The sequence below is a fragment of the Dasypus novemcinctus genome, chromosome 13, assembly GCF_030445035.2.
Source record: "Dasypus novemcinctus isolate mDasNov1 chromosome 13, mDasNov1.1.hap2, whole genome shotgun sequence".
Lineage (NCBI taxonomy): Eukaryota > Metazoa > Chordata > Mammalia > Cingulata > Dasypodidae > Dasypus > Dasypus novemcinctus.
The window spans coordinates 92,921,873-92,993,961 of record NC_080685.1 but is presented as its reverse complement, the minus strand read 5'-3'; the positions used below and the strand labels follow the sequence as shown (position 1 = coordinate 92,993,961).

Below are 72,089 nucleotides of genomic sequence, written 5' to 3'. Positions count from 1 at the left end.
TATTTTTAATAGCAACCAGTCTAACATGTGTAAGATGATATTTCATTGTAGTTTTGATTTACATTTCCTGAATAGCTAGTGATGTTGAGCATCTTTTCATATGATTTTTTAATTTTAATTTAATTTTATTTTTAGGATTAGGAATACCTTTTTCTCCCCCCCCTCTTTATTTTTTTTAAATGTTACATTCAAAAAATATAAGAGGTCCCCATATATCCCCCACCCCCCTTCCCCCCACTCCTCCCACATCAACAACCTCTTTCATCATCATGGGACATTCGTTGCATTTGGTGAATACATTTTGGAGCACCGCTGCACCACATGGATAATGGTTTACATTGTAGTTTACACTCTCCCCCAGTCCACCCAGTGGGTCATGGCAGGACATACAATGTCCAGCATCTGTCCCTGCAGCACCACCCAGGACAACTCCAAGTCCTGAAAATGCCTCCCCCCATCATATCTTTTTAATGACAACAGATGGTAAATTTATACAAATTACAAGCCTGAGTATAATGAATACAAAATCCATTCAGATAACAGTTAGAAAGCATTGTTTCCAAAGCAAATCTGATTCAAGCGACTAAAGAACTCAAGCCCCCCATTTTGATAATTACACAGGGTTTTAAACATAGAGCATCTAAAACCTCGCCATAGTCAAGGCTCTTCTTAATACTACAGCATAATCAGTGACTCAAGTGATTTAAAGTTCCTAACACTTTTAGCACCGATGTCAAGAGATATCTTGTAACAGGTTCGCTATGCAAAACTCAAAGGAAAATGTGTGAACATTCTTTGTAAACCATAAGGTACTGTGAAGATGATGTTAGTTTTTGCTGTTATTACTGTCTAGTGAGACTTCTCTGAACTAACTTGAGAAAAAGGAAGACTAGTCCGTATAACTGACAAATATGATTTATAGAACATCTCAAAAGGAATGCAGATATTACTTTCAAGTACACACAGCATCAAAACAGCAACGAAATGTTGGCCCGAAGGGATGTTAAGGATTTTAAATGACTATATAAAGGATTAAGCTAGTCATAGATTACATGTAATATTTGTCATTAGATTCCCAAAGTGTCTGAAAATAAATTTATTGCTTAAGGTGATCCTTTGCTCCTGCGAAAAGGAAAAAGAAATCTTTTTTTTTTTAACATTTAAAAGCATTTATTTAAATAAATGTTCTAAAGTTTAAACATGCGGAAAATACATCTTTTCATCTATTTTATATATTGAACAACCATACTATACAAAATTTTATCTAAAAAGAAACAAAGAAAATTCTCCCAGTTTAAAAACAAAATTTCGACACCCACTGATAGAGTAATCATCTCCTCACTGTCACATGAACAAAGTACAAGAGAGGATGAGAGAAAATCGAAGGAACCTTTTAATAGGCACCAACATGCTTCACCAAGATTATTCCATGTAAGCCTGAGGGCATTAGAGCTACCTACATTTCAAAAGCGAAAAAACAGAGGCTGAAGGCTACACAGATAATAAAGGGCAGAATCAGAATTCAAATCTTGCTTCAAACCTCCCTACACCCTCCCCAAAGTCACAAAATGACTGGTCTGAGCCAGAATTGAAGCTTGATTTGAATGCTTTTTCCCTGTTCATGTGAAATAATGTTCATCTGTGGCTCACTCTTTCCTCTCTCTGAGAAGGTAGTGTTTATTGAGAACTCACCACAAGCCAGAACAGAGCCAAGCACTTTACAAATCTGGCCTCATTCTACACCTTGCCCCGTCTGTCACTCAGGCACTACTGTCCCACTTCACAGACAGGGAAAGGCACCAAGAGCCCGTCAGCACACGTGCAGGCAGTGACTCCTACAAGTCTCTCCTTCCACTGCCGACTCGATCACTGACACTCTGTCCCCACTTCATCACCAAGACTAACCATGTTTCCAAATGCCACGTTCTTGAAGGTGTCCCTTCCACTCCACTCACACAGCCACAGCCTGTGTACTAACAGGATCCAAGACCTTCCCTGCCGGCTCTCCAGCATCAATTCTTCATCTTCACCCCATCCCTCAAACTCATCCTACACTAAGCGACAAAAAGCACTCCCTTGCAAATGTCATTTTAATCTATTTGGATGTCACTCCCATGCAGTAACTTCCAATTGTCTCTCATCTGAGATTAAAAATGTCTAACCCGTGACTAATCTCTTCTATAAACTGCTCACATTGACTGTCCTCATGCTCACACCCCAATCCTTGCTCCACAAATCATGCAAAAAAGGTGATCAATACCCAATCAATTCTGCTCCCATTTGCAGCTTCACACGTGCCACCACTCCAGCCTACCGCACAGTCCCCTTTCCTTCTCACTTCCCAATGCTCATTTATTCCCTAAAGATCCTCATCAGTGTTATTCCAAATTCTACCACCTACCTTGTCCTGTTTCCCAAAGGTAGTTACTGTGCTAGTCATAATCAACCCCAGTTACTCCATATTTTTATTAACTGAAATCCTCTGGCTGGTTTACAAGTTACTTTATAGCCTGAGCCCACCCAAGCCAAACAGATCAAAAGCTACACTCTAAAATAAACTTCTCAAATCAGGCCTGGCGCTGGCACATACCAAACTCAAAAAGCAAGAGCAGCCTGACACTATAGTCAGACCCAAGCAGCACACTGGGCCCCGGGGTAGACCAACCATCATGCCAAACACCTCCTGCCACCACCTGTGAATTGTGGACTCCCTCTGTGGGGGGTCCATTCTCAAGTCCTGGCTCATGTGAGTAGTCTGGGAAGACAGGTTCTAGGAAGGCCAAGGGAGGGTGATCAGATCTCGGTCCTACAGAAAGAAAAAGGAGGAAATGTTTGTTTTCCTCGGGTTCCCCCTGCGTCATCAATGTAACAACCCTGTAAGAGCCAAAACTAGGGAAGAGGGGCCATAGGAGGCCTTCTTTAAGGGCAGAAAAGCAGAAGTCTTCAAGGGCCAGGTCAAGTTCAAAGTTCACAGAGAAGCCTCTTGAAACCACCCCCATCCAGTTTGATCCTTCCTTTCTCTTACCAAGGAGTCTCCTTTAGTGCCCACTGACTTGACGTGCTAACACTGCAATTAGGAGAGTGCAACGAGCAGGGCAGCCTTTCAAGACTCTGGGACCTGCCCTCCTCACAATTTACAGTGTGAAACGGCAACAAAACCATCTTGTCAAAGTCCAGGGGGCTATAACAGCATCTAACAGGAAGATGGACCTTGTCCAGGCCGCCATCCAGGCTCCACCAAGAAAGGGATACTTGGCCTGCAGCTGAGTCCAAAAACAATGCCTTTGGGCTGTGTTACACTTTCGTGTCTTGGGTGACAGTAGGTTTTGGTGTTTGTGCTGTCTTTTAGTCTTTATCCTAAAAGCTAGGAAACACTGTTGAAAATTTAAACAAGGGACTCACACTTAATTCAGATTACTCAGGCTATCGTGTAGAGAATGGGATGGAGAGCAGTCCCAAGTGGATGCTGTTGGGAAGCTACTGCAGGGATTCCAGCAAAATATGGTAGTGGTTTGGACTTGGATGGTGGCAGTGGAGACGGAAGCAGGCTGATGAATTCAAATGCAAATACCAGTGGACAGGTGTGGGGGCAGGTAATAAGGAGAAGAGATGGTAACCTAGGCGACTGTAGGTCTCTAATCTGGGGTGTACCGCTATTCAGGAGACTCTGAAGGCAAGATGGCTGGAGGGAGGGGGCAGGGATCAGAGTCAGGCCGGCGAAAGTAAACTGTAGTTAGTTCTGAGCAAGGGAAAAGCCCTTCTGCCATGTGTCAGGCTGGGTTAACAGACAAGACACAGCCAGCTGCACAGCCAACAGGAAACAGCATTTCTCCCAGGGACACACTATAGCTGTCAAGTGTCAGAACGGCCCTTCTTTGAGTGACTGCTGACTTCTTATTCACTAAGAAACCTTATTCTATAAAATCCCAGACTATCAGAAATTTTGCTGATACCATTTTTGAAATTGTAGCAGTAAGGATGAAATATCCCCTTTTTACCTGGAAGATCTAAGTCACTTTGACCCAGAGAAGCAGCATTCATTTCCAACAATGTGCAGAGCTTCAAATAAGACACAAAGTGCCCCATCCATCTTAACTTTGTCATTTCCGAAGAAACAGGACCCTGGGTTCACTTCCTGGTGATGTTGACAACTTTATACCCAGTAAAGACTCTGCTCTGAGCCCATCAAATACACCAGTTCATTAACAATTCACCTAAAGCCGTCCTTCCCCTCCCCCAGTAAGTCGAGCCTTTCCTGTTTGCTGAGCCTCCGCACGGTTCCTCCGCTTTGTGGTCCCCGTCACTGCAGCGAACCAACAAACCTGTCCTTGTTGGACTAGAGGTCTGTTCCTGACGGCCTCGGGCTGACTAGGCTAGCACAGACATTAGTGTGTGAAACGACTGTGAAACGAGCAAGGAGAAATGCCAAGGAGGAGTTACATACAAGGTCCTGCGCTTAGGGGAGAGGTCTGGGCTGGAGACACATGCAGGTGCCACGGGCATCAAGCCAGTACTTGAAGCTCCGTGTGCATGAGACATGCTCAGAGAAAAGGGGCCTGGCGTGATCCTCAGCGCCGCATCCCAAGGGTGCTGAGGAGTAAAGGGAAAACCAGCACAGAGACTGAGAAGGAGTGGCCAGGCACATCTGTGGGAGAAGAGGAAGCGGGGCAGCTGGGGAAGGTCTCCTAGACCAGCTGTGACCGGGTAACCAGCGCTCGGTCTGTGGTCCTCACTTTCCTAAGCGTCACCATTTTGATTTTGGCAGAAGGACCAATCTCCAAAAGACTGACTCATCCTAGCGCGCACGTGAGGCCCTAACACACTTTTCAGTATGCCAATTTACCGATTTACAGTGAAAAATATAGCCAACCAGCAGGCCGACATACTCTGCTCATTGGTCAGCACTTGCCCTCCCTGAAGAAATCACACTTAGAATGAAAAGTTACTTCTGGAGGGTTTCCAGCGAGCATGGGATGAGAACAAGGGGAGTTAAGCAGTCAGGGATTTAGAGCTGAGGCAACCAGTGAGAGGCCGCACCTCAGTCAGGGTCCCAGCAGGAAACAGAAACCCACCCAGGTGCCAAACGACCTTAATGAAAGGACCTCCTACAGCGGGAGAGCAGGGACAAGGGCCCAACAACAGACAGGGAGCAAGAGCCCCAGAGCTGAAGGAGCGCAGGGAGAAAGGCAGTCCTAGAACCCAGTGGAAGCTGGGAAGAGAGAGGCCACTAGGTGGGAGACACAGTGTGAAAGGGTGCAGCTAGGCAGGGAACGGCGGCAGGCAGGGAGGGTGTGCCTCTCTCCTCCCACTGCCGCAGGCCCTCCAGCGCCCCTCAGCAGGGGAGGAGAGCTGTCTCAAGGGGCCCCTCCTAGAGCTCACCTCAGGGCAGAGAAGGGGGGAGCGGCAAGTCGTGGTAATTTAGCTGAAATACCTTAATTCACCAAGGTACCCCCAAGCATTTGAATTGGCTCTTAGACTGATATTTGACATAAAATGGCTCAGCTCAAATCTCCAGAGTCTGAATGATCAAATCCTACCAAACCCAAACTTAAATCAGGTCTGGAAACAGACTCACCCATCAACCTAAAGATAAGTAAAAACATACTTAGTTGTCTCTACAGACACATGCAGTGCCCAGGAAGCTTCCCACCATGGCAAGAGCTACATTCCAGAAGCAGTGGTGGCTCAAGCGGTTGAGCACCTGCTTCCCACATGGGAGGTCCTAGGTTCAGTCCCCCGGGCCTCCTTAAAAACAAAAAAGAAACAACAATGAAAAAAATCAACTCAGGGGAGCCGATGTAACTCAGTGGCTGAGCACCAGCTTTCCACACAAGAGGTCCCAAGCCCCGGCCCCGGGAACCTCAAAAAAAGAAGTATATCCCACCAGGAAAGAGACGCTAGTAACAGACTCCAGAGAGATGGCAACTACAACACCAGCTCACCTGTGTCCAAGGTACTCACTGTGGGTACCTCCCTTTCTTCTGCCTCATCTGACTCCCAAAATAACTATATGACCCTTAACAGTACTTTAAAAATTATTTACCATGACTCTAAATGACTTATATAAGGTGATGCTATATTTGCTGGAGCAGATTGTTGGCATCGACAATGACTGCCAAAGATAGAATAAAACTCACTTTTTTCTACAGTCTTTAATTTCTGGAAGCTTCCCAGTACCTCCGCATTTAGTATTCTCGGTAAGAAGTCCCGTATTTGCATCACTTCAGTCGTCAGACGTTCCAGGTCCTTCTTTCTGACTTTAACGAATTCTTCTTTGGTTGCCACGTGCTGAAAGAACAAGCAGATCTTGAGATTATGAGATTTCTCTTCAGATGACTAAAACTAGCAGCTCCCTTCACCTTGTTTCCTTTTCTTTAAGGCGTCTTATGCTACTCTTTCAAAATCATGTCTTTACTAACAGGGCCTCTGCCGTATTACATGTTGGACAGCAGAACCCCTGTTCTTTAACATGAGAACCAAAAGCTACAAGAGGCCTATTCCTAAAAGCCAAAGAAAACGCCTGCAACTTTCTAGTAACACTTGGCACCAAGTCAACCAGTAGGAAAAGGAAATTATCCTTGCTGGATTCCTACAAGGTATGCAAGGCTCATTGCTGGTCAGGTCATCTTATTTAATATTCGCCAAAACGCTTCAAAACAGCCCAGTGCAGAAAACCAAGGCTCAGGGAGGCTAAGTGACTTCCCAAATGTGCCACCTTGTGGCCCCGAAGGGCCAGAGCCAGGATGTCAACTGAGATCTGACTCCACATTCCAAGCACTCCCTCCTCCAACGCGGGCGGTGGAAGTTTCTATAAGCCACCCCGGACCGGGCCTCTCTCTAGGGCCGACACTGAGTCCTGAAACAAGTGTCTTGGACCTGAGGGTGAGAACTGGGCCCCCGGGGGGCACAAGGGCCCTTCATTTCCCTCTCTCCTCCCCGTCGCTTCGCCGACCCCTCCCCCCGCGTGCGGCCTCCCGACGGCGCCCCACCCTGGGCAGGCCCCCCGGGTCCCGCGGTCCGAGGGGTGGCTTCCAGGCGCTCTGCGTGAGCCCGGGGATGCGTGGTGCGACGGCCGGGACGCGGGCAGCCCCGGCCTCGTCGCTGACCCGGCAGGCTTCCTCGACACCGCTCGCTTCGCCCACGGCCGCGCCGGCCTCCGGAAAAGGAAATCCTGGCAAGTTATTAATGTGCTTGCTTCAGCCCAGCTCTTGTAAATTTGCCTTAAACTTAAGAGTCAAATCTGAATAAAATTGTACTACTCTTGTGGAATACAGAGAGCAGCTGACGGCAGGGAAATCTGCTGCTGACCTAAGACCAGTGACTAATTCTGTGCTATAGTTAAAGCATTTACAAAGCAGACCTGGTGAGAGTCTACAACTTCACAAGATGGGCGTGAACTTGTTTGAAGACAAGATACGCGCAGCAGATAAATTTAAATCATGATTTAAATCCTTTGTTTCATGGACCTTCAGCTTTAATCTTTCTTTGGGTATGCCTTATTTGTTTAGCTGTTTTTACTGGTCTCCTTGGGTAATCTAGCTGTATACATAAAATTGGAAAATATATGCAAGACTGATGAGATTTTTATGATAAAAACATTCTATTTTAATTATATTATATATTTCCTTTAGAGTCCCGTGAGGCTTGACAAAAGGTGTTAATGGGAGGTTTAGATTTCGTCAGAAACAACTCAAAACCAGATTCTATTATTATATACAAAATGATATCCATTTGAAGACTTAATGACATAAGATGCATTCAACAGCAGACTTTTCATTTTTCAGCACAATGGGGAAAAAAAGGATTATACTTGGAGGGGAGGGTAAAATGGGAAGCGAGGGAAGTGGTGTGTTATAGCAAATGGTGTTAAATCAGTTGCTTGTACTGATACTTCAAGTTACATTCCTAATTAAGGTATCCCTCACAATCAGTTTGAAAATACTATTGAATGTATTCCTCATTAAAACACTTATAAGGGCTCAAATTATAGCTTTCCTTTCTATACATTATGAAATACATTCATTGTGCAAGAGGAAATCAGTGAAACATCTTGAAAAATAAGTCTGTCAAATACCATAACTTATTTAATATAGTTGAGAATAGCAGTAAACTGACCAGTTTGAAAACAAGCCTATTTTATAGTAATTCTAAATATCTATGCTAGTGTCCAATTCTAACTTTAAAACACTTGGTACTTTTTAATCAAGAGGAAATAACAACTGCTTTTTTTTGCCTGTCCCTGGTATAAATACTTGCAGAAAAATACCCATATCGTTATCTATGCAGCAAATGTCTGAAACCAAACAAAATAATCCAACACTGAAGATCGCAAATAACTGTCAGGTAATGGCAGAATTTGAACTTAAACCAAAGTGTTACTGTGTAATGAACTAGCATTAAGAAATGGCTTTCATACGCTGGTTTCTCTTCAGATCGAATAAATCTTTTGCCTTTTACTAAAGATTTCCGTGGAGAGAAACAATTCTGGACTGGGCGAGAGTGTAGACTGCAATGTGGACCTCTGTCCAGGTGGAGCGGCAGCGCTCCACGGTGTGTGCACCAGGTGCAGTGACTGTGCCACGATGATGGAGGGGGCTGTCGATGTGGGAGGAGCGGGGTGGGGGGTGTAATGGCGACCTCATATTTTTTTAATGTAACATTTAAAAGAAAATAAAGAAAAAAAGAAAGAATGTGGGAGGCGCCCATTTACCCTATTCCCGGCGCTCCACTCCTTCCGCGGGGGCAGCTTCTTTCCTTAGTGTGGTACGTTCATTGCATTTGATGGGTGCATTTTCGAGCACTGCTGCACAGCATGGATTGTGGTTTGCGTTGTAGTTTACACTCTCTCTCATTACATATATTCTTGATATGATGTGATGAGAAGGGCACCTTACCTCTATTGTCTTCCTCCCAAGGTCCCAAAACCTCAAGCTAACCATGAGAAAAACATAAGAAAAATTCAAATTGAGGCACATTCTACAAAATACAAAGCCAATATGCCTTACAACTGTTAAGGTCATGAAAAACAAGAAAAGACTGAGAATCTTCACAGCCCAGAGGAGAGTGAGAAGACATGGCAAATAAATGTATTATGATATATCCTGGAACAGAAAAAAGGGGAAATTAGGCAAAAGTTAGAGAAATTTGAGTAAATGGGAGATTAAGTGAACGTAATAATGTACTAATATGGTTTCCTTAGCTGTGACTAATGTAACAGAGTGATATAAAATATTAATCTACAACTATTTTAAAATAAAATTTGTTGAGAAAATAAAACCAACTAAATCTTAAAAAAATAAATATACCTTGAAAAAAAAAAAAAAGAAATGGCTTTCAAAACTGCACATGAGAGGTAAACCAAAATAGAGGTTATCTCTCTCCAGGTGGTAAAATTATAGGAAACTTTTAACTTTCCTATATTTTAATTTTAATTTAAAAATCTCCTTTAAAAAAATTTTTTTACAGTGAACATATATTATGGTTTTGTATAAGAAGGGGGTTGTTTTTAGATTGCAGGCAATGGCTAAGAAAAATACTAAGGATTCTAAAGGAAAATTACAGCTGTTTTTTTTTTTTTTTCCTCAACCTGGAAAGGACCTCAAGGATTATCTAACTATATATATCTGGGATAAAATTTACTTCTGATTAATAAGACTATGTAGCAGTTTGATATGGCTATGAATTTCAAAAGTAGTTATTGGATTATGTTTGTAATCTGATCTGTACGTGGGCATGACTGAGTTAAGATTAGGGCTTTGAGTCCCCACCCACCAGGGTGAAAAGCATGGTGAAGAACGGAGTTGATTGTTTCTGATGTTGGAGTTTTGATGCTAATGTCTTAAGCTGGAGCCCTGGGGAAAGAGACAGAGTCGTTCACCTGACAGTCTACAGCTGACCTTGTGGAGGAAACAGAGGAGCTGAGCCCAGAGGAACCCAGGAAGCCTGAACCCTCGCAGACATCAGCAGCCATCTTGCTCCAACACGTGAAAATAGACTTTAGTGAGGGAAGTAACTTATGCTTTATGGCCTGGTAACTGTAAGCTCCTACCCCAAATAAATACCCTTTATAACGCCCAGCAGATTTCTGGTATTTTGCATCAGCACCCCTTTGGCTAACTAATACAGACTGCTACACTAGAAATCCCAAGTGATGAAAATAATCAATTTAGGGGATTGTTTATACTCCTTAACTATATAAAAATGAATTGACATTTAAATGCAAATTCCTACCACATATGTTACAATAAAAATACAAGAAAAAATCAGATTTTTAAATGAGTTTATGCAGACCTTGTAATTAAAGTGCAACATCACAGAATGGTAGAGCAAAGAATGTTAACAAGTTGCTCTGAAAAGCACAAAGCTTGCCTGCATGGGGCCTTTGGGGTGCAAGCTCACTGCATGAGTGGTGTACATCTGGCTTTGCTCTCTATATCCTTCAGGAAACCAAAGTCTTGGAAAACGGACTTGGCCCAGTGGTTAGGGCGTCCTTCTACCACATGGGAGGTCCGCGGTTCAAACCCCGGGCCTCCTTGACCCGTGTGGAGCTGGCCCATGTGCAGTCCTGATGCGCGCAAGGAGTTCCGCGCCACGCAGGGGTGTCCCCCCGTAGGGGAGCCCCACGCGCAAGGAGTGCGCCCCGTAAGGAGAGCCGCCCAGCGCGAAAGAAAGTGCAGCCTGCCCAGGAATGGCGCCGCCCACACTTCCCGTGCCGCTGACGACAACAGAAGTGGACAAAAGAAACAAGATGCAGCAAATAGGCACAGAGAACAGACAACCGGGGTGGGGGGGGGAATTAAATAAAAATAAATAAATCTTAAAAAAATAAAATAAAATAAAACTTAAAAAAAAAAAAAGGAAACCAAAGTCTTTTTACATGGGCGAAGATGATTTAGCTTAGTTTTCCTATAAAATTACATAATGCAAGACTCCTATTGACTAGGGACTCATATAATGCGAAACTCTTCTGTGACATTCAGATTAATTCCAGCATCTACAACTTAAGCAGCTGTATATGGGAAATAAAATCCAAGCATCTGGTGATCTGGTGTTTTCATAACAGCTAGGGAAAGTGTTAATCTAGCACAAAATTCATATCTCTGGAGTATCATTCAAAATCAACGGTAAGACAAAATGCTAGAAAACATTTTTTGTTGTAAAATAATTTTGTTGTAAAATAATAATCTCAGAATTTTGTGCGACTAAGTTAATAGGCTTGGTGGTAACTAATTTAACTTTTTGATATTCTCTTTTGTAAATGAGACCCTTATAGTTAAGACTGATAGTTACAAACCATTGTATTAGAAGGATCCACATTTCCACTTGTCAAACATGATTCCTTTAGACTGATTTTAATATGTTCTTTCAGTTTTATTCACATCATCAATGTCCCCAGAAGCATTTACCATTTTAAAAACTAGTTTAATGTTAGGTGATAATCATGTTGCGAGCCTTCATTCCAGGCCAGGTACTCAAAGAGGGCCAGCACCACATGGACGGCAACCGCTGCAACAATAGCAGCATAAAACTAGCTGTCCCTATTGCACATCCCCAAGTCACCTTCAAATAGTTGTGAAGTTTAACCCAATTGGAACAGTAATCATTTAAAGCAGAAGAACAGGAGCATCTTCAGGGTAGATGCTAATGAACTTTCAGTTCTGAATTAGGGCCGCTGCACTGCATTCAACGCCCCCTTTTCAAAATGCTCTATGGCATCTTCTCACTGCAGCAGGAGCTTGGCAGTAACCTCATATGATTTTTTAAAAAAGATTATTTATTTATTTATTTATTTATTTATCTCCCCTTTCCCCACACCCCCCCTTCCGGTTGTCTGTTCTCTGTGTCTATTCGCGTGTTCTTCTTTGTCCACTTCTGTTGTTGTCAGTGGTACGGGAATCTGTGCTTCTTTTGGTTGCGTCATCTTGTTGCGTCAGCTCTCCATGTGTGCGGTGCCATTCCTGGGCAGGCTGCACTTTCTTTCATGCTGGGTGGCTCTCCTTACGGGGCGCACTCCTTGCGTGTGGGGCTCCTCTACGTGGGGGACACCCCTACGTGGGGAAACCCCTGCGTGGCAGGGCACTCCTTGAGCACATCAGCACTGCGCATGGGCCAGCTCCACACGGGTAAGAAGGCCCGGGGTTTGAACTGCGGACCTCCCATGTGGTAGACGGATGTTCTAACCACTGGGCCAAGTCCGCTTCCCCTCATATGATTTTAACCATTTGTTATTTCCTCTTTGGAAAACTGTTTATTGAAATCTCTTGCCCAGTTTTTAAATGAGTTGTCTCTATTTTCAAGATGAAAGATTTCTTTATACGTGCTGGACATTAGGCCCTTATCAGTTGAGTAGGCTGCCTTTTTACTTTCTTGACAAACTCCTCTGAAGCACAACATTTTTTACTTTAAAGAGGTCCCATTTGTCTATTTTTTCTTTCATTTTTCATACTTCAGGTATAAAGTTTATGAAACCATTTCTTCTACTAGATCTCATAGATGCTTCCCTATATTATCTTCCAGGAGTTTTATGGTCTTGAATCTTATGTATAAGTCTTTGACCCATTCTGAGTTAATTTTTGTATAGGGTGTGAGATCATGTTCCTCTTTCATTCCTTTGGATATGGATATCCAGTTCTCCAAGCACCATTTGTTGAAGAGACTATTCTGTCCCAGTTGAGTGGGCTTCATGGCCTTGTCAGATATCAGTTGGCTGAATATGCATGGATCTATATCTAATCTCTCAATTTGGTTCCATTGGTCAGTATGTCTATCCTTGTGCCAATATCATGCAATTTTGAACACTATAGCTGTGTAGTAAGTCAGGTAGCATGATTCCTCCAATTTCATTTTTCCTTTTCAAGATATTTTTGTTTATTTAGGGCCACTTACCTTCCAAATAAATTTGATATTTGGCTTTTCTTGTTCAGTAAAAAATGCTGTTGGTACTTTTATTGTGATTTGTTGAATCTATAAATCAATTTGGGTAGGACAGACTTTTTTTTTAAGGAGTTACCTGGGATTGAACCCAGGAACTTGTATGGGAAGCAGGCACTCAACCACTGAGCTATACCCACTCCCCAATGAGAGTTGGTTTCCTAATTTGTTTATTATGTTTTTAGGAAGTACTGGGTATCAAACCTGGAACCTTGTAGTTGGGAAGCAGGTGCTCAACAACTTGAGCTACACTTGCTCCCCAGGATAGACAGCTTAATTGAAGTCTTCCAATTCATGGACATGGGGTGGAATATTCTTCTACTTATTTAGGTCTTCTTTGATTTCCTCTAGCAGTGTTATATAAATTTCTATGTACAAGTCCTATACATCCTTAGCTAAGTTTATTCCTAAATATTTGATTCTTTTAGTTACTATTATAAATGGATTTTTTTCTTGATTTCTCCTCAGATTGCTCATTATTAGTGTACAGAAATGTTACTTATTTTTGCATGTTGATCTTCTATCCTCCCACTTTACTGAACTCATTTATCATTGCTAGAAGCTTTGTCGCAGTTTTTTCAGGACTTTCTATGTATAGGATCATATCATCTGCAAATAGTGTAAGTTTTACTTCTTCCTTCCCAGTTTGGATACCTTTTATTTCTTTTTCTTGCCTAAGTGCTCAAGCAAGTACTTTTTATACATTGTTAAATAAGAGTGATGACAGCAGGCATTCTTGTCTTGTTCCAGATCTTAGAGGGAAAGTCTTTTGCCTTTCACCATTGAGTATGATGTTAGCTCTGGGTTTTTCATATGTACCCTTTATCATGTTGAGGAAGTTTCCTTCTAATCCTATATTTTGAAGGATGCTGTATTTTATCGAATGCCTTTTCTGCATCAATAGAGATGATCATGTGACTTTTTTCCTTTGATCTATTAATGCGTAGTACATTAATTTTCTTGTTGAACCATCCTTGCCTACCTGGGATAAAACCCATTTGTTCATGGTATATAATTTGATTGATGTGTTGTTGGAAATGATTAGCAAGTGTTTTTGCATCTTAGTTCATTAGAGAGATTGGCCTGTAATTTTCTTTTTTTGTAGCATCTTTATGTGACTTTGGTATTACGGTGATAGTGGCATCATAGTATGAGTTAGATAATATTCCTTCCTCTTCAATTTTTTGGGAGAGATTCAGAAGGATTGATATTAATTCATTCCAGATGATTGGTAGACTACACCTGTGAAACCATCTGGTTCTGGGCTTTTCTTGGTTAAGAGGTTTATGATGACTAGTTCAATTTTACTACTTGTGATTGGTATGTTGCGTTCTTCTATTTCTACGTTCATCAATGTAGGTTGCTTGTGTGTTTCTAGAAATTAATCCACTCCCATCTAAATTGTCCATCTTGTTGGCAAACAAATTTTCAAAGAATTCTCTTATGATACTCTTTATTTCTGTGGGGTCAGTGGTGATATCCCCTCTTTCATTTCTTATTTTTATCTCTTTGAGTCTTCTCTCTTTTTTCTTTGTTAGTCGGCTAAGGTTTTGTCAATTTTTTTTTTTAAGATTTATTTATTTATTTCTCCCCTTCTCCCCTGTTGTCTGTTCTGTGTCTATTTTGCTGCGTCATGTTTCTTTGTCCGCTTCTGTGGTTGTCAGTGGGACAGAAATCTCTGTTTCTTTTTGTTGCGTCATCTTGCTGTGTCAGCTCTCCGTGTGGGCGGCGCCATTCCTGGGCAGGCTGAACTTTCTTTCACACTGGGCGGCTCTCCTTATGGGGTACACTCCTTGTGTGTGGGGCTCCCCTACGTAGGGGACACACCTGCGTGGCAGGGCACTCCTTGTGTGCATCAGCACTGCACATGGGCCAGCTGCACACAGGTCAAGGAGGCCCGGGGTTTGAACCGCGGACCTCCCATGTGGTAGGCAGATGCCCTAACCACTGGGCCAAGTCCGCTTCCCTGTCAATTTTATTAATCTTCTCAAAGAAACAGTTGATTTTGTTTATTCTTTCCAGAGTTTCTTTTTAATTCTCAATTTCATTTAATTCTGCTCTAATCTTTGTTATTTCCTTCCTTCTGCTTGTTTTGGGATTAGTTTGTTGTTCTTTTTCTAGTTCCTCCAAGTGTGGTTATGTCCTTGATTTTAGCTTTCTTCTTTTTTAATGTAGGCATTTAGATTTATAAATTTCTCTCTCATCACTGATTTAGCTGTATCCCATAAATTTTGCTATGCTATGTTCTCATTTTAATTCTCTTTGAGGTAGTTACTGATTTCTCTGGTAATTTTCTCCTTGACTCACTGATTCTTTAAGAGTGTGTTGTTTTACTTTCATGTATTTGTGCTTATTCCAGTTCCCCACCTTTAATTGATTTCTAGCTTCATCCCATTGTGATCAGAGAAAGTGCTTTGTATAATTTCAATTCTTCTAAATTTGTTGCGACTTGTTCTATGACATAAAATGTGGTTAATCCTGGAGAATGATTCTTGAGCACTTAAGAAGAATATATATCCTGCTTCTTTAAGGTGTAGTACTCTGTATAAGTCCATTAGGTCTTATTCTTCTAATGTGTTATTCAAGCTCTCTGTTTCTTTATTGAACTTCTGTTGAGGTGTTCTGTGTAATGGTGATAATGGTGTATTGAAGTTACCCACTATAATTGTAGAGGCATCTAATTCTCCCCTTAGTTTTGCCAGTATTTGCCTCAAGTATTTTGGGGTTCCCTGGTTAGGTGCACATAAATATTTATGATTATTCTTTTTCCTTGGTTGAGCACCTCCTTTATTAATATATAGTATGTGTCTTTGTCTCTTCCAAAAGTTTTGCATTTAAAGTCTATTTTGTTCAATATTAATATAGCTACTCCTGCCCTTTTTTGGCTACTGTTTGCATGTAAAATCATTTTCCAACCTTTCATTTGCAACGTAGTTGTATCCCTGAGTCTAAGGTGAGTTTCTTGTAGACAGAACATAGATGGGTCATATTTCCTTATCCATTCCACCACTTTGTTTTTTGATTGGTGAGTTTAATCTATTAACATTCAATGCTATTACTGTAAAGGCAGTGTTTACTTCAGCCATTTTTTTCCTTTGGCTTATAAATGTCACATTTTGTTTTTATTTCTTTTTTATTCTTTTAGTTACTTTCATCAATAATCTTTTTTTATACATTGTCCTCCAACCCTCTCTCTCCTGTTTTTTTCCTTTCAACCTGCAGAACTGTCTTTTTTATTTCTTGAAGGGCAGGAATCTTGCTAACTAATTCTCCAATTTATGTTTATCTGTGAATATTTTAAACCTTTTCTCATTTTTGAATGACAATTTTGCTGGATACAGAATTCTTGGCTTGCATTTTTTTAAATTTTAGCACCTAAACTATGTCATACCACTGCCTTCTTGCCTCAATGGCTTCAGATGAGAAATCAGCACATAATTTTATTGAGCTTTCTTTATATCTGATGGATCTTTTTCTCATGCTGCTTTCAGTATTCTGTCTTTCTCTTGAGCTTTTGACAATCTGATAAGTATGTGTCTTGGGGTAGGTCTGCTAGGAATTATTATCCTTGGCATGTGCTGTGCTTCCTGGATATGTATATCCATGTCCCTCCTTAGAGTTGGGAAATTTTTGGCCATTATTTCCTCAAACACTCCTACTGCCCTGTTCCCTTCTCTTCTCCCTCTGGGATGCCCATTATGTGTATGTTTGTGTATTTTGTGTTGTCATTAAATTCCCTGAGTCCCTGCTGAATTCTCTCCATTTTTTTTTACCATCTGTTCTACTATCTGTGTGATTTCAGATGTCCTATCTTGTACATTGCTAATTCTTTCCTCTGCCTGTTCAATTCCGCTTTTATGTGCTTCTAGTTTATTTTTAATTTCTTGCATTATGCCTTTCATCAGCGTAAAATCTATTATTCTTATGTATATTTACAATCCTTTTTTATGTCCCCCAGTGTCTTCTTGATATCCTTTATCTCTTCCTTCACATCATTGAGTTGATTAAGGTTATTTGTTTGGACATCATTCATTAGTTGTTCCATGTTGTGCGTCTCCTCCTATTTTTTAGTTTTTCATTAGACTGGGCAGTGACTTCCTGTTTCTTAGTATGCATTGTAATTTTTTGCTGATATCTAGGTACCTGTTTATCTTGATAGGCTTATTCAGTTGGCTAGTTTCTCTTTCTAGTCTAGCGTTTTATTTATTTTTTGGTGTTGTGCTAGGTTTCTTCTTTATCATTTGGTTCCACTTATTCTATATCCTTGCCACAGTTTCTAGAGGAAGAGTGCAGTCTGCTGTCCCCGACTCTGCTGCCTTGGATTCAGTTTAGTTTAAAAAATGTTTATATGCATGAAAGGGTTCATGAACTACGTGTATGTTTTTGGCTTCATATTTTAAATCTACATAAATTGTATCACTCTGCCATGCATTTTTTTCCTTTTAACATTTCATTTTTCATAGGTTAATATGATGAAAGGACACATTGTGACTAGGAATTCCATTCTTCAATAATGGTGGCCTAAGTCATTTGGACTAATCATGCATTGAAAAGTAACTAAAACAGCTGGATTAAGAAAATTATCTTAAAACCATTGATAAGCTGATGAAACAGAGTGGGAATTCCCAAGAAAAATTCCTGGAGAAAGAATGAATCCAGAAAACAAAAGGGGTAAACAGAACAACAAAGTTAAATTTTCCCAGACCAAAAGGACAGATATTGTGTGGTCTCACTAATATGAACTAAATATGATACGTAAACATATGGAATTAAAATCTTGAATATACATTACTAGGAGATAAGATGAAGGCTTAGAAAGAGTACTGATGCTTAATGTATGTAAAATTTTAATTAGGTTATTGTAAATGTAATGGATAGAGTTGATGGTAACATAAGATAGTGAGTTTAACTAACACTGCTGATTTATAAATGTGATTGTGGCTGAAAGGGGAAGTCTAGGGACATAAATCTCAAATGAAAGAAAGCTAAAGAATAGTCTAGGGACTGTATAACCCAGTGCACTCAGTGGTGGACGAGGATTGTTGTTAATACTATAACGACAAGAATGTTCTTCTATGAAGTAGAATGGATGTATACCACATTACAAGGTGGTAAGAATATGGTGGTGTACATTTAATGTACCCTTAATGTATCTTATGGACTATAGTTAACAGCAATATTGTAATTCTTGCAGCAGTGGCAAAGAAGGTACTCTACTGGAGTAAGGAAAATATTCTAACATTGACTAAAGTAATGACAGCACAACTTTTTGATGAAACTGAGAGCTACTGAATATATACTTTGGATGGAGTGGACAGGGAATGGGACTGTATAACACAGTAAACCATGTGGTAGATGATGGACTATGGTTAGCAGTAAAAATATGGGAGTGTTCTCTTATGAAATATAATAAATATGTAAAAATAAAACATGGTGTTAATAATGGGGTGGTTTATGGAAAAATATGCCAACTGTAAGCTATAGATTATAGTTAATAGTAATATTTTGATGATGTTCTTTCACAATTTATAGCAAATGTTCTACAGCAATGCAAGGTGGTGGTGGTGGGGTAATTTATGGGAATGCTGCATGTTATGCATGGTTGTTATGTAGGTTTACAACTTCTTTAATAAAAAAAAAAACAACAACTAAATTTTCCCTAGGGTTATTTACTGGTACCAGGAAACTTGTATTTACCTTCAGAACTTCATGGAGCAAGAGAGACAGAAGTCAATGCCCAGGGCTCATCCAAGGCGGAAACTTTGATCAGAAATGGTCCCAGCATTGTGCTGGGAATGCAGAAGGCTCCAATGCATGATTAGAGTGAACCATAAATAAATCTCCCTTTTCTGAACCAACCCCAGGGGACGGCAGGGAAGGTTACTGTCTCATTGATTAGAGTAGGAAAAATAAATATAAAAAGGAACAGAGATATAAAAATTTAGCCCTGAGAATTTGTGGCCACTGTCCAGCCATTGTGAGGATTCACAGTCCAAGGTCAGATAACCTGGGTGGATCAGGAAACTTCATTTTCTAAATTTGGTTAAAAGTGGTGTCTAAATGATACTGCCAAATTAGCCTGGTCGATGGAAAACTAAATACTCCCCAGATTAAAGTTCTTTCACGTTATGCCTTGGGGAATCCCAACAAGTAATTTAACAAAGTGCAATGAGCAACGCAGTCAAAAGCAGCCAAGGAAATAAGCCTCCATGAATGAGAACCTACAAACAACAGGTAAAAAGATGGCAGAAACTGACCCTTACAGACTTCGGATATTGGAATCTTCATATAGTTTATTAAAAATATACTTAATGGTTAAAAAAAAATGATGTTAAAAAATATCTTTAGGTAACAAGAAAATATTAGCTCTCATTTTCAAATGTGAAAATAAACCGATTAGATATTTTGGAAAAGGCAAATAAAATAACCAAAATGAAAAATTCAGTTGTTTTAGATTGTTAAAAGTTTCTGGGATCAATAATAAGTTTCAAATGGTCACATCAGTCAATGGATGTGATTGGAGAAGATTGGACAAAGCAGAAGAGGGAATTAGTGAGTGAAATATTAGGGTGGGACATACCTCCGGACCTGGATGGCTACAGGCCTTCTAATTTTTCACCTTGTCCAGATGGCTTGGCACTGGAAGAATAGCAAGACTGCTTTCTGAAGGATATCTCTAACTGATATCCGTAGCCTGATCCTGGACTAGAAAGCCTTTGTCACACCATGGTGTTCCTTGCTGTGCCTTAGACTAGGCTATAGATATGTAAAGTTGGGCAGGAGTGAGATTCATTGCATTAAAATGTCCTTCACAGCACTTCCAGCTCTGCTGGTCTAAGCCTGTCTATAGACTATCCATAAGGGCCTAAAAACCCTGTACACTCTGCTTTCTGTCTGATTTCTACATTGTTTTCAAAATGTATCATTTTTTGCTCACATTATATACCACTAGTGCCCTGGATCTGTCCCAGGGAGTTTCTTCCTTGTTCATTTTCTTCCTTTGGCCCTTCAGAAGTAGATGTCAGGAGTTGTGTTCTCCTTGGGACATTCAGCTTTTGCAGCACACTTGCTGTCTATGAAATTTGGAGCACTGTTTTAGTTTCTCAGCCACTAAACAAATACCATACAATGGACTGGTTTAACTACAGTAAATTTATTGGTTTATGGTTTCAGAGGCTAAAAGGCTTGCTTCTTCCCAGGATGGGTAATTTCTTTCTGGGAGCAATCTTTGGCACATTTTGGCTTGTCTGTCGCATGGCAGATGGAGGTGTTTTTTCCTTTTTCTTCCAGGTTCTGTTGACTCCCAGCCTCTGGATGGTCCCTGTGGCTTCTTCCTTCCACGTCCAATGTCCTTTGTGTATAAGGACTTCAGCCATATTGCACTAAGCCTCCTCTCATTCAGTGTGGGCACACCCTTAACTCGTAACACCTTCCAAGGTCTTATTTACAAATGGGCTCAAAGCCACAGGAACAGGGGTTGGAACCTGAACTGCCTTTTGTGGGGGACACGAATCAATCCACAACAGGCACCCAAAGGCTCTGATAGTCAAAGGCTTTTTAAGCCCAGGATCTTAGTTTCTTTGACTACACAATTCCCTCAAAAACTAAGTAGACTTCTGATCTATTTTCATCCAGTGAATAAGTCACAAAATGGAAACTCAAGCCTTAGTTATTTCTTTGCTTTCCAGTCTCTATGTCATTCTTTCAACTCAATGGTATTATCATGAGTTCATCAGAAATAATGAAAGAGAAAGCCACACCATTAATCTTATTTTTGCTCCCCTGCTATTTCTATTTCTCACAATCTTTCTCAGTTTTAAACTTTCTCTTTAGAATCTAGTAGAATCTAGAAACAATCAACTTTTCCAAACCCAGCGTCCCACATTTCTCTCTCTCTTTTTCTCATTTCTGCTTACAAAGAAATAATTTCTTAACTTTATTCATTCTTTTCTTTACATCTAGATCTTTAATTCATCCTTATTTAATTTTTATGAATAGTAAGAAGAATTGAAACTAATTTTCTTTTCTTTTTTTCATTTTCAAAATATTACTGGGTCAACCTATCAAGATGATTGTGCAAATACATACCTCAACATACCCTCTTTAATCCACAGATATGTAAATTAAAAATCAAATATAACCAGTGAGATTCAAAAAGACAAAATCAGGAACCTGTAAATGTGTCTTTATTTGGCAAAGGGTATTTGCAGATTTAATTAAGTTAAGATCCTCAAGATGACAGCACCCTGGATTATCCAGGAGGGCCCTAAATCCAATGACGAGTGTCTTTATAATAGACACATAAAGAGAGGAGGACAAGGCCATGTAAAGACAGAGGTAGAAATTGGAGTTATACAGCAACTAGTCAAGAAACGCAGGTGGTCTCTAGAAGCTGGAGAGGCAAGGATGAGTTATTACCTAGAGCTTTCAGGGGCAGGATGGCCCTGCCAAAACTTTGATTTCAGAACTGTAAGAGAATAAATTTCTGTTGTTTTAAGCCACCAAGTTTGTGGCAATTTGTTATGACAGCCCTGACAGCAACCACAAATCCCATCCAAACACAGTATTAGGCTCAAAATCTAGAGTCTTCTTGATCCAGAGATTGATGACCGCAAAGGACAAATCATATGCCTCCTGCACACTGACACAGTAACCACGTCCATCTCCATTTACGAAGGAAAAGAACGAAAGACATTCTTCCATTACTGGTGTAGAACCATTTCCTTAGCCAGCTAGGAAACTTTGCTAAGTTCCTTGTTCTTTGATGAGGCTTGACTTTTGGTCCTCAGAAAGTTCCCACTTCATTATTCCTCTTGGTTCAAAGCTCTTCCTGCTAGAAATGCTGTCTTTTCCATTATCTTTTTTGGGTTCATCTGAAGAAGGCACTGGAGAATATAATTTTATTCCCAACCAAGTAGCTCTTATAGCCTGCTTCCTCTTTATAATTAGTCGGGGGCCCAGAGGTCTTTGCTCATTTTTAAGAGTCATTCTATTTTTTTTTTTTTTAAATCCAAGCAGGAGGCACTTTACCAATGAAGTTCTCTAAACTATTATCTATGTATTTGATTTTTGTCAGATCCATATACCAAAAGTCACTTCCACATGTTGTGACATCTATCTCTTCATCTATTCTTTTTTTTTTTTAAGATTTATTTATTTATTTAATTCCCCCCCACCCCCCATTCCCTGTTCTCTGTGTCTATTTTGCTGCGTCTTATTTCTTTGTCCACTTCTGTTGTCATCACGGCACTGCTTGCGGGCATCAGCACTGCACATGGGCCAGCTCCACATGGGTCAAGGAGGCCCGGGGTTTGAACCGCGGACCTCCCATGTGGTAGACGGACGCCCTAACCACTGGGCCAAGTCCGTTTCCCTCTTCCTCTAGTCTTAATTCTGCTACTTTGGGTGAACCCGGCTTCTGTGGGCCCATGCCATTAGACTGCTTTCAAAGAGGGGAAAGAATCTACTAAGCACCATTTTAATCCTTTCAGACGCCCAGATGTGATGATGACACCCTTGAGTTACAACTTTGCTTTAAGGCTTTTCAGAAGGCTTTTCTAATGCCAAACATTTCTCAATTTTATCTTCTGCCTGCCAAAGAGAAAGAGTTTCATTTTACAACCCTGAGAGTTTCGGACATTCTGGGCTCTGTATTCTTTTTCAATTCTGTGTGTAACCTGGCTAGCTATATTCCAAGTTTATCTCTTGTAGTCTTTTATCAGCAGCCATTCACACTAGCATTCTGCCAGGAAACCTCCTTGCTCAGTGCCTTAATTTCAGTGGGTACATTTTCTGCCTTCCAAGTTATTTCAGGTGAGAGTTGCACCTTATGTTTCACCACTACACAATCTGGGTTGCAATTTTTCCAACCTCCTATAACAGACACATATTTTAGGATTCTTCACAGCCGAAATTTACTTCTAAGTATAAATTTGTGTCTTAGAGTCAACATTTGCTGCAATAATGCCAACAACATTAAAATCTTAGTGGCTTACAAAAACAAATCTTTTCCTCTCTTTTAGGTTGCAAGACCAGCAACCTAAATTTGGTTTGTCTGGGATTGGCTCCAGGCTTCAGGTCTGGTTCATGTTTTTTCCTCATCTTTATTCTTGGTCTGGCCAGTTCCCCTCATGATATTTAACAGGATCAGAAGAGACCAAGCATAACTGAGTAAAGCATCTAAAGCTTCTGCTCGCATTACGTGTGCTAACATTCCCTTGGCCTAAGCAAGTCACACAGCCTAGCTCAACATCAGTGGGTAGGGGATACATATCCTGCCTACTGCAGTGGGAGTTACTGAAAAGTCACTTGACAAAGGGTATCTATGTATAATTCTATGAAGTGAGAAGGAAGAATTAGGGACATTAATAAAATCTACAAAAGCGCCAAACAAAAATTCACTTTAAAAACCTTGCAAACTACCACTTCAAAACATGTGAAGAAATGTAAAATTATGAGAGATAGCCAAAAAAAATCTACAGGCAGAAATTCTGAAAAAGTATAAAAATTACTTTTTATAGAAAAGTATGATAAAGACATCAAAATAAGTATATTTAGGAAATAAATGATTAACATTCAATAATAACTAAATAAAGAACTAGAAATCAAAAATAAGCATATACAAAGTACAAACTGTTAGATAAAAAATTCTAAATCTTGGAAATAAACAATATAGTCATTTCAAATTATAATCTCAATTAATAGTATTACCTCTATAGAGTCCACAGTTTACAAGATAATCAGTGGATTGGAAAAGGGTGAGTTACGGCATGGGGAAGAAATTATTAAAATAAAAGAGTTAAGACTTGTGGAACACTGGATTAATCACAAGTTATTGCAGGACACAGAAATCTCTGAAGGCTTTTTTAAAAGAAAAGCTGGGGAGCCTATTAAGTCAGATTACCTTTGGACTACTGACTTCAAGAGTACACTCTTGAATTCATCACCTGGAGGTCAGGAGCTGCTGCTGCTGCTTCCACCATTATCGTCACAACAAATTTTTATTTCCAGGAAGTTAACACTAGACAAAGTGAAATAGAAAAAGGCCACCATAAACTTTTACCTAGGAAAATGGCCTGCCCCTTAATTCTGACCTCCAAATACTATACGACTGCTTTTACTTGGTCAATCAAAAATTTTTTCCTAGATTCTTAGCATCAATGAGACTGAGGAGTATAGTTTTTAGTTTTCTGGCCCCCTTTTTAAAAAGCTATTGTGGTGGCCTGGAGCTATGTACCCCAGAAAAACATGTCCTTAATCTTACTCCATTCCCTTTTTAAGGAGGACCTTTTGATGAGGTTTCTTCCATTCAGGTATGTCCCACCTCAGTAAGGATGGGTCTTAATCATATTCCTGGAGTCTTTTAAACAGAAAAAAAATTAGACACACAGAGAGAAAGCCACAGGAAGAACCTGGAAGTCAACGGAACCCAGAGAAGCCAAGAGAGGCTAACACATGTGTTGTCACGTACGTTTCCATGTGACAGAAAAACTGAGGACCAAGGATTACTGGCAGCCATCCCCAGAACACCAGTCTTCTGGGAGAAAGCATCACCTTGGTGACTTCTGGCCTCAAAACTATGAGTCAATAAATTCACATTGTTTAAGCCAATCCATTGCGCGGTACTTGTTTTAGCAGCCAGGAAACGAAAACAGCTATGAAAAAGAAGTTAAGAGATGCATGTATAGGGTTCCTATATAGTGTGTGTGTGTGTGTGTGTGTGTGTGTGTGTGAGAGAGAGAGAGAAAGAGAGAGAGAGAGAAGCATTTTCAATTTCCATATAAATTTTAGGATCATTTTATTGTAACTCCCCCTCCCCCCCCACCTGGGATTATAGATTGATTTGTGGAGAACTGATATTCTAACAAATTGCATCTTCCAGTACATGAACATGATATAGCACATCATTTATTTAGCTACTTAATTTCTCTTAGAAAAGTCATATATTTTACTTCAGAGTTCTTCCATATTTTGTAAAACTTACCTCTAAATATTCAATGTTTTTAGATGTTTATAAAAATGGAATTGTTTTTTAAGTTGTATTTTTAAAAATTCATTGCTAATATATAAAATTATAAGTACCACTTGTATGTTACCGTTTGTACTGGGTTAAATAGTGTCCTCTCCAAAAAATTCATGTCTACCTGGAACCTCAGAATGGGTCCTTATTTGGAAGTAGGGTTTTTGCGATGTAATCAAGTTAAGATGAAGTCCTCCTGGATGAAGGTGTGCTCTAAAGCCAGTGACTGGTGTTCTTTTAAGAAGTCCATGTGAATACACAGAGTTAGAGACACCACAGAGGAAATGGCCATGTGAAGATGGTGGCAGAAATTGGTGGCAGAAATTGGAGGGATGTAGCTACAAGCCAAGGAATGCTAAGGATTTCCAGCAACAACTATAAAGTTAGGAAGAAGCAAGGAAGGGTTCTTTTCAAGATCTATCAGAGGGAGCATGGCCCTGCTGACCACTTGATTTTGGACTTTTGGCTTCTAGAACTGGAGAGAATACATTTCTGTTATATTAAGCCACCAGGTTTGTGGTAGTTTTGTTACAGTAGCCCTAAGATTCTAATATTATATTAAACATTGTGTTCTGTGACCTTGTAAAACTCACTTGTTAGTTCTAGTAGATTTCTTAAGGTTTTCAATATACATGATCATGTCATCTGCAAATAGGGCAATTTTGCTTCTACCTTTCAAATTAATTTACTTTCATTTCTTTTCCTTGCCTTATTGCACTGGCTGAAATCTCCAAGTTGAATAGAAGTGGTAGAGTAGGTATCTATGCCTTGTTCCTTACCTTAGGTAGTCAGTACTGAGCCTTTCACTGTTGAATATGATGAAAGATATGAGTTTGTTTAAGATGTCCTTAGTCAGATAAGAAATTTCCCTTCTCTTCTTAATCATTGAGAGCTTTTATCATGAATTCATGTTGAACATTATCAAATGTTTTTTTCTGCATCTATTAGAATGAGTGTATCTATTTATTCTATCAACATGGCAAAAGATACTTAATTTTGGATATTTAATCAACCTTTCATTACTGGAATAAACAACATTTGATCACACTGTGTCATTCTCTTATTTTTATATTGCTGGGTTTCCATTGCTAAAATTTTAAGAATATTTCTGTCTATGTTCATGAGAGAGATTGGTCTGCAGTTCTCTTTTCTTGTGAGGTCTTTGTCTTATTTTGATAGCTGGGTAATACTGACATCCTAAAATGGGTTTAGAAGTATTCCCTCCTTCTCTATTTCCTGAGGGAATTTATGTAGTATCAAGATTATTATTTCCTTAATGTTAGAAGTTACCAAATATTTGATATTCAATATTTAATTAATATTAATGAATTCCTTGAATTAATATAGGACTATCCAAGTTTCTAAAAAAGATTTCTTTCTTTCTCCCCCCTCCATTGTCTGTTTTTTGTGTCCATTCTCTGTGTGTTCTTCTGTGTTCACTTGCATTCTTGTCAGCACACCAGGAATCTGTCTCTTTTTGTTGCGTCATATTGCTGTGCCAGCTCTCTATATGTGCGGTGCCCCTCCTGGGCAGGCTGCACCTTTTTCATATGGGGCAGCTCTCCTTGCAGGGCACACTCCTTGTGTGTGGGGCTCCCCTGTGCAGGGAACACCCCTGTGTGGCACAGTACTCCTTGAGTGCATCAGCACTGTGCATGGGCCAGCTCCACATGGGTAGGAGGCCCTGGGTTTGAACCCTGAACCTCCCATATGGTAAGGCGGATGCTCTATCAGTTGAGTCAAATCCGCTTCCTGCTATCCAAGTTTTATATTTCTTATTGGATCAGGCTTGGTAGTTTGTGTCTTTCAAAGAATTTATTCATTTTATCCAATTTGTCAAATTTATTGGCGTATAGTTGCTTATTATATTCTCCTATTCTTCTCTTGGTTCAAGACTCTGTAGTGAATGATATCTTCTATTTCATTACTGATGCTGGCAATTTTTTTCTCTTCTTTTTCTTTATGATTCTAAAGGGAGATTTATCAGTTTTGATTTTTCTTAAATCCCAGCTTTTGGTTTTATTGATTTTATCTGCTGTTTTTCTGTTTTCTATTTCAATGATTTTTGCACTTATCTTTGTTTTCCATTCTAATACTTGATTTTCATGATTTTACCACTTTGGGAGAGTACAGGTCAGTTATTTTACAGACTGTCTCTCAAATTGAGTTTTTATGATACTTCCTTATAATTTGGTTCAGGTTATAGGTTTTTGGCAAGGATAATATCTCGATGTATCATATCAAGAGGAACTTGTTATTTTTCCCATTGTTGACATTAAGTTTGACCACTTGGTTAAAGTAGTGTCTTCCAGGTTTCCCTACTACGAAGTTATTATTTGTAATTAATAAGTATCTTGGGGAGTGAAAATTGGAACACATAAAATTATCTTATTTCTTATCATGCTACAGGCTCATCTTGAACTTTCTCTTTCCTAGCACTATAATCAACCATTTTATCCAAGGGAGCCTGTGCTCTTTTACTGGAGAAAGTTATGTAGATATCTTGTTCTGGGGTCTCATTGCTTTTAGGCTTTCCCAGAAGAACTCATACCACATACAAACCAGCACACACCTAACTGTATCTTTTTTATACCTATTATCTATACATGTATCTGTATTTATGTTAAAAATCAAGAATGAGTTCATCCTGTTACTCAAATTATAATTCAGCACCACAGAGTTTACAATTGTGTTCCCATTTTTTTTTTTTACTTTTTAAAAGATTTATTATTTTTATTTATTTCTCTCCCCTTCCCCACGCCCTCCCCCGCAGTTGTCTGCTCTCTGTGTCCATTTGCTGTGTGTTCTTCTGTGTCTGCTTGTACTCATGTCAGTGGCACTGGGAATCTGTTGTCTCTTTTTATTGTGTCGTCTTGCTGTGTCAGCTCTCCGTGTGTGTGGTGCCACCCTGGGCAGGCTGCACTTTTTCGTGATGGGTGGCTTTCCTTATGGGGCATACTCCCTGCAGATTTGGCTCAACAGATAGAGGATCCACCTACCAAATGGGAGGGCCAGGGTTCAAACCCAGGGCCTCCTGGCCCTTGTGATGAGCTGGCCCATGCATAGTGCTAATGCATGCAATGAGTGCCAAGCCACACAGAGGTATCCCCATTTTCTTTATTTTAACTCCCTTCTACGATAGTGAGAAACCTGGCTCTCATTGTTCACAATGTATTTACTTTTCTGCTCCATCCTAGAATACACATAAAATAGTATTGGAATTGCTAACCTATACTACAATGAAAACAAAATGAATTCTACTAAACTGAATGCAATATTTGTTTTTATTCTTTTTGTTTTTAGCCTTTAGGTTATAAAATCAAAATACTGTATTCCACTGTTACTTAAATTAGTTCTAATTCACTGCTTCTCCATAATATGTTATGTTACTCATTTGAAATATAGTTCAACCCATTCATTGTGTTTGTAGTCCATTACTGTTTTTTAGTACCCATCCCCAGTTTTTGTTGATTATGTTTACTTGGTTTTTAATATGTGAACATATTATTTCTAGAATAATTTTTAATACTCAGAACCATACAACATACCCCATTCCCATTGTTCCCATCATTTCCATCCTATTCTCAACCACTGCTTATATGTAATCTCTTTGCTTCTAGTTTCCTTTTGCACATCCTTCCTGTGTTTCTTTTCGCACAAATGAGAAGATATGTGTATTCTAAAATTTCCTCTTCTCTCTTATTTGGAAGGTAGTATACTGTAGTCTTTCACACTTTGCTTTGTCCACTTAACAATATATTCTGGAAATAACTCCATAATAGTTGTAGAGTATTCCATTCCTCATTCTTTTCTATAGCTTCATAGTACTCCATTGTTTGGATGTAACAAAATTTTCTCAACCAACCTCCTAGGTATGGGCCTTTAGATCATTTCCAGTCTTTTGCAATTATAAACAATTCTCTAAATCTAATGAATAATCTTGTGCATGTATATTTTCATATTGTTGGAGATATATCCTCAAAAAGGTTCATTTCTAGGAGTAAGATTGGTTGGTCAAAGGGTATATGCATATGTAGCTTTATTAGATATTAGAAAATCTCCCTCCAAAAGGGTGTGCTTGTTTGTATTCCTTCTAAAAATATATGAGAACATCTGTTTCCCCACTGTCATATCAACTGGTGATGTTGTCCTACAAATACACAGAAACCATACTGTCAGCATACCCAGAAGACTGAGAAAGTGCAGCGTTCAAATTGTTTGTAAGAAAAAAAAACAACAAGAAAACCCACAAAAGCAATCCAGCAGTCTCTCACACTCCTGCATGGGCCTTTGTGGTGGGCAAGGGCACTCGAAGGAAACACTGTATGGAAAAGAGAGGGAACAACCTTCACAATTGCTCTAAAACCATTCTCAGAAAATAAAAGTCTACTCTAAATAAGAAAATACTGAAAAAGTGTCTGGGTATATCAGAACACTGGCAACAAGCACTGACTGTAGAGAAAGGAATTAAACATATATGTGATCTGAGTTGAAAGTCTTTGAAAGGTATGGTTTCTGGGAGAGGAAAAAATGCAAAAAGAAAGAGAGCAGCACCTTTAATGATTAAGTGGAAAAAAGGAAAATAAACAGAGCAGAAATTTTGGGGTCTTATAAGGCAAAACAAACATCAGAGGACATACAACTCCTCACCCACAATTACCATCACCCATTACAGGGCAGCTTCCTGAGGTCAGAGCAGCTGGAGGAGGGGAGAGAGTGGTTCTGGGTGAACAAACAGAAAATACCAGCACAGGAGGAGACTGATGAATAAGGAGAAAGTAGAGACTCTGTGGACACAGTGTAGTAACTGAGCTGGAAAGCTGAGAAGACAGAAGCTTACATCCAGCAGAAAGGTGCCTGAATTAGTGATTTAGGAAGGGAGGCACTTTGAGGTAATAACAAGTTCCATGGAAATGAATGGCTTAGGTAGAGTGAGGGAGGTTATTGGAGATGAAAAGTTCAAGAAAAGGAGAGGCACTGGTGCTAGAAGGAGGCATCCATGTCCATAGTGAAATCACCAGGGATGGTACCAAGTTGTAAGATGGTTGGGAAGACTGTGATCCTGGTTCCAAAGTCTGGAAAACATGGGTGGAAGAGGATGCTAAAGTGGATTCAAATTTCCAAACAAATCTCCACAGTACCAAACGTTTCTCACTGATCCCCTTGATCCTGCATCTTACTAGACCAGGAGGTGAAGTTGTCCTATTTTTTCCAACCAATTTCCCTCTTTCCTCTCCACAAAACCCAGTACCTTGAAACTCGTGCCATCAGAATATCTACCCACTCTTCTCTATTTTGCCTTTGTCTTTAGACTTCCAGGACAGTCCTCATTCCTCGAAGACCTTAGCTCTCATGCATCCTCTCTTGAACGCTAGTCCCGACATGCTTCTGGGACTTTTCAATATTGATGTAGATGGTCCTTGGCCTTCTCTCCCCCAACACTTTGTTTTTCTTCTTTAAAGATTTTATTTTTATTTATCCCCTCCCCCCTGCCTTGAGGCTTGCTTGCTGTCTGTTCTCTGTGTCCATTTGCTGCACGTTCTTCTGCTTGTCTGCTTGTCTCTCTTTGTTGCATCATCTTGCTGAGCCAGCTCTCTGCAGGCGCAGGCTATCAGCTCTCTGCGTGTGCGGGCCAGCTTTGCCTTCACAAGGAGGCCCTGGGATGCAAACCCAGGGCCTCCCATATGGGAGACGGGAGCCCACCTAATTGAGCCACAGCCGCTTCCCTCCCCAACACTTTTGCCCACCACTCTACTTCAACCTCTCAGAATCATGGCTCTGTCGAAAACCTTTCTTCACCAATAACTAGAAGCCTTCTATATCATTTAAGGCAATGCTGGATATAATAGCAAAGCAAGCAAATCTCCAAAATATAAGGATGCAAACATGTCAGAGGTTTATTTCTTCCTCACATACCTTCTAAAGTGGGGGTTCCTCTCCTTCCAGTTTGTGGCTCTGTTCTCTTCTACGTGTGACTTGCGCATTCCCTGTGCCCACCTTCATCTAGTTAGTGGGAGGGAAAATGGCAAGGAGGATCACGTCTAGGAGTGTTTTAGGGCCAGGCCTAGAATCACCATGCAAATTTTCTGCTCATGTTCCATGGGTTAGAACTTAGTCAGATGTGCATACTAACTCCAAGCATAGCTGGGAAACACATCTAGCTGTATGCCCAGAAAAAAGAGGAAAATTCTGTGCACAGCCCTGTCTTCTAGTCTCCAATTCTGTTTTACTCTCACTTTAAGCATTCCCATTTCTTTCTACCATGTATTACCATTCAAGGTCACTTTCGCTACCACTTCAAGTCTAACAACTTTGTGACCCCGTCAGGACATAAAAAAATTGTTCCGATTACTTTTGACTATTTCTCACCACTCACATGTCCTCATTTCCTTCCTTCACAGCTTATAATCTATGGTCCATCATTCTAGTCAGTCCTGTCTAGACATGTTCAACTCACTCCATCATATTCAGCTGGGGACATCTCAATCCCAGTTAAATCCAAAGCTCTGCTTTTTTCTGAGATTGCAAGTAGGTAGTTAAATATGACTGGAGAAAATCTCATAGCCAAGATTAAGGATTACAGCCAAAATGCACCCATCTCAACTGGACCCAGATCACTGCCCACTAATTCTACTAAATTTCTCTAGCCCATTCTTTCTTTTCCTCTCTCTACAAATAAATAACACCTCCTCACTTATTCTCTTTCTCAGAAAGACCTTGCTTTCTATTTCACTGAGAAAATAGAAGCAATATGAAGAAAACTACCCCTCCCCAAATTCCCATGGCATTACCACTTTCCCGCAACAGTGCCCTATCTCCCTTATCTGCTCCCATCTAAGGCCAACCCCTCCCACTTGTGTACTAATAATAGCGAAAAAAACTTACTGGGCGCTCTGTGACTGGCACTATTCTAAGAGTTTTGTGTACATTAACTCGCTTAATGCTTCTAGCAGTCCTATGAGGTAGGTACTACAATTACCCCCACATTGCAGATGGAAAACCCAATCACATGGATAACTAAGGCGCACAGACAGGGAGCTTTCCTAGGGTCACTCAGCTGATAAGCGGCAGGACTGTAGGTTGAGCCCAGGCAGTCTGTCTCCAGAATCCATACCCTCGTCCACCAGCCACACTGCTTCTCAGGGATGGAGTCATTACCTCTCACTTCTTCAAGAGTTTTAGTACGTCTCCCCTCTCTCCTGCATCATATATACTAGCACATGATGTCATATAATTTTCTGCATATTTTAAAATAAATCCTCTCTTGATCCCACACTGCCCACCAGCTAACATCCTATTTCTCTGCCCCACTTTTTCTGCAAAACTTCTCAAAAAATGTTTCTGGAGTCTCATGTGCCACACTTCTCCAGTTACTCTCCTCCCAGTCTCTGCTGAAGCTGCTCCATTTAGGTTTACCCACAACCATTCAACTGAAACACCTTTGTTCAAGGTCACCTCTGACTTCCTTATTGTAAACCCTCATGTCAAATCTTAGTCTTCATCTTACTTTCTTCCCTTGGGCTCCATGACACCTGTTCTCCTATTGACGACTCCCAAATATATATCTTAAGCCTAAACATCTTCCCTGAACCACAGGCATGTATTTATGACTACCTATACAACATCTCCATCTTAACGTCTGAAAAGCATCTCAGTCGTGGCTTTCTGCAACCTCACCTTTCTATTGCTCAGGCCAAAAACCTCGGTGTCATCCATAACTCCTTTCTTTCTTTTTAACTCCACACCTAATCCTTTACCAAGTCTTGCTAGCTGTAGGACAAGCACTTCCCACCACTCACCTCTGAGCCCTTACCACTCCACTTAAACATTGCCAGGACACTGGACTTAGAAACTTTGGCGCTATTACCAGCATCTTTCTTCATTGTCCTTCCCGGGAATATTCTTTCCTGGTTCTGTTTCTAGTCCCCTCCCCACAGCATAGTCCTTTCAAAGAAAAGCAAGGAAGAGAGTTGTCTTTATGCAATTCTGCTTCCATTTTGTCACGACGTCCCCCTTGGTAAGGAAGATCAATTCTGGCTACCCTCTTGGAATTGAAAGAGCGAAAACTAGGTGGGGGTAGGGGGGAAAGGTAATATTTCAGTAAATTATCCTACCAGAGTGAAAGAAGTTACTTTTTTTGAGGTGTGGGAGAAATGATACGGAATCAGTAGCAATGGGAACAAGGAAAACACCATCATCCCCCAACACTGAGGTATACAGAGTATGAAAATAAAAAACAGCTGCCACTGAGGCATGCTGCGAGGGAAGCAGTGACTTCAGGAGAGCAGCGGCTTCTACTGTAGGCAGAGGTGGAGGAACACCCAAAGCAGGGGGCGGAGAAGGAGGCGTTTGTACCTTGGGCATTAACCAAAGAAAACAGGGCGGGTGGTGTGGTAAGACAAAGACTAGTAATGTTCAAGTGTTTCCAGAAATTTGATAGGGATAGTTAGTGGGTTAAATACTGTAAAACTCAGTTTCAGTGGTGAGCAAGTATAATTTCCTACAACAAACAAGCATCGGTCTCAAGAGTAAAGGCCATATAACTTTTGCAAGCAAAGTAAAATCTCCAAGGAGAGCTTACCTGAATAAAAACAAAAACAAAAACAACGCAACCTCCTGACAGCAGGCTACAAAGTAAATATAAATCCTACACGGTCCGGTTACACCCAACATATTTACTGTTTATAATATTTTTTTCAAGATAACTGTTATACTTTTTTCAGCTTTTACCCTTATTAACTTTACCTTAAAAAAAAAAGGCTATCTCAATGTACTGTATTGTCAAAATTCAGTATTTTCCAATATCTAAAATTTTTGCTATTTTAAATCTACATGCCTTTTTTCCTTTTTTCTTTTTAGGCGGTATCAGGGGATGGGCCCAGGATCTTGGACATGGTATTACTGGATTCCTCTAGTTTCTTGGCTGTTACATATAAGAATTTAAGAACATGACATTTAGTTAAGTCAGTAGTTTATTAAGGAAACGAGAGAAGAGAAGAGAAACGGGAGAATATAATAGAGTGTGGGTCCCAGGGGTACTTGTGGGCTGATCCAGGCACAAAGAGAGATTCAGCTTATGTGGTTGATTTTTAAACCATTAATTATTCTTCCCCTTGCTAATGTTCGCAGGAGGGGTCCCAGATATTTGCTGTTTTGATTGGTTACTCCACCTGTCAGTTTTTCTGGGGGGCCCAATTAGAAGGCTTCATGAGAATATCTGGGGCTTTCCTTAATCCTGGATGAAATCTCTTTCCAAATGGGGGATTTTCCTGGGGTTCTTCCAGTAGCCTTCTGGTGGGGTTCTTTCTCGATGGGTTTACATGGCCATGTTTTTCTGCCAGGTTTTAGATTTGTCTTCCTATTTCCTAAACTAGCCTGCCTCCATGGGACATGGGAAGCAGGCTCTCAACCACTGAGCTATATCCACCCCCCCAACGAGAGTTTGTTTGTTTTTAGGAGGTACTGGGGATTGAACCTGGGACCTCATACATGGGAACTAGTTGCTTAACCATTGAGGTCCATGGACTCAACAATTGAGCTATATCTGCTCCCCAATAAAAGTTAGTTTTTTCTTTTTTCTTTTTTTTAGGTGATGAGGATCGAACCTGGGACCTCACACATGTGAAGCAGGCACTCAATCACTTGAGCTACATCTGCTTCCCTGCGTGCATTGATTTTTACCTTTTAATTTAATCAAGATAGAATTTAAAAATTGGGGTTTTATATTTTTTACCTCTACACTGAGTATATGACCTTCTGGCCCCCTCCCCAAGCCTTCACTACTTCTAGCATGCTGCACTATTTGCAACCCCAAGTAGTGCCATGACAATCTCATTTATTTGTCCTTTCTCAATTGGCATCCAGTCTTGAATGCCTCCCTTCCCACCATTCACCTACTTAGCAAACACAACTTAAGTGCCTACTGTATTCTGTACAGGTGTTTGCAATAGCACTTACAGGTCAACATTCTTTTACTAGGCAAGTGTGTAGCTTTGGCCTTGCCATGGTAGATGATAAGCAACTTGAGGGCAAGTACTATTAATTAATTAATCATCTGGGTAAGTGTGCCACCTACCATATTCTAACTTTCCCTTAGTTGGCTCTCAGGTATTTTTCTGAGTAACTGAATCAGTGTTATCTTTGCTACAGATTGTCACAGAGTAATCAGAGCAGGCCCTCATATTTAAAAAGTGAATGAATTGATGGGTGGATATGTGTCTCTTCCCAGAACCTTTAGATGATTAAAAGAATTTTCTAATATTAAAAAATTTGGGGAAATTATTGTTAGTCTTGTTACTTGTGAGAATATTTATTGTTAGTTCTTATTTTTAGAAATGCAAATTGAAGTATTCACAGTGAAATCCCATGATGCATACGGAATTTACTTTAAAATACTTCAACAATAAAAAACAGATGAAGCAATACAGCAAAATAATTATTGCTAAATCTAGTTTTATGTATATTCTAGTCTAGCCTAATACTTAATATGACAAGAATATATTAGGAACCTAGAAATTAATGTGATTGTCTTTAGGTAATTCAACAATGAATAAACAATATCAACAGTCATTAATATGAGGGGATATGACATACTTAAGAAAGTATAATGTAGTATAATTTAAAAGTAACTGAGGGAAGCAGACTTGGCCCAGTGGATTAGGCGTCTGCTACCACATGGAAGGTCCACGGTTCAAACCCTGGGCCTTCTTGACCCATGTGCACCTGGCCTATGCGCAGTGCTGACGTGCTCATGGAGTGCCGTGCCATGCAGGGGTGCCCCCCGCGTAGGGGAGCCCCACGCGCAAGGAGCATGCCCTGTAAGGAGAGCCGCCCAGCGTGAAAGAAAGTGCAGCCTGCCCAGGAATGGCGCCGCCCACACGGAGAGCTGATGCAGCAAGATGACGCAACAAAAAGAAGCACAGATCCCCATGCCACTGACAACAACAGAAGTGGACAAAGAAGAACACGCAGCAAATGGACACAGAGAACAGACAACTGGGGGGGGGGGGGAGGGGGAAGGGGAGAGAAATAAATAAAAAATAAATCTTTAAAAAAAATAAATGAAAGTAACTGAAAATGTTTCACAATAAATTAGCCAACGGGCAGCATTCTAAACTACTGACAGGGAACAGGGAGTGAGTCTCTTATTTAATAATAAATTATTCACATTTAAGAAGGTAAATTTCAAATACTACATGAGACAAAAAATATGATCAGTTATTTATTTCTATTTAAGGAAAATAAAATTTTCTTTATATGTATTCTTGAATATGTAAACTTTTCTTGTTATACATGTAAACCCAATGTGTTCACTGACATATATAAATATAAATAAATAAATTTTAATATTTCAAAATAACAAGTTTTACAATTTGGTTATGAACATCTCACTTCCGAAATATAGAATGTTTTCTTATGTTAATATTATAGTATCTCTGAATATTTTAAAAGACATTAAGTCAAAGAAGACCCTTTTCAGTCTCTTTCACACACACACACAAATTGTCCTAAGGATAAAATTGCTGCTGAACCATCTTAGAACTAATGGGCTCCGTTATCTGTATTTGTGAAACAAAGGAAGAATTATTTTTTCATTCTACACTCTTCCCTTGCCACCTACTAACCCAAGAAACTCAACTCTCCTGGGTCATTAGCATGTTTTCTCTTTAAAATATTTTGCCAGACCATCGGACCCATTTTAACAGGACAAGTAAAGATTTTGAAATGGTGTTACAGTCAAGGATTATTTTACAATGCAGTTTAGCTCTCTGTGACAATTTTGCTTAGAAGAGACTGGTTTCTATTTTTCATTTGCTTTCAATGTCTAATTAATATTTTTTGTTTGCTTTCAATATCTGTTTAATGTTTTAAATTTTTATTACCTGTATAAGTAAAAATAACATTACATTGAGTGAAAAAAATCACATTTTTTTCATGCTGACAGTCTAAGCATGAACGAATGAAAAGATCTACACTTCCCTACACATTAAAGAAAGTAATTGCTCTCAGTCCTGCAAATTGTCTTATTTTCAAGAGGCTTAGGTGTGTTGAGATTGTGATTCCAGGACAGCCTCTCTCCTCGTAGCTTCGTTGACATTGCTATGCATATTGAAGACACCGGTTACAAGCAAAACGAAGAGCACTACTGGAAATAATATGTCCATTCCTCCGAAAAGTTCTAAGAAACTAGAAAGATTCTCTGTACTCGTTTATGTCTTCTTAACTCTTCTTTGCCTAGACAGCTAGGCAATGGTTACTAGCATCATAAGCAAAACAGTCAGTGTTTTACATGTGTGTCCTGAAAGTTAAAAAAAAAAATCAAAGTCAAAATGATTTTATTTACTATGATAAGCATTAGTTTTTTGAGTTACGATGTGATAAGCCATCAGAAAGAATTAACAAGTTAGTACGGGGTACAACACAAATGCAAAATTAGTAAATTATAGAGTATGGACAACTTTGGCAGACAGAGCGTTTAGTAATTAATAGCAACACCAGTTAAAACATGAGTTAGTTTTTAGTTTCTTGAGGTTAAGCTGGACTCGGTTAAGATATTTGCAGATTAAAAGTCAATGAGGTAGTGATGGCACTCAGTGGTTGAGCACCTGCCTCCCACATGAGGTCCTGGGTTCATTCCCCAGTACCTCCTTAAAAAAAAAAAAAGTTAATGAAAACCTCCTGAATACGTCTGGAATAGAGTGACGTTTCATCAAGAGAAGACATGGAAAGTTTCACAGATATATTTACATTGTTATATTTTTGTGTAATAACTTCGTATAACATAAAATAGGCATCTGACGATGCCCTACAGCAAATGTTAATATTGCCTAAACACCAAAGCATCTAAACTCCACCAAGCAACAGAAGAAACAAATAACAATGCAGGCCCATCATCATCTTATGAGGCAAACTGTCATATTGAAGGCATTCCTGGGGTTCAATCCTAGTGTATCACCCTTTCTTTCCCCCAAAGATGTGTGGCGTTATTAGCATCTAATTGTTACAATTAACTGAGTGCAGAAAAGGATGAGATGAAGACTCTGTCTTGGAAGAGTCAATGCTAACAAAAGATTCGATGTGTTAGAAACAAAGAAAGAAAAACAATAATCATGGAAAAAACCCTAACTCATTCTGCAAGTTACAGAAAGGTAATTTTATGAAACCGTATACCTTTTACAATTTATCAGAAAGTCTTAATTCTGAGTCATCACCAGTCACAGTTGATGTAACATCATTGTTGTTCTCATGTGTATTATAAAAACTGAATAGTAGAAAAGGGAAAAGAACTAATTGTTTTATATCATTTTAATCAATTCAAAAGTGAATTCAATCATTTGATTAAAATGCCTATCCCTTTCACAAACTAAAATTATACAAATCCAGCACTTCTAAAAGAAGCAAATAAAATTGACAGAGAAACACAAAAGCATACCAGGTAAAGCAACATTATCACCTTCCCACTCAGTAACTATTTCCCCCTGACCTGATAAAGATCAAATGTAAAAAGTAAACCATTATGAAATTAGGAGAATTCCCAGGCATATATCAGAGTTAGCTCTCACCCTCTACAGCTTATACTTTCAAAATAAGGCAAGTGCAGTGTGTTTTATGTGCACATGAAAAGGACAAATTCCTTCTCATGGGTTTTCATTTTTCCTCTGATTCCCAGTTTGGGAATTAGGTTTACTGCAAAATCCCAATGTAATTGAAAACAAATGTTCCTTCCTTCTGTTTCCCAGTGTTTCTTATTCTATTACAAATCATGGTCAATTTTTTGCCTGAAGTATTTAAAGGATCTGATCAAAGCCACAGTTGGAAAAGTCCTGACATGCTGATGCCTCCTTCTTACCCACCAAGCCCCAAAACACTTTAGAAGATAAATGATAACACTATTTCAAAGGGAGAGAGAGTGTGAAGGAATCCAAGGACATAACATCAGTGGATTATTTTTTCAGAGTAATTTTTAGTGGTATCTGTCCTAATTTACTTTATATCACTTAGAACTCAGGTTTTGCTGAGTTCCAAACCACATTCTTAGACAGTTTCTGAAAAATCCAAGGATAATGTTATGTCTTAAAACATTTCTTTTCATAACATCCTGCGTATTTTGTTACCATTAAACAAACAGGTGTAAAAACTAAATTTTAAAAACCAGGATCTAATGGTAAAATATTTTTACTAAAACACTTGAACCATATAGTGATTTAAAGAACATTCACATACTTCAGCTTATAATAGGTTTAAATAATAATGTTAGTTTAAGGAGAAAGAAAAGAATCATAGAAGATGAAAAGCAGAGAGGTAGCATCATCCAAAGAATTAAAACAGGCAATTGAGTAACAGCATTACAATATAGTTGTTTTTTTAATTAACTAGTAAAAAGAAAATGGATAGGCATTAGGGCAGTTTAGAAACAACTTAAGTCTATATGTACTCCTCAGATTATTTCCAGAACAGTGAAATCTACAAAACAGAAATTTCAATTTAAATAATGCACTGTTTGTCTACAGAATGCCTCAAAGTTGAACATGGTATTTGTACTTAACATATATGAATTCAAGGCAATTTAGATATCTCCAATAACATTGAAAATTTTCTGTGTGTTGTTGCTTGAACCGCTGAGTATTTACTTTGTGCCAAGCAATGTTCTAACCTCTTGTAAAGACAACTCATTCGATCCCCACCACAATCTCATGAGGCAGGTACTACTGTTCCCGCATTTTACAAACGTGAAAACTGAGGCGTGGAAGGGTTAGGCTGATAATCACAACCACAAAGCCAGTAAATGGAGGACCCAGGATTTAAATCTGAGAAATGTCAAGCTCCAGAGCCTGCCCTCCCAACCAGTGGGTTGCTTTTGGCTGGATGTAGCATCTATTAATAAATAACACTCAGAAAAAGACCTAATCACAGGCAACTTATCACTATCTTAGAGGTTGACTTTTCCTAGATTTCTTTACAATATACAATATTTCTGTAAAATACAGGCATTAATATAAATTGTACTGAATAGAACAAAAGGCGAGTTGATTATTTGGTTGCAGAAAGTGAGATTTTGGCTTTCAAAGCATGCTCTTTTGTAATGTGGTTAGTGACTTAGAATAAAATGAGAAATCAAAAATAAATAAATAAATAAGAGCATGCTTGCTTATCCAGGGTTATAATTAGAGACAAAACGAACGAAGAGATAGTATGTCAAAAAATGCAATAGAGAGCAGAGAGTTATCTGCCAACATTATCATGTTTTACTGGAAACAAATTAAGAATATTTTTAAAAACATCGATTTCTGCTCACCCTGATTTTCCATAGTCACAGAAAATTTTGACTAGAATTAGGCAACCAATTGTTAAAGTACCAGCAACAAATCCTTGAGAGGGAAAAATTTGGTAACATGGTTAATAAAAACACAAGCAATTACATATACAGTGAAGTTTCAAAATGGCAAACATAACTGGTTTGAAGGAAGTTAAAAAACAGGAGACCTGATTGACATTTTGTATATGTCTTGCTCGTGCCATGTCTTAAGTTTGACAATAAACACTAGGTGTTATTTGTCCTTATACTTTCAAAGAAAAGTGATATAAAATATTTAAAGTATCACAATGCTCAAAGAAAATGTTTGGCAGGTTTGAGATAATACTCAAGGGTTCTCACCATGTCCATTTAAATGTTTTTGAACACTGATCATTTAAATATGATGACTGAATTACATAATTTTAAAGTTCATCTAGTCCAACACTCTAACTTTATAAATGAGAAAATTGGGTCTCAGAAAGTAAAGGTTACTTATGTGGTCAATGGAAAAGCTGTTACTTACTGCACAGTAAGGAGAGCAGACATGCAGGCATTTCTCCATCACAGGAAAGCTACGGATGCTACAGTCATCATCTGAACACGCGGGTAAAGCATACTTACTTTGCCTATAGACTATGCTTTTCTGTGTTCAGTCTACTGTGGCTGAAATTTCGCTTAAAAACTAATATTTACTTTTTAAAATAAAGGCACTATTTTGAGTCAAACAACAGTAAGTGATCTCTCAAATAAGTCTGTCAATAGCAAAAAATTTGTATAGCTGCTTTTTACACACAATCTTTCTTTTCAAAACCACCCATTTGTCCTTTTCCGTCACCACCATCAGCCTTCTTCTTCCTCCCCACAGGGCCTCCATCTTCCTGGACTCTACACCTTTAATCTGTACTACAAAATAAATTATAGCTACACGAGGAAAGCAACCAAAGCTAATGTGAGCAATCAGTGTATTTGGTCCCAAATCAGCAAAATATAGATGTCACACAATTGCATTGCCATAGATGGATTAAAAAAAAAAAACTCTGGGTCTGGTTAGGGTTCCAGAATGAGTTTTTTTAAAATGAGATGAAAAGGATACTCGGCTTCAGGAATGTCTGCAGATCCAGGTCCCTGGGCAAGCCTCTTACAACGCCTGTTCTGTTCTGTTTCATTCCAGATGTGTTGATAAACTCAGTCTTATCACCCAGAGCAGAGTCCTAGAAATGTCTCTTTGTAACCTAACAGCAGCTATTTCCATTGCAGGTACATTTTTACATTATGTTCTCCATCCAATTTATTTAAAGGATCCCCCAGCACTGGATCATTATCTTAGAAAAACTTTGGATCCATAAAATAAATCACAGCTCCTCATAAATTTGGGGCTTTTATTTCCTTCACGATTTTGGTTAATTCCACCATTTTCAACCATTTCAAAAATATCTCATTTTAAATGATAAATGAAGATAGAAAATTCAAGAGGGATCTAGACTCTCTGGATCACAGAAGCAAAACACTCTTCCTAGAACAATGATCAGCACATACATGTGATTCTAGAAAAAAAATTGTGGTGGCTGATGGATTAACAAGAAACTGGAGCAAAACACAGAAATATGAGAAAAAGGCTTCTACTTAAATGTTTCCTCAGTAAATAAATAAGAAATTATTATTTCTCAAATTAGAAAAGAAACTTTCAGGTATAAAGGCAATTACTTATGATCTAAAAAATCTACAGAAAACCAACCAAGGGTGAATTACTGTCATTTTAAGATTTATGTAACTTGGGATCAAAGAAATTATGAAATATGAAAGAAATCGTGGATATCATTCCAGTGTGTTGTTCCTAATCATTAATTGACTAGTTCTTGTGTAGGAAAAGCACATGATTTGAAAAAATGGTTTTCTGGAAGAAAAGGTAATTTTTAGTAATGTTCCCCATTGTGATGAACTACATTCATACAGTGTTTAAAACATTGCAAAGCATTTTGCCACCTATTGTCTCATTTGATCATCTCCAACAACTAATACAGTGTTTGGCAAATAGTAAGGAATGTTCAGTTAATATTTGTTCAATTGCATTCAATGGTATCCTTTTTGCAGATGAGAAAACCAACACTGAAAAAGATAAGTCAGTTTATCACCAGAAAAAAAAACTTATCTCTAACCCCAGATTCATGCCATGATTTTAATTCTCCATAGTAGTCCCAATAAAAATACCTGAAGTTATTCAAACAAAATTTATATTAGATAGGTACTATATTCATATAAAACATAGCATCTCAATACCCAGAAGAATCCAAGCCAGAATTCTACCTACAAGAGCTGGTGCTAATTAAATGACACTTGTCTCCTTTTCTGAAGAAATGTGACTTTACTCAGTCATTTCAAAGGCTTCCCTGGATGGATAATAATTTGAAATGCAGTCCATATGCTACGAAACACTCAGAAAGTTGTGCATAGGTTCTGTGTTTGCTTATAATTATATTTAATACAAAAGCAAAGGGCGGAGGAGGGCCTGTAAACAAGTGAGGCCACATTGGAAAGAATGTGCTTGAGTAAACTTTACTCAAGCAACAACTACAGGGCTGTTTAAATATTTTGCCATTATCACTGGATTTTCTGTGCCTCTGTGTGTCTTTAAGTTTTTCAAATAGGGGGAATCTGCATGCTTCTCTTTCCAAACTAAACAGATCACTGAAAAATTACATGATTATATTATTTGACCTCTTAAACCTGAATAACGTACAGATAATTGGAGTCATGTTAAAATGGCATTTAAGTTTGTAAGGTGTAGCAGCATGTAACAAGACATACTGAAGAATCCTCTAGCAACATCTTATGTATTTCAAAGAGTCCCATAAAACTTAAGACTCTTGAAAATATACTTAGATTTGGGCTTGTTTGTAAAATACATGACATTCAAGTAGAGGTATAAAAAATAAATAGGCACACAATAGTTAAAGAATGCAGAAAAACCATTTTAGCTTTTCACTGAATATTCTCTGACATTTTCTTTAATATTCTTTCAGTTGATCTATTTATACTCTTCAAGGATTTATAAAAGCCAGAATATAGGATTTCAGCAATGGAGGGGGAAAAAAAAGCAATGTCAGTGGAGAGTCAGGGCTATTATAACTGCCTATTTTGAGTTGTGTAATGTTTTGTTCTGCTATTAGGACAAGAGTCTTTCTTTTTCAGGAACTACCACTGGAGAAAGTAGTCATCTGACTTAATAGCTGTGTGAGCCACTATCTGTGTGCTCTGGGGCAAGTCACAAATCTTGCAAATCCACAATTTTCTGAGCTGAAAATGGGATTTCAAGAACTACTTCAAAGAATTTTTCTAAGAACTAAATGCATTAATACATAAAAAAAGCTCAGTACAGAACTTGCTCCATAGCAAGCACTCAAATATTACCTTAATAAAAGACTATTCTTTGTGTGGTTAAACTAGGGAATGAAAAAATTGTCAGAAATCCACCTTGGGAAAATAATGGTGGCTGCAATGCTGTGGATTCTTTAAGCTAATATTTATTTGATTCTTGACATTGTGCTGGGTGTTTTCATATCTATTATGCTATTAAGCTTCGAAGACTTGAAAAATGCATTATGATCACCATCTCACCAATGAGGAAACTGGAAAGTAGAGAGATTAAGTTAATCGTTTGTGTTGAGGAATTACTAAATGAAAAAGATAGGCCGCTGGCTGACTCCAAAGCACAAGATCTACTTCCTATACCATATTGTGTAAAAAAAAGAAACCATGGAGAGCATATATTCTTAAAGGGGGTGATGTCACCCACAAAGAGGTAAAGAAAATCTTACTCTTCTTAGTATATTGTACAGGTAAACATATACTACCATAAATAGACTTACAGTATATCTGTATTAAAATGTCATGAAAGTATGAATAGGGAAAAAAATGTCCAAGAAGGCTCCTTATGGGGAGAGCGCAATAATGAAAAAAAAAATTGAGAAAAACTGATACTGAGCCAGTGAAGAATATCTTTAAAATTCACATAAAAGTTTCATTTATAAGGCAAATAAGGAAGTTCTGTGAAGATTACTCAATTACTTACTTAGCAGATTTAAATAGTAAAAAATCCAAATACTTCCAAAATAACTTTTTGGAGCACTTAATATTTTCTCTGCAATATTAAGTGCTCCAAAAAATCACTGAATGCTCCTGAGCAGGTGAGAAAAAATGCATCTGTTCAACATCACTTTTATGACCATTAAATCATGAAATCATGAGGTTTTTGTTTAGAATGCATTTATTTCTGTTTAAAATACAGAATGAACAGAGGGAATTCCAATGTTGGAATTGTTCAAGATAAATATTTTAGTTTAGAAGGGGTTCATTCAAAATATTTAAAAACATAAATAATAATAATAACAACAAAACTGGCTTTCAGTTTTATTGTCCCTTGGCTAATTCATGCATGCATAGGATAGGTAACAAGTTTTAAGTACATAATTTAAAAATATACACTTCCTATTTTTAAAAAAAATGTATTCATTTTCCATGGAACTGTGCATTTAATAGATAAATTGCTTGCCAGTATACCAATTTATCTATAAATGCTCCTTAACAAACATTTTTCTTACCATCCTCATTAGAAGTTTATGTTAATGACTAATCATCAGGTATTATATTTAGGGGTAAAAAAAGAACTCATAAAAGAGACTGGCCCAAGTGTTAGAAGAAATTGCAACACATATATTTGTTTTGGGCCTCATGTCTCCAGCAACACTATTTCTTTATAAAGATAACTTTGCTTCAGAGCACTGAAAGGAAAGAAAAATAAGAAGGATGTAATTGAAAGTAGCTCTCTGTCTTATCTGGGATAGGACAGAAGTCTAGAAAGAGTCAAGGAGTAATTTATGATTAATTATAACATACTTGAGGATAGAAATTGTATTAACTCTCCTTTGTGTAGTTGTCCAGTACTTAGATTGATGCCTTGAGACAAAAAGCATGCAATAATATTTGTTCAATTGGCCAAATGATTTGAAGTCGTCCTAAAACTACCTTGGAACAAGAACAGGGTTGGGAGTTTTTAGGAACATACCGGATACCTAATGGTTTCCATAAAACATGTTGATGAAATGTCTTTACCCGGTTTTTCTTTGTTACCCATAAACATTGCCTTTTAATAGTACTCCTAAGACAGTTAAAAGACAGTATTCGCATCCAGGAATATGGATTATACATCCCACAACGATGGCAATTTCTTTCAAATGCCTGAAAGCTAGACTTACCAGATGAAAGGATGACAGCATCTAAAGAAGAAGAAAAAAAAAAAATTACAAAAACAAAAAAACTTACAGGACATTGATTTGCTAGCAATTTAATAAAGATATCAACAAACTATATTGCAAGTTCAAAAGCAGCTCACATTTTCACAATTAAAATAAATAATTATATGTCAATTTATGAAAACAATAATACTTTATTAATTTAATCAAGTAACATATTAATATATACTAATGCATATATCTGTTCAACAGAAGCAATGCTATAGACCTAAAATATGATGAAGAATTACTGAATACCAAAACAAACTCTTTTTAAATCTGGATATATGACTTAATGGCAAGAAACAAGTTTGAAAAGAAAATCTTAAATATTAAATAATGACTGATTCAATTCTACTATCAAGAAGCTACTCGAAACCCACGTCCCTTTCAGAAGACCCTACCAAAACTTAAATGACCATATCATCTTATTATTTATACCTTTCAATGACTATGAATGAGGGCAAAACTCACTTTACTTTCATATAAACATATTTAGAATAATAGTTAAGTCACTAAAGTGAGGTGAACAAATTTACTCCAAGTACCAATTTGAACAGGGACTATTACACAGAAGAAAAAACTCAGGCTTTGGAGCCAGCAAATACGTTTAACCCCCAACTTCCTCATTAACCATGTACTGCGTATGAATTTTACGAGCTAATCTTTTTTTTATAGATTTATTTATTTATTCATTTCTCTCCCCTCCCCCACCCCGGTTGTCTGTTCTCTGTGTCTATTTGCTACGGCTTCTTTGTTCACTTCTGTTGTCAGCGGCACAGGACTCTGTGTTTTTGTTTCATCATCTTGTTGTGTTAGCTCTCCGTGTGTGGGGCGCCATTCCTGGGCAGGCTGCACTTTCTTTCGCGCTGGGCGACTCTCCTTATGGGGCGCACTCCTTGCACGTGGGGTTCCCCTACGCAGGGGACACCCCTGTGTGGCAGGGCACTCCTTGCGCACATCAGCACTGCGTGTGGCCCAGCTCCACACGGGTCAAGGAGGCCCGGGGTTTGAACTGTGGACCTCCCATGTGGTAGACAGACGCCCTAACCACTGGCCCAAGTCCACTGCCTGAGCTAATCTTTAAGTCTCTAATCCCTCATCCATAAATGCTTAATTTGAAAAGCTGTTGCAAAGGCCAGAGTCAACAAATATAAGGTGCATGGGTCACGCCATATAGGACATGCTAAAAAAATGGGAGCTATTTTTTTCATTAAGAACTAAAAATCATATATTACACCCCAAAAGAATAAACCAACTATAATAAGAGAGAAGTTTGCTCCCAAATGTTGGTTCTATTTTTGTCACAATAATTGACCCATTACGTTTAGTTTAAATTTGTTAAATTATCTTGTATTTTTTATGGAAAGAAATATTTCAGCAATGTTAGCTCTACAGAAAATTTATATGAAAGAAATTTATTTCTTTGTCTTGCCCTTTTAAAAAGTGGGTTTATTCAATCTAAAAATTATAGGCTTACAGGTGTCATAAAAGTTTAAGAAGTCAATAGAGAAATGGAGGTGTAACCATATGAAAGTTAAAATTAATGAACTAAATCTAAATGTATTAACATAGATAAACCACAAAACCAATGTTGAATAGAAAATGTTAAGGTAGATAATGGACTATATAATATACTGTTTATATAAACTATCAAAAATATACAAAACAGTAGCATGTTCTATTTATGGATAACTATATGTAGTATAAGAATAAAAACAGAAAGAGGAAGAATACACACTAATCTCCCTAGAGGGAGAGAAATGGATGTGAAAAAATGTATAATGGGGACTTTAACAGTAATATCTGTAGTGTTTAAATTCTTAAAAATATCTGGGTAATGGCTATATAGACTTCAAGACAATTTTGAAACATCTGAAATCATTATGAAAATATAGCCATCGTGTATAAAAATATATTTAAAAAATAATTATTGGATGGCTCTGGAGAATGACCTAAAGCAGACAAGAATCTTAGCTCCCTTTTGGAAAAGGGGTGAGATTTGTGCACATATGTATTTGGCTTTTTACCTAAAGAAGTAAAGATGCATACAAAGGGAACATCAATAATATTATCATAGTATTTTATGTCCTGAAAAATTATCTGTGTAATGGTAAAACAGACTTCAAAGTAAGTATGAAATCTGGGCAAAATATTTAAAAACAACAAGGCACTAGAAAGCAATCTAGAGCATGCAGAAACTGATCAAGGCTGAAAGAGAGGAAATGCAGGGAATGGGCTTGCATTTTTGCAGCTGAGGCATTCCCTAGGCCATGTGGGATAGGAAACAGAAAGCCAGAGCATGGATTTCAAACCTGACAGAGGATCTGGAAAGTTTGAGGGCAAATCTGAGGTGCTGTATTTCTTTACACTTGTGGTGGTTACACAAAATATTTGGTTTAGGTAACTTGAGTGGTATGTTTATATTTTATACAGCTTTTTGTGTGTGTGTTGATTTCAATTAAAAAGTTAACACAAGTAAAAAATTGATTATCTCCTGGCTCATTCTTGTTGCTATCTTCCAGGGAAGAAAAAAAAGAAAAAAAAAATTAGGTAGCTCCTATTAGAGAACAAGAATGTCTATAAAAATGGCAATCCATTTAGGCAAGTTGTGAGATATCAGAGGAGTTTCATTTATTTATTCAGTGGGCTTTTCTGAAGTCTCTAGCATATCTTAACACCACTTTCATAAAAGCTGTCATTTAAAGAACCTTGTAATATGAACTGATTAAAAGAATCTCTGCATTTCTGATTACTGAGAAGACACTGTCAAGAAGTTTTGCCAAATTAGCAACTCCATGGAATCTGGAGAAGTCTTTTAGCATACTTGAAGGATGGGTCTCTATCAATAAACCAGACAGCCAGGAATAAGCCTTAAGGACAGTACATTTCTGGTTGTTTGAAGGGGTCTTGCAGAATTCAATGACTTCCTAAAGCTGCTCTAGAAAACAGAATTTTTCACTCATCTTAATTTAGTATTGTTTTTATGGTATCATAACCTTTTTCTACATATTCTTTGCTGTAAAATTTTTCTTTTTAAAAGATCTGCAGAAAAAAGAAAGGCAAAAGAAGAAGATTAAAAAAATAAAATAAAAAATAAAAGATTTGCCCCAGTACAATCCCAGGCAAATCATAAAGAAAGTCAAAAGCATTAGTATGGAAAAACCCTGACTATAATAAATCAGAGAATATTTCATTGAATTTTGCTATCTTTGTCAGGATGAAATTTCCACACAGCACATTAGATGCATATTCAGGAGGCCTAAATAGCATCAACTGACCTGAAGGAAGGGGTCCTCTTCCTTTAGATATGCTTGTTGCACGAGAACGTGTGGTTGCCCTGGGAACAGCTAGATCCTTAGTTGCCTTAATATGGGATGAGGTGATTCTTTGTGTAGTATGGAGACTCTTAGTCACAGGGGCATGTACAGTGGTAGATTTGGGGATTGCTGGAAGACCATGTGTAAATGAAGCTTTTGTTATGGTGAATCTTTGTTTTGTTGGTGTGGCCTGTGTAGCAGAAGTATTTGCTATGACAGGGTTCAGGGCTGCTAATGGGGTCTCTGTAGATAGGACCTTTGATGTAGGTTTTTTTTGAGTTGTTGCTGGGGCCTTGGTGACTGAGGCATTTGCTGTGGTGGGTTTCTGTGGAGTTGGTGGGGCCTTGGTACTTGGCGCATTTACTATGGTGGGTTTCTGAGAAGGTGGTGGGGCCTCTGAGGCTGGAGCTGTGGTGGGTTTCTGAGAAGGTGGTGGGGCCTCTGTAGCTGGAGCGTTTACTGTGGTGGGTTTCTGAGAAGGTGGTGGGGCCTCTGTAGCTGGAGCTGTGGTGGGTTTCTGAGAAGGTGGTGGGGCCTCTGTAGCTGGAGCGTTTACTGTGGTGGGTTTCTGAGAAGGTGGTGGGGCCTCTGAGGCTGGAGCGTTTACTGTGGTGGGTTTCTGAGAAGGTTGTGGGGCCTCTGTAGCTGGAGCTGTGGTGGGCTTCTCAGAAGGTGGTGGGGCCTCTGTAGCTGGAGCGTTTACTGTGGTGGGTTTCTGAGAAGGTGGTGGGGCCTCTGTAGCTGGAGCTGTGGTGGGTTTCTGAGAAGGTGGTGGGGCCTCTGTAGCTGGAGCGTTTACTGTGGTGGGTTTCTGAGAAGGTTGTGGGGTCTCTGTAGCTGGAGCTGTGGTGGGTTTCTCAGAAGGTGGTGGGGCCTCTGGAACTGGAGCTGTGGTGGGTTTCTGAGGAGGTGGTGGGGCCGTTGTACCTGAAACTTTTACTGTAGTGGGTTTCTGAGGAGTTGGGGCTTCTGTAGCTGGAGCATTAACTGTGGTGGGTTTCAGAGTAGTAGGTTGGACCTCGATAGTTGAAGGACTTTCTGTGGGGGGGAAATGTTAAAAATTAGTCAACTATTCCTGCCCAAGGTAAGATTTCTGAACCTACTGATTGCTTTATTGTTTTTCTCTTTCTCTTCCCCAAAACACCAAAATAGGACTTTTAGAAAATCAATTCTTACTGTGTATTTTACAAGGAACTGAAGCACTACATTGTTTTTGTTTTTCTATAAATTATACCTAAGTGACTAAAACAGATTTATACCAAAGTAATATTGAGGTTCTTGAGCTGTTTTCTGTGAGCCACTTATCAAAGTGATAAGGAGCAGTGATTTCCTTCTGCAACACATCCTGAGCCTCTTACCTTTATTGTTTTTCTCAAATTATCTTCCTTTGCTCATGTCAAATTCAAAGAACAACAGGATACAACCATTGGAGCAACTGAGATAACACAGAAACCTTTTTCAGTGTTTTCAGAACGCGCTAGTGAATGTGGCAGTTTGTTTTGTTTCACCTCTTTTTTAAATTAATAAAGTCTCTCCTCTTGTGCTTGCTACCAACTTTACAAACATTACTTTTATTTTCTCTTTGCATTTTAGATCATATAACATATAATGTAATGTGATAGTTCATGTTCTGAGAATCATTAATCTAAAAACATCACAAAATTTTAGGTCTTCGGTTCCTGCATGAGGTTGGACTATGTATAAAAATTCTTTTGATGGCAGTCTTGATTAGTGGGTAAGCCTCTTTCACAACTTTGGCCTGGAGCCGGGTTCCAAACTCACTGTGTAATATAAGCCCTGAAGGAGAAAACTTGCACAGATCAATCTTCAAAGATTGGGAAAGGTGTTTTATTTCTCCTCCTCCTCTTCCTCTTCTTAAAGGTGTTTTATTTTTCTCCTCCTCCTCTTCTTCCTTCTTGCTCTCTCTCTCTTTTTTTTTTTTTTCCCCAGTTCCTGGCATTTTTGTTGTTGTTGTTGTTAACCCCTGGTATTAAGGAATAGATGCATCGGAGTCTAAATTACAGCCATAGCACATTAAAGTACCAAAATGTCCAGGTTTCCACAAAAGATTACAAACATACAAAGAAACTGGAAGTGGTGGCCTAGGCAAAGGAGAACTCAGGCAAATAAAAAAGAAGATTAAAACCTTAGAAACCATCTGTGAAGAGGATCAGACATAGGATATTGCAGACAAAGACTTAAAAAATGGTCCTAATATGCTCAAAGAACTACAGGATACCAGGAAAACAACAGGTGAACACAAAGAAAATATCAACAGAGAGATGGAAATTATGAAAAGGAACCAAACTGAACTGAAGACCACAATAACAGAAATTAAACATTCCCTAAAGCGGTTCAACAGCAGATTGCAGCTGGCAGAAGAAAGAATCAGTGAAATTGAAGATAAGGTAACAAATACTTCAGTCCAAAGAGCAAAAAGTAGTCAGTGAAGAAAATGGAACAGAACCTAAGAACCTATGGGACACTATCAAGCATACCACTATATACATTGTGAGAATCCCAGAAGAAGAAAGATAGAAAAGGGGCAGAGAGAATACTCAAAGAAATATGGCTTTAAACTTGTCAAATTTAATGAAAGATATGAATATATAAATCCAAATGCTTAATGAACTTCAAATAGGATAAACCTCAATAGACCCACACCATACCATGTTACAGTCAAACTGTTAAATGCCAAAGTTAAAGAGAGAATTCTGAAAGCTGCAAAAGAGAAACAAAGTGTCACATACAAGGGAGACTCAAAAAGATTAAGTGCCAGTTTCTCATTGGAAACCATGGGGCAAGAAGGCAATGGAGGGACATTTAAAATGCTGAAAGCAAAAAATTGCCAATCAAGAATTCTATGTCTGGCAAAACTAACTTTCAAAAATGAGGGGAGGGGGGCAGATTAAGGCACTCCCAAGTAAATAAAAGCTGAGGAACTCTGTCACCACTATACCAGTCCTACAAGAAATACTAAAAGGAATTCTGTGGGTTGAAAGGAAAGGACATCAGACTATTGACTGAAAGCACATAAAGAAGTAAAGCACTCCAGAAAAGATAATAATAGTAGTAAACATAAATACAGACTATTATTTTTTTATTTGTAATTCTACTTTTTACTTCCTACAGGATTTGAAAGGCAAATGCATAAAATGTAATGATAAATCAATGGTATTGAATTCATAATTCATAAATAGGTAATTCGTGACAAGAACTGCATAAAGGTGGGGGGATGGAGGGATATATGAACACAGTTTATGTATGCTTTTGAACTTTAGTTAGTATCAAAGCAAATGATACTGTTGTAGATTTAGGAAATTAAATTTAAGCCCTGTGATAACCACCAAGAAAATATCAGAAGATTTGTAAACTCATAGAGATAGATAATAGAGTACAGGTTACCAGGGATGGAGAGCAGGGGTTGATGGGGAGTTAATGCAAAGTGAATGTAAGACTTATGTTTGAGATGAAGGAAAAGTTCTAGTAATGAAAAGTGGTGTGGGAACTGTAATACTGTAAGTGTGATTAATCCCACTGAATGGTATGCTTTGGAAGGGTGGGAATGGGAAGATTTCTGTTGTATATATATTTGTGCATTTTTAAAAGAAGAATATAAAGAGACAATGACAAATGCGATATACAATACTGGATGAGATCTAAGAATGGAGGAGAAAGGGCTCAAAAGGACATAACTGGGACATAAGAAAAATTGGAATATAAATGTAAACTTTGTATCAATGTTAAATTTCTTGGACTTCATAATTGCACTTAAGGTGATTACATAAGTGAATATCCTTGTTTGTAGGAAATGTTCATGGAAATATCATGTGTACACGAAGTATGCTGTGTGCAGCCTACTCTCAAATGTTCAGAAAATAAGGAAGGAAGGAAGGTAGGAAGGGAGAGAGTAAGGAAGGGCTGGTAAAAGTGGCAAAATGTTAAATTTGCTAAATCTGGGTATTTGGGGTGGTGTGCGGCTATGTTGAAATTCTTCTGTATGGGGTTTGTATTATTTTTGCAACTGGCCTGTAAATGAAATTATTTCAAAAAAAGTTTTTAAAAATTATGGCCTTTATATATAAAAATTCTTCTTTGATGAAGTTTGACGAAGTTAGTTCTCACTTTTTACTCAAAGGATTTAAATAATACCATATAGTTTGAATTTCCTCGAAGTCGATATTTTCCCATTTATCTTTCTATAACTGATGTATAGCTTAATTCCACTGTGACCAGAAAGCATGCTCTGGGTCATTTTGATCTTCTGAAATATACTGAGGTTTATATACCAGGAAATGGTCAATTTTGATAAATGTTCCATTTGCACTTGAATAAATTTGCCATCTGTTATTGAGGGGTTCAATGCACTTATATGTCAATTTGTTCACGTATAAGTGTTGTCCAGATCTTCTATATCCTTACTGAATCAAGGCTGCTTGTTCCATTAGTTATTGAGATATTGACTTGGATTTGTCTGTTTCTCTTTCTGTGCATTTTCACCACATATATATTGAAACTATGTGATCAGGTGCATAAAGATTTCAGATATTTTCCTGTTGAATTGACCCCTTTATCATTATGATGTCTTTTCTCAAAATCTACTTTGACGTTAATATAGTTATACTGGATTTCTTTTGGCTAGTGTTTGCATGGTACATTTTTTCATCATTTACTTTCAACTATTTTGTGTTCTTATAATTAAAATGTCTCTCTCGTAAACAGAAAACAATTGGGTTTTATTTTTTTAGTCTAGTCTGCAGATCTTAGTCAAATTATACTTACTGTAATAACTGACATAGTTGGGTTTATATCTACCCCTTTAATTTTCTATTTTATCCATTTATTTTATATTCCTTTTTGTTTTTCCTATTCTCTTCCCCTCTTTTGGACCAAATATTCATGATTATTCCTTTACTAGCTAATTTTATATTTGTTTGCTATTATTTTAGTGGTAATCTTAGTGAGTGCAATTTGTCTTATACTATAAATTAATGAAGCAAATGATCACTTTTACCACTTTTTTCAGTACGGCTATAACCTTGGTGCTTTTAAATTCAATTTACCCCTTTATGCCTTTTGCTTTATTACTATCATGCATTTGTATTCTACATATAATTTAAACCCCACAAGACCTTGCATTTATTGTTTTTTAAACTCAATATTCAATTATCCTTGCAGTGCTTGTCGTTTTCACCTACATTTTAGTGACTCACCTGGAATTACATCCATTCTGCCTGAAGAATTTCTTTGTTTTTTCATTCGATGCAGTTCTGATCTGCTGTGACAAGATTTCCTCAGTTTTTGTTTGCCTGAAAACATCTTTATTTTGCATTCAGTTTTGAAGGATACATTCAACTGAGTAGAGAACTCTAGATGAGCAGTTATTTTCTTAAAGTATTTTAAAGATTTCTTTCTATTGTCTTTTGGCTTTCATCATTTTGTTGAAAAGCTAGCAATTGGTTTTATTGTTACTCCTTTGAAGGGTGATTTTCTCTTTGATTTGAGTTTCCAAAGTTTTGCTATAAGGTGTTTTGAAGTGGTATTGTTTTTATTATGCTTAGAGGCTACAGGTCTTCTTGGATCTGCTGGTTGGTGTAGTTCAACAATTTTGGAAAATTCTCAGTCATTATCTCTTTGAATATTTCCAACATGTTTGAACAGTTCAAAATGTCTCAAATGCCTGTTAAACTCTTATCTGTTTTTTACATTCTCTGTTCTCTTTGTGCTTCAGTTTGGGCATTTTTAATTAGCCTGCTTTCCAGTTCCTAATATTATTTCCTGCTGTGCCAAATCACTGATAAACCTATCTACTGTGTTCTCAATTTCATATTTTATATTTTTCCAGTTGTAGAAAGTCCATTTTACTCCATTTTTTGAGATTCTAATTCTCTGTTGAGTTCTCCATCTATCTTTTCCTTTACTGTCTTAAACATATTAATCAATTATTTTCAAGTCCTTGTCTTCTAACTCAATTGTTTGAATCTTCTTTACAAAGATTTTTCCTTTTGATTTTGTCATATATTCTTGCCTCCTTAAATGTCTAATAATTTTTGTTTTGCGCCAGACATTGTATGTAAAATATCCAGATGATATGATCTTCGAAGTAGAAGGTTCTCCTTTCTAATAGGCAGATTGGTTTGAGGTGTTCAAGTCCTCAATTTATCAGGGATTGAACTTGGTTAGTTTCAGTGAGATTCTGCTCTAGCCTCTGTTTCTTGGGAGTTGCTCTCTATCATTAACAGTGCAGAGAAACAGCATAAGGATGCCATGCTTTTTGGGGAGTAAATGTATATGGTCTCTTTGGAAACAATGTTAGTAATATCTATCAAAAATTTAAATCTAAATAGCTTTGATATAGCAGTTGCACAACTAGAAATTATTGTACAAAATTTTCTTTAACACGTAATGACACAAAAAATTATAACTAAAAAAACTAGAATGAAAAACCTAAATTCCCATCAATAGGAGAGTAAAGAAATTATATATCTGTATAATTAATACTATTTTTGTTTATTTTCTAGACAGAAACACAAGACTTTGTAAACAGAAATTACTTCTGGCTGAAGGGCTGGATGTACTCCTATGCAATGTTTGAATATTGCTTTACTGCTTTTATATATTATGTTTATAAAAATATTTTCAATGAGCAATTCATGCTAATAGAATTACAAGCATTATTTTAGATGTGGATTTTGCTTGCATCATATTGACATTCACTACTGTTTAAACACTTACTCATGTGGTGTAATATTATAATCCAGTTTCATTGATCTTCTAAATATATCTTAAAAATAAATTTAAACAGCAGTTCTAAGAATTCTGAAAGCACAGCCTAGATATAAAAAGGCACTGCAGTGTAATGCTACAATAGTTTTTCATCGATTGTTACAAATGTACCATGCTCATGTAGGATGATATTGGTAGCGCAGGATGGGGGTGGTGGTGGAAGAGGTGGGGTGTGTGGGAATCCCCTGTATTTTCTATGTGACTTTTCTATAACCTAAAGCTTCCAGAAAATAATGTGAAAAAAAAATAAGACATTGGGGGAACACACAGAAGAAATTGCTAATATACATGAAAGATAAGAAATCTTACAGAGATGAAAGGGAAAATGCAAAAAAAATTTTTTTTCTTTGTTTCTGTTGTTTAATTTTTATTTCATTATTGTTTTTTTTGTTGGCTTTATTTTGGGGGATATTTTGGGTTGCAGAAGGGTTGCAGCTGTGGTAGGGGAGGATCACTGGTCCAGGGCATGCTTGGTGGGGGATGTGTATGTATGGTGTACCTGGAGCATGCCTCTATGGACTGTGAGTGTGTTCATGTGGTCATAGGGTATTGTCTCGGTGGTTGCAGACCCACAGAATAACTCATGGAATATTGAATTTCTATACCAGTGAGTCCTGCTACATTCTCTCACAGAGTGGTGAGAATCTCTAGAGTACATGGGCAGTGACCAGCAGACCAATGCGCCAGGCCCTTGATATTGATACTTGTATGTATGAAACTTGTTCATGTGAAATTGAATCTTGGCCTGCTAATATATATTGTCTAGGACTTACCTCCCAGGGCCTCCTTATTGCTCAAATGTAGCCTCCCTCTAAGCTAAACTCAGCACGTAAATTCACCTGCCTTCCCCCTGATGTGGGACATGATATGGCACCAAGGGATTAATATCAAGTATCAACTAATGATGCATTTTGAGAAAGACCTAGACTACAAGGGGGAATATTAAGTGCAAATGAGTTTTTATGACGAAGAGATATCAAAGGGAGTTGAGAGGTCATTCCAGAGGTTACACTTATCCATGTCTCAAGAGGATCTCACTGTCTGCCACAGTAAACAGTGCCTCAAATAAGGGTGCTCCTGGGGGTGCTAGAGACATCTAGACACTATAGGCAGGGCATCAGCACCCCAATGGTCAGCCTTAGCCTGGAATATATGATAACCCATCCCCCCAATGTTTCAGAGTTAGACTCATTTATAATTTTCCTACACATGGTTCTTCTATTCCATTTATTTGAACCTATAATTAGCACTACACTGTTAAATATATGTCCCAGAGACTTAAATCTTCCAGTTCTTCATATGCTGGGTAAGCCATGAATCTCAACAGAGTTGCAGCCAACACCTATTCTCCAGTTCATCAGACTCACCCAGGACAACTAACAAAAGGAAGATGATGGACAATGCCCAACCCAAGAAGCAGAGAGTACCTTCAACTGCAATCAAGACAGGTTCATCCATCCACCCTTTGGGATCTAAGTCCCCTCTCAGTCGAAAGCAGAGTTGCGCATCACCATACCCAAATCCTCAAGACAGAGGAATGAACAAACGTAAGGGGGAAATACAAGAATGACTAAAGGAGACTTCTTATTACTCTAGAAATAGAAGAACTTGTAATATTGATATAAAGACAGTGGTCACCAGAGGTTCTGAGGGGGAAGGAGAGGGAACAATAGGTGTAACATGGAGCATTTTTGAGACATTGGAATCATTCTGCATAATATTACAAGGATAAAGAAGAAAGTATGGTCAATAATAGAGAGAAATTCCCAAGGCAGAAAATAAATGTATATAATTCAATTGATTCAACAGCAAGGCTATGATTGCTTTCTCAGTTGTCACAACTTGTCACACTATCTTCAGTTTAACTTAAGATTTCCAGCGCCCCTCTAATTTAATAAAATAAATCACTTTATGTACTCTGTGTATAAACAAGGGTTTCTATATTAACTTACTGAGATTAACATAGGTCAAAGCAGCCAATTTAAACTAGTTTATGAAAAATATGACATATATATATGCCAAATATTTTCTTAAATACTTATTTTTATATAGCAGCACATGTACTCCACACCAGCAGTTCTGAGAATTGAATGAAAAATAGTGCCCCCAGAAAAATGCAAATACACATTTGCAACATTTTATATTCATTCTCAGGAAGTTCACAGAATCTCTGCAGCCCATATTTAAGACTTAAGAATAAGAATCCCTTGGAACAGATGTGGCTCAAGTGGTTGAGCGCCTGCTTCCCACATGGGAGGTCCCGGGTTTGGTTCCCGGTGCCTCCTGAAAAAACTAAAAACAAACAACAAGCAAAACAAATGGAGAAACCAACCCAGTGGAGCTGATGTGGCTCAGTGTTTGAGCACCAGCTTCCCACATATGAGATCCTGGGTTTAATCCTTGGTTCCCAGTGCCTATAAAAAACAGAATCCCTGATCCTCAAGACAGATAAAGCAAAAATATAAATAGGCAAACTGATTTACCTTTGCATTCGGGTCGCTGGCCACTCCATTCTCCTTGGTCATCATTTACAACACACTGCAGAGAGCTCTTTGTCGTCAGGATGAAGCCTTCAGCACAAGTGTATGTTACAGATTGTCCATTTACATAATTGGGCTGTTGCTCTTGAATTTTTCCATTGTCAATTTTTGGTGGTTCTGGACAAAAAATTTCTTAAAAAAATATTCCAACACCTTTTAAATAAATTAAACTTAGACAAGGTATTTTAACAAATAATTAAGACTTAAACATTTTAAGGATTTTTATTTTTTTAAATTAAAATTTGCCTCTTTTTCTAAATTCGGCATGGCCAACAAGGGATGCTTTTAAATAAATGCCCATTAAGTAATGGCGAGTATATTGAGAACCTCAGGTACAGAAAGCTGTGGAACATGAATGCTAACCTTGAGAACAACTTATTTATAGAAATAACAAAATTTAGATTATATATGCGAAACAAAAATTACAGTAAGTGCATGTTATATACCAAACTGGTACTATAGAAAGTAAATGCTGTATGAGTTCAGAGACAAAAGCAGGGGCAGTCAGAAAAGATTTTAGGTAGTTGATGGGACTTGTGTTTAAACCTAAGACAGAGCAGAGAAGTGAGCCTTGCCCTTCAGCCCAGGCGGAATGAAGCCAAAGGAAAGCAGCTGGGAATTCAAGTGGCATCCTTGGGAAATAAGAAGAGATCATTATGAATGGAGCAGAAATTTTTTTTCTTTTCTTTTCTTTTGGAGCAGAAATTTTAGATGTCAGAATTATATTTTATCGACTAGGGTCAACTTTTCTAAGCTTGTATCGACTGACAGCAACTTTTATTCAAAGTAAATCTTACTGAGAAGCTGAACTGGTAAAACAAGAACAAGCAGAATTGCTCTAGTGATCTTGTGAACAGAGGACTCTTCTTGGCAGCTGCCATGATTTTAAAAATTCAGTGGGGCGGCAGACTTGGCCCAGTGGTTAGGGCGTCCATCTACCACATGGGAGGTCCGTGGTTCAAACCCCGGGTCTCCTTGACCCATGTGGAGCTGGCCCATGCGCAGTGCTGATGCGCGCAAGGAGTGCCCTGCCATGCAGGGGTGTCCCCCGCGCAGGGGAGCCCCACACACAAGGAGTGCGCCCCGTAAGGAGAGCCGCCCAGCGCGAAAGAAAGTGCAGCCTGCCCAGGAATGGTGACGCACACATGGAGAGCTGACACAACAAGATGATGCAACAAAAAGAAACACAGATTCCCGCGCTGCTGATGACAACAGAAGCAGACAAAGAAGAAGACGCAGCAAATAGACACAGAGAACAGACTACCGGGGTTGGGGGGGAGGGGAGAGAAGTAAGTAAATAAATAAATCTTAAAAAAAAAAAAGTAATGGTTCCACAGTGCCTAGAACCATGAAGTAGTTTTGTTTTGTTTTAAGCAAGAAAGTAATGTAAATACACTATTTAACAAATTACAAATTATATTGCACTGAATGCACTTAAGTACCCAAAGAATAGCAGCAAATTTATAAATTACTCTCGGGTCACTGATGAAAGCAAGGAGCAAGAACAAGCTAATCTGATTTTCACTAAGCCAGGGTGTACAGTGACTACACACATCACCATTAGCTTAGTTCTGACATTTTCTGCCCATCTAGTACCTACCAGGCTTTGTTCTATAAGCAGAAGTGCAAAACTGAGTAAGAAACAGATCTCATGTCTTAACATTGAGTGGGGCAAAAGGTTCAAAGCGATCATTTCAATCCAAAATGGTGAAGGTTCTATGTAAGTACGCACTCATGTGGAAAGAAAGAGGAAGGACAGTTTCCATCCTCAGGCTGAGAGGCAGCCTCCTGAAGTCTTACACCAGACCTTTTAATGAAGAAAACATAGCCGAGCCCAGCAGGGAGCAGAAGGAACTTCCAGACAGAGGCGGCAGCATAAACGATGCTGTGGGGCATGAAGGGGCATGAGGTTCATGGAAAACTGCGGCAGCATAAACGATGCTGTGGGGCATGAAGGGGCATGAGGTTCATGGAAAACTGCAGGCAGTTTGCATGCACTGAGCATAAAGTATGAGGGAAAACATGAGCACGGAGAGGAAGGTGGACCGTGGCTAGCCTTGCCCTTCATACTAAGGAGTTTGGACTTGGAAAGTGATGGGGAGACACTAATAAACTTTGAGAAGAAAAGAATCGCGCCACATTTGTGTTTCCTGTCACTCTGGGTAGAGTATGGATGAAACATTAATGGAGAACAAAGAATGAAGACTCAGGATCACCCCTGAACTCAGGCAACTGGGACTCCTGCTATGGGCCCTATACTTTAAAGGGCCCTCCTCTGGCTGTGCTTCTCTCCACCAAGTTGGGCATCTGCAGGGCTAAGAAGATAGGCTGCATGAGAGCCCATGCTCCTTCCCCACCATTCCAGCTCATGCTCCAGGAACTCAGAATCCTCTGTGCCAACATCCCTTCCAGGGCCTGAGAGGGTCTCTTCCTCTGGCCCATATTCACAAGAGTATGCTGATATGCAAGTCTCTTGGCCCAAGTCTCTTGGCCCAAAGGATAATGGAATGGGAGAAGGGTCATGGCGGAAAGTCTCAGGGGTTTGCTCAGGTTGTCCACTTCCAAGCATCAGAGGCCCCTCATAGTGTGGGCAGGAGGAGGCTATTTCACCGAGGGGTGGGTCTTAGGCCAGGGACCTCTATTTATACTCTTTCTCTGGCCCTGAAAATGTTAGGGGTGCTTCTGATTGCAATAGTCCAGATGAGGGATAATAAATTACATCAGAGGTAATACTGATGGAGGATAAAACACAGGCTTGAGAAATAGATTAAGGGGGTAAAGCAAAATAATTGAGTGATTAGATATGGGGGGTTAAGATGAAGAGAGGCATATGAGATGAATGACAGCCACTGGGTGGCAGGAATTGATTCCAGGCTAGCAGGTAGCAGCAGTTTACTGGAATCACCTTTGAATAAAACATTGTAAGAGAAATAAGAAAAGGGATTCCTTTGACAGGCCAGTTCTGACAATGGGGTTTAATTCACAGGTAAACAAGTACCACCTCTCTTTGATGTATAACTAAGAAAAACTCTTGAATCTTTCTGTAATTTTTTGTTTCTCTGACACACGCTAACACGTGTGGGTACCGATGTGACTTCACGTGTCCATAAGCCAGGGATGCCTACTTGAGGTGAAGCAGCAAAATGTTTGAGAATTTACTTTCTACTCAATTGCTTTGCCATTTTTAAAACAGAAAAGTAAGTTGCAAGGAAAATCAAAACTAAAGTGTAAAGGAAGCAAGGCTTTGTAAGGCTTGTTGAAGATCGTGGGGTTGTTTAGGGCAGTGACTCTCTCCTTTGGGATGCGAAAGTCAGTGTTTATTGAGTTGAAGAGATGGAGAAGAGAGTCAAGGAGAAAGATGTGGACATCAGGATTTCACTAAGGAGTTCAAGAAACCAGTAGGACTGTGGCTGAGCCACAAGCAAGCACGAAGATAAAGGGGGCATACAGTATAAAAGTTCCTCTCTGGTAGCGTATCTTTTTGGTGTCCTGATTTCTGTGAAATTCATGACAGCAGGTGCTTATGAAAATATTGCCCTTAGACGGCATGACTGCTTGTCAGATTTTGTGACATGCTGCCTGGGGCAGGAAAAGATGCAGGATGGCTCCTGGCTGCTGCCCATCTTTCCAATTGTATTAGTACCATTTACAACATCTCTTACTGGATGGCAGTAATGGAAAGGCGATAGTGGTGTTAAAAGTAACATGAGTGAGAAAAAGGAGTAGAAGCCAGGTAGAATGTGAGTGAGCTCCTTCATGGAAAGGGCTTCATTTGATTTGCCTTCATATCAGTTGACCCCACAGCCTTCCTACCATAGAATGTCAATCAACAAACCCTTGCTAAGTACAACCCTTGTATTTAATTACAGTAAATATATTCCAGTTTTCTTCTCCTAATAACATCAGAAACTTGAATTTAGCAGTATCTTTGACAATAGTGTTTTCAGAAGTCACTTGCAAAAGTGTAAGTTAAGTGTAGAAAGAAAGAAGTATGATAGAAATAAAGCACATATTTTAAAATGCTGCAGATATTTTACTCCTCTCGAGTTTCTGGAAACAAGTATCTCTAAAAGACATACACTTGGTTTGACATATCCATTGGTGATACTATTTCTTTGTCCTCTCTTCCCTTGAGAAGTTAAGATTCTCAAGTGAAGAAATGTATTTCTTCTTTATTATATAAACTTATTTCTCGAATGATAAAAATATTTTATAATCTTTGTAATTCTAAAAGGGACTATGACATGGGTCTTAGAAAAAGGGACTAAGACATGGGTCTTAGAAAAAGAGATGGGTTTGAAGTCAAATGATATGGATTAAATGTCTTCTTTTACTACTTATTTTGGAATTTGTATTTAGTCAAATGGACTCTGATCATAGTATTTTCATCCACGAAGTTATGAAAAAAATTCTGTATCTATCTTACTTGAAGTTAGATGTAATAGTTAGATAATAAATGACCAAGTACAGTTCAACTAGAAGTTTGTTTTGAGTCCTCATTCTATAGTTAAGAATATTGAGGCTCAGAAAGGCATGATAACTTACTGTCACAACTAATCAATGAAAGAGGTTCACTAAGAAAGAGTTTTAAATTACCTAAGACACTCAGGTGTTGAAAGGCAGGGGACTACAGACATATACTGTGGACAATTCTAAATGAACAGAAAGTAATTTGCCATTGATTACTTAGCCCAAAACCCAAAAGCTTAGATTTTTAAACAGTCTTACGTTGGCATTCTGGCAATGGATCATTCCACCCAACACTGCCGTTTCTCATGACCGTACAGTAACTAAAAGTTGAACCGACTAACTTGTACCTAAAGCAAACGGGGGAGAAAAAAGAAAAAAAGAAAAAAGTTAAGACCCATTCATGCATATTTGAATTCCCTCAAATTCTTCAGACTATCCTCTTAAAATAAAAATCAAAAAGTATAAGACATACAAAACATTTTTATTTGCATGGGGTATATGTCAGATAATGTAAAATTGTTTCCAAACATTTTTAAACAATATGGATGCTTGTATTTTTTTATATTTCTGAGTTCAAAAAAGTCAATAGAGCCTTCACAGAATAATGAAGTACTCTCCAGATTCTATAATAATAACCCAAACATCTATATTTAGGCACTGGAGACAAATGATACTGATTTTCATTTTGTTAAAAAAACAGGGACACACACACACAGACATACAAACAGTAAATTAGCCCAATTTAATTTGCAAATATTAAATGAGAAAATGAATGTAAAATTTTCAGCAGTGTCTGAGACACAGTGGTGTGCTCCTTTTACCTATTTAGAGAATAAAAAATTTTAACTCATGATATTATATAACAGCTTACATATAGAAAAACTCACAAGCTAATTCGTTATTGAGATAAACTAAGATTGCTTGCATGTTTCCTACTTCAATGATTGTAAATTCCTAAAGCATCACAAACATTTCCTTTTGTTAAATTTTGCTGTTTACTAATTACTTTAAGTTTAAAATGTCATATTGAATTACATATCACTAAAATCTAACGTTCCAGAATTTGGTGACACAAAGAAATCTTCCTTTCTTGTTTCCTTTCATGAAATTTAACTGTAATGAGCTCGTGATAAGGATCTTTCATGAGAGGGGAGGCTTTAGTTGCTACCAACTTGTAAAAACTATCCATGATTCTAAAACCTCAATCTTAAATCATAATTTGATTTTCCCTTTTTGAATATAGAACAATTAGTGTGGCAAAACTTACCCTTTGTCACATGAGAAGAAGATGCGAGAGCCAAATAATATATTAGTCGTTATATTGACTTGACCATTTTTTATTTCTCCAGGATTAGGACATGCTTTTTCTAAAAAAGAATACAAACAAATTAATTTTTTCATTAAATTATCAGGCACATACATGCATAGTCATAACTGGAACCACTGATATTTCTAATCTTTAGGCTTCCTTAATTCTACTTTCATGCTTGGATAAATTTTTAGAAAGCAACACTTTATACTTATTTTATACTTATTTCATTTTAGGTAACCTTAAACTAATTAAATGTGAATTCTGTAACTGAATCAATATACCTATCACACAACATTTAGTTTTCCTAATTTAAAATAAAACAGTCTAATGGTTCTTTTAAGAATCACTCTAAATGATGATATATGCACATAGCATTCCAGCATGAAAGGGAAGAAATATTATTTCCCCAAACACTATATGATTGGTAAGGTGCAAAATGTAAACCATAATGTAAACAATTGATCATGGTTAATAGCAATGCTTCAATATTTGCACATCAATTGTAAGGAATATACCATACACATGTAAAATTTATTAATAGGGACCAGTGGGAGAGGGGGAGGTTTGGATATAACGGAAGGCCATATATTTTCTACGTGATTTTCTGTAACATAAAGCTTTTCTACAGTTAAAGCAAAAAAAAAAAAAAAAAAAATTAAGACCCTGGGGGAACATATGGAAGATATTGTCACTGTACATAAAAGATAGCAGATCTTATGATAATGAAAAACATAATGGAAAAAAATTATTTTTAATTTTTGTGTTTTACTTATTATTTATTAGTATTATTTTCTTTTCTTCTTTTTTTCTTTTTTGAGGGGAGGTTTTTGGCAGGGAGGATCACTGGTGTGATGTATAAGCCATGGGGGTAAGTGTGGGGAGGGCTGCGCCTGGGCCAGCCTCTATGGCATGTGAGTATCTTCAAGTATCTTCAAGTTGCTTGGTGGGTGGAAACCCATACAATAACCAAAAGAATATTGAATTCCCATCCTAGGAAGTCCTGCTCCATTCTCTAATAGAGCACCAAGAATCCCCCAAGTACATGGGCAGTGCCTAGAACTGTACTTAGGGACCTTTTCTTGAGCAATTGAAACTTAGCCTAGTACTATATATTGCCTAACAATTATCTCCAGAAAGCCTTCTTGTTGCTCAAATGTGGTCTCTCTCTAAGCCAAACTCAGCATATAGATGCACTATTTTTATCTCACCCTTCCTCCTCCACCCCTCCATCCCCCCACCTTTCATTCCCTCCCCCCGCATGGGATATGACTCCCAGGGATGAGACTCCCTGGCACCAAGAGATTATTATCAAGCCCCAATTAGTGATGCATTTGAAAAAAGACTTTGACCAAAAGGGGGGAATATTAAATACAAAAGTGTTTTTATGGCTAAGAGATTTCAAATGGGTATGGAGGTCATTTCAGTGGTTATACTTAAGCACATCTCAGCAGGACCTCATTGACTGCCACAATATACAGTACCTCAAATGGCAGGGCTCCTGAGAGCTCTAGAGGCATGTAGACACTACAGGCAGGGCAGACAATCTCAGGAACTTGGCACCCTGTAAGTGGGCCTTACTTTGGAATATATGCTCTCCAGTGTAACAGAGGTAGACTCATTTATAATTTCCCTACTCATGGTTCTTCTGCCTCTTTTATTTGAACCTATAATTAGTACTATCCTCATTAAATATATGTCCCAGAGACTTAAATCACTGGTCTATTCATATGCTGGTGGAGCCCTGAATCTCAGCAGAGTTGCAGTCAACACCCATTCTCCAGTTCACTGGACTCACCCAGGACAACTAACAAAAGGATGATGATGGACAACCCCATGCCAAAAAGCAAAGAGCATCTACAACTGCAGGTAAAACAGTTCCTTCCATCTGCCCCATAAGATCTACACCCCCTCTGAATCTGAAGCAGGGTGGGCATCACTGTCCCAAAATCATCAAGATTGAAGAATGAACAAACATAAGGTAGGAATGAAACCATGGACCAAAGTAGACTTATTATTATTGTAGTAACAGAAGAACTTGTAACATTAACATAAAGATAACCGGTGTGACTCTAGCAATGGAAGAAACTGTATCATTGATGTGGAGATAGTGGCCATGGAATTGCTGAGGTTAGGGAGAGGGAAGAAGAGGTGTGATATGGGGGCATTTTCAGGACTTGGAGTTGTCCTGAATGATATTGCAGGGACAGATGCAGGACATTATATATCCTGCCATAACCCACTGACTGGACTGGGAAAGACTGTAGACTACAATGTAAACTATAATCCATGCTGTGTAGCAGTGCTCCAAAATGTATTCACCAAATGCAATGAATGTGCCACACTAAAGAGAGAGGTTGTTGATGAGGGGGGAGTGGGGAGTGGGGTATATAGGAGCCTCTCATATTTTTTAATGTAACATTTTGTGTGATCTATGTATCTCTAAAGTCCTTAATAGTGAGGAATGAACAAGCACAAGGAGGGAAAAGCAACTATGGACTAAAGTACACATTATAATTCTAGCAATGGAAGAACTTGTATCATTGATATAATGTCAGTGACCACCAGAGGTTCTGAGAGGAAGGAGAGGGAAGAATAGGTGTAACATGGGGCATTTTTTGGACATTGGAACTGTCCTACATGACACTGAAATAACAGATCCAGGCCATAATGCATTTTGTCAAAACTTATAAAATTGTGCGGTGCAAAGTGTAAACTATAATGTAAACTATAGACCATGGTTAGTAGCAATGCTTCATTTCAATTTGTGTTCATCAAATGTAACAAATGTACCACACATTTGAAAGATGTCAATGGTGGAAAATGTGGGAGGGGGAGGGGGATGGGCATATGGGAATTCCCTATATTTTTGATGTAACATTTATGCAATATAAAGCTTCTTTAAAAATAAAAAGAATTAAAAATAATTTTTAAAAATTATACTCACTGTTACAAAATTCAGCAGGTTTGGACCATGTTAAATCTGGAAGGCAAGTTAGATTTCCTGATAGAGTATGGATCCTTTTGTAACCAGGACGACAGTCATATTCCACAGTGGAACCCACAGGGAAAAAACTCTTTTCGATATAAGGCATTTTGAGAGATGCAAAACGTAGTTTGGTTGGAGCATTACAACTACCTAAAAGTCATAACAAAAGCAGCAACTATGAAGAGAGTTTAAAATAATGATCTGGAATTATCTGGTCCTTAAATCATCCCTCTTTCTGTATTTCCTTATACACATTTGGTATCTAACTACATTATATTACACTATGGTATTTAAAGCATATCAAGAAGCCTGTGGAGTGTGTATATATATATATGTAGGTATAGATCCCCAATTTTCACATAATACAATTCATCTAGTTGAGTACTAGAACTAGCCTTGCACAGTTCTGGTAATCAATAAATGTCAGTTCCTTACCCTGCCCTAAGGAACTATACAGCACCAAGTGGTACAGGGATAGATGAGAACCAATATTTTCAAACCCCAAGGCTAATGTCTTGGACAACAACAGTAATAACAATAGTTAATAGCTATTTAAAAACTCTAAACATTTTACACAAATACACTCATTTAATCCCCAAAGCAACTCTATGAGGGCAAGGATCAGACAACCCAAAAGTACCTAAAAGTACTTACAAACTGCAAAAAGCTGGACAAGTGTGAATTTAGTAAAAGGGTCATGGGATTTGTAGCCCAAAGACCAGAGTTTGATCCCCACATAGGGGCTGCTGATCTTGGGAAAGTTATTTAACTCTTGGGAGCCCCTTTTCACAACTGTAATATGGGGACAAGAGTTCTCACTACTTCGTGGGGTTGCTTGGGGAAATAAATGAAGTTATACATGTGGAAGAATCAAAGCTTGCTACCTATGCAAAGCTTTCTGTACTTCATCCTACTGCCTCCAATCATGGATAGATAACTTCCACACCTGATTTCAAAAAGTATTGTGGCAGTTTCTATGTTTATTATATCTTCTATTGATTTCAAGTTATTCAAAGGCAGGAATCAAGTCTTATTATCTTTACTTGTATATCTCAAAGCTAATATAGGGCTATGCATACAATAATAGGTTTTGAGTAAATATAGAGAGCTTTTTAAAATGCCATCGCAGAGTTGTATTTAGTATATCCTTTGCAAAATGAAACTTAAGAAACCAGATCACCTGTGTTATGCATCTCAAGGTAATTGCCAAATATATTCATATATAATTTACTCCCAAAACAATACCTATTGTTTGTTTCTCTATTAGTCTGTTCAGGACTAGGGGAAAAAAACCTCTTAATGAAGAAGCAGAACCTATTCAGGGAAGTAATGCCTTCAATTAGCTGGAGCATGAAGTGCCAACGAGGTGTGCCCTGGGGTTTAATAATGCTAGAAAACTATCAATTACCAGTCACTCTGAAGAGGTATAACAGCAAACTTAATAAAGACACATTCCATCGCCATAACTTCTCTAAAAAGAAATAAATAACTTACGATTGCAAAATTCTTTAATTTCTGACCATTTATTGCTCTCAAGGCAGAGCACAGTGTCTGGCTTGTCAGGAATTTTGTAAAAGCCTTGGTTGCACTTGTATGTTACTGTGCTGTTTTGAGGAAAACGTGTAAGACCTTGCAAAGCTGCCTCGGCATTAGGTATTTTCGGAGGCATGCCGCAGTCACCTAGGGAGGAAGAAGCCGAACGGAATGAAACACCGCCCTTCAATTCATAGAAACACTCCTTTCCCAAGACCAAAAAGCAAAGCTGCAAAGGCTTTCGATGCACATGTAACATTCCCATCCGGGGTGGACCAGATACATTGCAAACTTACTAGCACTTGTCACTTGTGCCTTGTCAATTAATTCAAGACTAAAATAAGTTGAGTGCCAATAACGCTCCCCCCCCCCTTCATTTTTTTTTAAATAGTGGTTTGGAATTTATCTACGTACTCTTTCTGTGCACACAGTAAGACAGACGTCCCCTTAGAGTTAAACCTCGAGAAGACGTGCAAGGCTGTCGCGCCTTGTGCTACACAGGACTGGACTCCGCTCTGGAGGTGGGAGGGGTCGACTATTTGGCCTCCCACCCTTAAAAGGGGGAAGACGTTGGGGTGGAGAATTCACTCTGGTGGAGCCCTCCCTTATGGCTTTCCCACATTTGGCTGCGCGACAAACTCAGTCCGTGCTTCCCCAGCCCTCCACGCGTCACCCCAAAACCGTGCCAGCCGGAATCCAGCACAAGATTCCCCAGTGCTGGTTAGCAGCCGTGATTCCACTTCCTTGTCCCCAGAGATCCTGTTGGTAGGAGCCCTGAGCGTTCAAGGTAGAGGATTACGGCCACAATTACCTTAGCCCACCCTCCACACTTGCCCCGGGGTGCAGGCCTCTCCTTGGTCTGGGAGACAGACCCCGCCCCTCCCACACAGCTCAGCTTGGCAGCCGGGCTGGGCTCTCGCGCCCCCTACTCACCCCGCACAGCAGGCGGGCACAGCAGCAGCAGAGCGAGCCCCCCGAGGAGGCCCAGCACCGCAGGGGCGCTGCGCCACGCGGGACTCATGGCACGTGGGGACAGGACCTGGCGCCGGGGCTCCCGCTGCACCGGCCGCGAGATGCAGCCGGCTGGAGCACGGAGCTGTAAGCGCCAGCAGCGCCCGGGAGTTTTGCAAGTCGAGTTAAACTAGCGCCTCCGACGCGGCCAGGGCTCTGAGTCACCAAAAGGGTGGGGTTAGGGAACTCGGGTGGAGCGATTGTTTGCGCAGCCCGGGTGCTGGGCGGGGCGAGGGCGGGGGCTCTGGAGTCACCCACGGGTGGGGGCCCTGGGCTTGCGTAGAGGATGGGGCCGAAAGAGGAGCCTATGGATTGGGACGCTGGGGCTCTTTTTCCCCCCGCTGCTAGGGTGGGGCCTGCAGTGAGCTGCCATCTGGAAATGTAAATATCTGCTTTCTCAGAAAACTAACGAAAAACCTCGGAGGACCTGTGGGAAGGGGAGTGGTTCTAGCGGCGCAAGCCCCGCTGCCCTGGAATCTGAGCTAACTCCAGTGACCCTTGAGCTCGCTTGAGTGCCGCGAAGCCGAGCGGTAGGCGCGGTGAGGTTCAGAGCTAGCCTGCCCCGAGAAAGAGCGGAGAAAGAGTGGGCACCTGTTAGGTGCCCACAGGAGGATGGGCGAGGACAACCTAGTGTGTTGTCTCCTCACGATTCTCCACAGCCTGAAACCAGGACGTGTGAAGTGATTCAAGAAATCGGGTCGCTCAGTACACAGGGGAGTGAGCATTGTTCATACCGTGTTTGGGTGGGAATCATGTTCTTCTCCGGAGTTCTCCTTATTTCACAAGGATGCCCAGCGCATTCCTCTCGGGGGCTATTATAGGGTGTCTGCAAGAGAAATTCACCACCTCTACTGTCTACTGAATGTGTGTGTGTTGGGGGGTGGGGGGAGGCGGGGGGAGGCACGGGAGAGAATAACACAAAAATTAGCACCAGAAAGCTAAAGGGTGGGCAAGGTTTGTTACAAATCCTCGCGAATATACTGGTGGTTTGCAACGCTGGCTGCACGTCATAGTCAAATAGGGAGATTTTAGAATTCTAGATGCTCAAGCTGCACCTCAGAATCTCTGGGAGTGGGTTTGCGCATCAGAATCATAAGGCTCTCGAGGTAATTCCACTGTGCAGCAGGCTTGCCTGGGGCATCTTGGAGGTGCTGGGTTAGAGGAAAGATCCACACAGGCCAGCGCTGGTCTGGCAAAGACACTAAAGAGCATTGTCCTTTGTGGAGAGTTACCCCCAAAACATCCTTTAATAATTTATCTGGGTCTGGATAGCAGAGTCCTAGCCTAGATTTCCTTTTCCTCCAGGCACCATGCTGTGGTCAAGTGAAACCCTAACTTGGAATTATGCCTGGCTGGGTGTTGCAGCTGACGGTATTTTTTTACATCTGGTCATGATTTCTTCCCTGAATGCTTGCTGATGGCTCTTTGTTGGTTAGCAAGAGCTTTATGATGAGGAAAAGAATAAAAACAGTTTTAACAACAGTGTTTTCTCTAACTGAACCAGAACCTTGGCTCACCCAGCACTGGCCCCAGTCCTGCAGGGATTCCAGAAAAGGTGCTCCTATAAGGCTTTCAATGGCACCTACCAGTATTAAAAACAAACAAACACACACACACATACACAACGACTCTGGAGTTTAAAAGTCAGGAGGGAGTTTTAAAATCATCTAGTGCAAACTTCATATTTGATATTAAAATCTTACTTTTTGCCCTCATATTTGATAGGAAGAAACAAAGTATGTCAGGACCCAGCAATGTTCTCAGAGTGGTACCAGGTCATCCTTTATTCCCCCTAAGAAGCTCTCAGGACCTTAAACCACCACCCCCTTCTCCCAGGCCATTGTAGGCGAGTGGTCTTTATTCCTGTTGGACATAGAATTGGTGTGATAGGCAAGAACTGAAAGTGGAGGCCAGTTAGAGGCTGTCAAGACTAGGCCTGTTAGAGCTCTGTAAATGGTTTCAAGTCAATGTAAATGTTTTTTATCCAGAGGAAACAATGAGCTCTGCAAAGTGTCAAAAAAATTATCTCTATCACCCAGCTTAGCTGCGCCAAAAGGTCCAAGCATTCACCAGCCAAATTATTTAGCTCTTAGTAATAATTATTTCTAAAAAGGGAACTTTTACCAGAAATAGCTGGGTGGATATTAAGTAATATTTATGACCACCCAAATAATTTCAACATTCTGAAGGGAAGGAAAAATAAAGAAATCCACTTTGCATTTGCTCAATTTAGAAAAGTGATCTATGATAAAATCTAAGAAGAACCAAATAAGCAAATTTCTAACTTGCTCAAGATTATTTCAAATAATGGCCTCAAGTTGTGTTCTAATAACTTCATGTGAATTACCCCATTTAACCAATACAACTCATGAAGTGGTGATAATGACCCATATTTTACAGATATGTAAACAGGCTCAGAGACTAAGTAGTTTACCAAAATCCATGCAACTAATGTGACCAGGGCAGAAACTAACACCCATAATTCTCCCACTCTACCACCCAATATTTATTATTATTATTATTTGAATCAGTGAGAAAATATTTCTTCCATGTGGAGGATACTGAACTAGGTATTCCGAGAGGCAGTTTGAGAACCCAG

The 72,089-nt window shown here is 38.8% G+C and overlaps 1 protein-coding gene and 1 pseudogene across 7 annotated transcripts; one reads left to right on the top strand and one right to left on the bottom strand.

The window, feature by feature from the left end:
• The first annotated feature begins 8,417 nt into the window (after positions 1-8,417).
• On the top strand, positions 8,418-8,487 carry LOC111766950 (U5 spliceosomal RNA; annotated as a pseudogene).
• A 27,670-nt stretch (positions 8,488-36,157) lies between these two features.
• CD55 (CD55 molecule (Cromer blood group)) lies at positions 36,158-69,643 on the bottom strand. 7 transcript variants are annotated; one of them, XM_058275127.2, is made up of 12 exons: positions 69,413-69,643; positions 68,441-68,626; positions 66,905-67,096; positions 63,916-64,015; positions 62,907-62,995; positions 58,122-58,310; positions 49,525-49,890; positions 48,814-49,479; positions 45,497-45,517; positions 40,245-40,317; positions 38,120-38,210; positions 36,158-37,247 (listed from the first exon to the last, which is right to left on the bottom strand). In XM_058275127.2, the coding sequence occupies exons 1-11, from the start codon at positions 69,498-69,500 to the stop codon at positions 38,123-38,125; spliced, it is 2,058 nt and encodes a 685-aa protein (XP_058131110.1). In that variant the 5' UTR covers positions 69,501-69,643; the 3' UTR covers positions 36,158-37,247; positions 38,120-38,122. The 7 variants fall into 7 exon arrangements, with proteins under 7 accessions (XP_058131110.1, XP_058131111.1, XP_004470129.2 ...); XM_058275128.2 differs by having other exon boundaries at positions 48,814-48,981; positions 49,780-49,890; positions 69,413-69,638; XM_004470072.4 differs by having other exon boundaries at positions 48,814-49,890.
• Positions 69,644-72,089: the final 2,446 nt, after the last annotated feature.

Excerpts from the sequence above, each read along its gene's own strand:
- CD55 (XM_004470072.4), bottom strand. The coding sequence starts at position 69,500 with ATGAGTCCCGCGTGGCGCAGCGCCCCTGCGGTGCTGGGCCTCCTCGGG. Across the intron at positions 45,518-48,813 it reads AAGAGGACCCCTTCCTTCAG|ATGCTGTCATCCTTTCATCT; the intron begins GTCAGTTGATGC and ends CTTCTTCTTTAG. Across the intron at positions 40,318-45,496 it reads TGCTGTCATCCTTTCATCTG|GATTTGTTGCTGGTACTTTA; the intron begins GTAAGTCTAGCT and ends TTCCCTCTCAAG.